This window comes from Gossypium hirsutum, chromosome D10, assembly GCF_007990345.1.
Source record: "Gossypium hirsutum isolate 1008001.06 chromosome D10, Gossypium_hirsutum_v2.1, whole genome shotgun sequence".
Classification (NCBI taxonomy): domain Eukaryota; kingdom Viridiplantae; phylum Streptophyta; class Magnoliopsida; order Malvales; family Malvaceae; genus Gossypium; species Gossypium hirsutum.
Window position 1 is genome coordinate 16,220,506 of NC_053446.1, and position 60,948 is coordinate 16,281,453.

Below are 60,948 nucleotides of genomic sequence, written 5' to 3' on the forward strand. Positions count from 1 at the left end.
TATTTAATTTTAAATCACTTTGAAAACAATTATTATATATTTATATTATCCTAAATGATATTATTCGATCAGAGTTATTATAAGTATTTGTTATCCAATACCTAAATATTTAAAACAATATTTTTAAATTTTGAATTTTAATATTTAAAACAAAAATGTATTATCTACCTTCATTATCCAACATTAATTATTAGAATTTATTTTTAAAAAATAAATTTATCCAAATCAATTATAAATAGTTTAATTATGTATCTATTTTAAATTGTTGTTAAACAATTATTTTGAAGACCATTTAAATTCAAGTGAACTATTGCGAAAATTATTATTTTATATAAATTTTTCATAGATTGAAATTAGGAAATTACTGTATCATTTTGTACGAGATTAATAAACTAAATTTTCTTTTCTAAGATTTTATAAATTGTTGACAAATATATATATATAACAATTTTTAAAAAGAATATTTATTTTTTCCAAAAACAAATATGTTTATCTGATATTTGTTTTAACAAATCTTTAATTTCCAATATTTTAAAAACATTTTTGAAATTTTATATGTGATTTATCCAATATATTCGATTATTTTGAATATAAACTTTTAAACAACCACAATTTTGTTCAGTATATATGAAACATTGCATTTAAACCAAAATAATATTTTGTTTTAAAAATAATAATAATAAAATCAAATTGTCTATTATTATTAAATGTAAAAAATCTTTAAAAATTAATATATATGATTGGATTTTATCCTAGTTATTATTTATTTAAAACATTTTGGGTTTTAAATCCAAATGGCATGCCCGTTTGGGTTTTGATTTCTTTAAAAACTTTATTGGGTAACCAAAATGGAATGAAATTTCAAGTAGCTAAAGCCCAAGATGATTGCATTAGCTAGTTGGAGGACTAACTTTTATCTCCAACCAACCACTATGTCATGTCATGACAAAGAGATTTACTCGACTTTTTTTTATAAAAATACTCAATTTTTTTTATTATTTATGAAAATGACTCATTTTGAACAGTAAACATCGGTGATGTCATTGCCATTGGCGTCACCACATTAATTTTTTCTTTTTTAAAAAGAAATATTTTTGGGTGTCGTTATTACCATTGGCAATACCAGATTGAAGTATAATTATATAAAACATTTAGGGATCTAATGAAGCAATTACCCTTTTAGATTGGATGAAAAAAGTGTGGTGTCGTTCCTTCTAGCAACACCAATTAAATGCTCTTAAATATTTAGTTTGTCCCCTTTTGAAATTAAATTTAAATAGCCCTTAAAAATATAAGAATAACAAAAATAAACTCTTTTCAATTAAATACAAATCATAACATTGAATTCAATTTAAATCATCAAGTTGTTCTAAATACATGCATAATAGAAGTTATGAACCAAATAGAGACTTATTCAAGCATACAAACATAGTTTAATAGATTCAAGCATGATTAAGGATCAATCTAAAATGTTCAAAACGTGAAACTAGGTATCGATGCAAAAGGAACAAGTATCGATATTTTTATCAAAAGTATCGATACCAAAAATCAACATCGACATCGTTTTGGCATTCTGCCTTTTTCAAAACATCGTTTATTTGGTCAAGTATTGATACTTTGGTCTCTAGTATCGATACTTTTACTCAGATTGTCAAAATTACAAGTTTAAAAGTTCATTTCATGCCCAAATCAACTACCATATTAAGAATGCATACAAACACACACAACAACTACATGAACTTATTCAATACATCCCAAACAAATATAATTCAACCATTCAAACACATCCCTTCAATGATACTTAGACATACACACTCATCTATACATGTTATACCAAAGTGTTAAGCATAAGTTTAATATATATGTTCATCCTTACTAACCAATGAAAACTAAACCAATTCTCCGAAGCATTTCATCATGGACATCTATAATCACATACAATTTTCATCAATTGCAAAACATACACTTTCCAAAATTCAAATGAATGCATGCATCTATCAAGGGCTAAGTGCATACTACCCCCCATTCAACATATATATACATGCCATTCCATCACATCAATCCAACATCCACTTCCACCTAACAAATAACACACACATATATGAACATGTCTTTAAACATATTAAAAGTAAATGGTTAATTTCATATGGACCAAGACCATTTACATTCAAAAGAAGCCTTTGTTTAACATTCAACCTATATGCATTTATAACTCTTTATACATGCCAAAATATCATATATATCCTTCTCAAAACAACTAATTCAACATTTCCACAATTTGGTATTTTCCAATCAGCTAACCAATATGCCTCAATAGGCACCAGAACATACCAAGATTACTTATTCAAATTTAGTCTATACTTTTATACTTTAAAACCATCCCACATCAACATATACCATAATTCAAATATTATCCAAGTGCAAACCAAACTATGCAACCAAGGTAAACATATATAAGTACACCTATGCACATGCCACAAAATCAAGCTTTAAACGATAGAAAGACTATTGAATCAATATCGGGATAGTGTGGGTTTCTCAACGATCTACCTAACACGCTCCGCAAGTAGACCATCTATAGGGAAAAGGGAAACAAGGGAGTAAGCATTAAAAATGCTTAGTAAGTTCACATGTATTAAAACCAAGTAACTTAACTTGGTAAAGTTTGCCTATTATGGCAAATCACATATAAAAAAGGTGAGTTCAACATTTATCATACTAAATATATTAACTCAATCATAAAACATTTCAATTCACTTAATTCAACATTTCATTATCATTCATAAAACAAACAATCATTTAATAAATTCACTATCTTAATCATATCGTACAATCTATTTATTGGTAATTCATCCCATTTCAAATTTATGTCAAACATTATTTTTCATTTCATAGTTTGAATTCTTAATCAAATTCACATTAAATCTTATAAACTTCATTCTCATTTCATATCATATCATCTGTATACCAAATATAAATATCAATTTCCAATTTAATGTTAATTATTACTTTATCTCATAATATGAATTACGAATCACATTCCATCTCAATTTCCCATATCATGGATTCAGTAAACATAACCAATCAATGTTCCTAACTCATTCCACAAATTTCATATTCCATTTCACTTTTCACTTTTATTTCACATCATTTACCATTTCAAACATCATATATTTAATTTTTACCATTCATTTTCCCTTTTAACGCGACTTGAACTCTGATGGATACACAAATCTAACTAACACACCAGTTTGGCACCAAATATCTCATCGGATAAATCTGAAGCAAATAGTTGCGCCCAGCGGTTATCAAATAGTTTGACACACAGTGTCTCATCGGTATAACCGATGTAATATGGCACCCAGTGCCTTATCGGCTCGTAGTCGAAGTAACCCTGAACTCTTCCTATCCTATGGCATGCCAACTATATATGACTCTACTCGAACAACTAATAGGGTATTCATTATTCAATTTATTATCAATCGACATCTCAATTCATATATATTTTCATCATTAAATCATTCATCCATACTCATGACAGCATCAATCATCTCTATATGCATTCAATTACATATATATACATACATATTTTCCATATATATATTCAATTTAGTCCTTATCACTATCAACTAGTCTAAATCAAATCAAGTCAATTCATTTCATCAGATCATCACTTCATCACATAACATATCCAATTTTAGTCTAATTTAAGGTCAATTCCATAATTATTTCAATTTGCAATTTATCATATTCAATTTAATTTTTTATCTCACCTTTTTGTACCAAGTCATAAACAATTAAAAGTTCAATTAAACATAATTAAAATTATAACATAAATACATAACAATCTAACACATACCGTATGAACTTACCTGGTCAAGACAACAAACAAACAACTCTCTGAGGACTAATCAACAATTTTTGTCATTTCCTCGATTTTCTTTGATCCAGTTCAATTTCTAATCTATTGAATAATTCAATTAAATTTATTAATTCCAAACATCTTATATCATCCTATTATAAGTATATATCAATTTAATTTTATTATTCAAATTCCCCTAAACTTTTGTATTTTGTTCAATTTAATCCCTAAAACCTAATTTATCATATCTTCCGAATTTGAACTCCAAATTTTAAACTCATTTCAATTATGCCCATATACAACCTCCTATTATCACAATTTACAAAAAGTTCATACCAATATCAATATATTCACAATTTAGCCCCTAACTCAAAACTAACAAAATTTACTTAACAAATTAATCTTATTTCATTTTTAAGCTTCAAAATCATAGACATTAAAAAACTTCAAATAACATTAATGACAACTTTTTAAATCTTTAACAAATTTGAAAACGAAGGTATGAGTTAACTGGACCTAGTTGCAACAATCTCAAAAACATAAAAAGTGCCAAAAACAAACATCAATTAAACCTCCATGCAAGCAAAACACTTTGGCCAAACCTTGAGCTCCTTCAATGGCGTTTTTGGTTCTCAATATTCGGTGTTGGTGAGCAAAAATGATGATAATTTCTTTTTTTTTATAATTTTAACCTTTATTATATTATTTTAACTTAATTTATTTAAATTTTCAATTATAAATTTTCATATACTAACCGACCACTAGCTATAATTAGGTTAATTTGCAATTTAAAACCCTTAACATTAATTAATTTAGCCTTTTAACAAATAAAAACCAATATCGATTAACTTTTACTAATTTTATGATTTAGTCATTTTTCCTTAATTAACTATTAAATCATCAAAAATTTTGGGTCAAACTTCAATTCACCTATATAACAGCTCCGTAAAATTTTAATAAAAATATTCACGGGCTCGATTTACAAAAACGAGGTCTCAAAACCACTTGACTTTTGATACACACCACTTGTACCTTGGCTAACTCACTAAATAATAAAATCTATTAAATCACGATTAAATATTATATTATATTTAACTCATAAATATTAATTAAATATATCTATGGACTTTCTCGTCAGAATTGTGGTCCCAAAACCACTGCTTTCGACACCACTGAAAAACAGGTTGTTACAGACAGAGAGAGTAGTTAGGAATCAGTTGAGGCATCAATACCTTTCTGAGACGAGTCAAATCAGTGTCATTCTGAGGACGCAATGAGGGCGTCACAAGAATGAGTAGGGGAGAATGTCAGAGGTTGCATATTAAAGCTCGTAACTATTGCGCACAAAATGTCCCATAGAGGTCAAATTATTAAATGGAGGCTCATTTAACCTACATGAACTGACTTGACTCATGGAACCCATAGAGAAGCCCATCTACGTGAAGCCTTATTAGCCCAATAAACACTCTAGTAAAACTAGAGTTACTATGGTAAATAGTGTCAATCCTAAAGGGATAAGATTGTATAGAGTTTAAACCCTTAGGACTCTTAATTGTAGAGAAGCTCTAATCTCGACCGTTGATGTAACTTAATATGTACCGTTGGATTTGGGAGAGCTCAACTATAAATAAAGGCATTCCCCTTCATTTGTAGTCACTCAATTGTAATCCTTTATAGTAATTGAATACTATTGAGAGCATTTACTCAAACACTTGGTGTGTGTTATTTTTCTGTGGCTTTTTTTTTCGTTTAGAGCTTCTTTCGTCTTTCGAGTTTGTTTCTGCTTTGCTTCGGTGCCTTAAAGAATTTCTACAAGAATTTTTATTTTTTGAGAGTAGACTGACTTAGGTAGGGTTTGAACGCAAAAAATGGCCTAAGGTCGTGTGATTTGTTAGATTAAAGATCTATCCCTGTGACACTACAGGTTGGATTCATTTTAGGTCTGATTAATTCAAAATTTAAAATTTTTAGAGTTATTTTAGTTCAGATCAATTTTGAGTTTTGTTCATTCTAGATTTGGGTCTATTTCAGATTTGGTTTAATTGTGTTTGAGACTTGAGTTTTTTTGAGTCAAGTCATTATTCAATTAATTTTGGACTGAAATAATTTCAATGATTTTATTAATTATGATAATAAAATGACTAACTTTTAATTTCCATGACATAAAATAGAAGTATGAAATTCAAAATTATACCACAACTATCCAAAATTAAAAAAAGAAGAAGCTAAAAGTCAAGAAAAAAAGGGTGTCGCTTGGCATTTTGGCTTCACCTATTTTTACATTAAAATATTATTTTTTATAGCTGGTGTCACCCAACACATTAGTGACACTCAATTTTATTGTAAAAAATATTTCATTCTCGTAAATAATCTACAACATACCCCATTTTAATAATATTTTTTTGTATTAAATTTATTTTCATAATTTTTTTTGTAAAAACCCTTAATTCTCTAATAAATTTATTTTGGTTAGCCTGGGTTCTTCTTTAGGTAAAAACAATGCCCAATGAAAGTGCCCTTTTACATGGTGTAACTTCTTTTATAATTAAAAATAAATATATATATAATCAAATTTCTTTTTTGGGCTTTTTAATCAAATAATATAAAATAATAAAATAAATACTGAAATAAGATGAGGACCATAATATTTACCAATATAGGCAAACTCAACAGTGTAAAATCGATGTCGTCTGACCAATTGGCGACACCCCTCTCCCTTACCACCAATGATTGAAGCAATAATCACATTTGAAAAAAAAATTTGGGTGCTGCCTAAACAATCAACGGCACAAGTATTTCAGACCCAAAAATACACTCGAAAATACACAAAAAATAAAACAAAAAAGATTATTTTTTATTGGTGTTGCCATTGTGTCAAGTGGCACAGAGATATTTTATAATAATTTTTTTTATAAAAGTATAAAAAATAATTAAACACCCATTGGAACCCGGACCCTTGACCAACGGGTCACATCGGTGGCAGGCCGCCAAGCCAGTGCCGTCTGGGTTCCAATACCCGATATAAAAAGTTAATATTATTTTTATTATTATAAAAGGGGGTTGGTTTGATCCCCCAACCCCCCACACATCTAAAGAAAAAAAATGGAAGTTGCTGCTCAAGGTCCCCCCCCGAAGGTATGTTTTAATTTTTTTTCCAACCTTTAACCTACGAACAACTCTTCCGGTTCAGGACCTGCTAACATTAGGTGAGCAGGTATTATGTTTGGGTACTCGGAAGCATGCATCGCATTGGGATCGACAATCGACTTATGGGCCCCGGGATCATAGCGTATGACGATGCCACAACTCGAGTTTCCTATCGAATGAGAGTGATCATTTCCATCATCCGGTCCTTTGTCGTCGATATCATCTGGGATTTTGTCTAAATCGAGGTCACTAAAATCTTCATCTCCGTGATCAGAGCAACTATTATTATCGGATCTGTAACACCCCTTACCCGAGACTGTTTTCGGAGTCGAGCATGAGGCGTTACTTGACTTAACTTGAAAGTTCGGGGCATAAAATTTTACTTTTGAAATTAATTTCACTATTCACAACAAATCTGTCCACCTGCGCAATAGTTACTAAATTAATTATAAATCGATCTACGAAACTCAAAATTTAGATCTGTAAATTTTCCATGAAACTAGACTCATATATATTTTTACCATAAATTTTTTAGAATTTTTGGTTCAGCCAATTAGTATAGTTTATTAGTTAAATTCTCCCCTATTTCACTGATCGACTGTCCTGACCTCTTGTCACTAAAATTTAATTATCTCATTGTACAGACTTCATATGGTGTTATCACTTATTTCTACAGAAAATGGACTCAATAAGGAATCTAGACATATAAATTACAACTCATAAATATTTTTTTACAATTTTTAATGATTTTCTAAACTTAGAACAGGGGACTCCAAAAACAGCTCTAACCCTGTCTCATCAAAATTCACATATCTCAAAATATAAAATTCCTTTTGCTAAACCGTTATTTTTACATGAAAATAGACTCAACAAGATTTCATTCTATATATCATACACCCTATAATTTATTTTATACTATCCTAAGTGATTTTTCAAAATCACGTCACTGCTACTATTTGAAATCTGTTTATTTGCAAATTATTACTCTTTCATGATTTCTATGCATAATTTATCACATAAACATGTATAACAACAAACACCTTTATACTTAGCCATTTTGGCAACCATTCATCATTAGATATTTACACATCATTCATTAGCAAAATCATAATACAACATTCAAAATAAGTAAGTCCCTATACATGTCATAGTTCAAACATAGTTCATCATAAATACCAAGTCGTTGTGGTTGATAGTGTGGACGATCTCCGACGTCTTTAGGATCCTCGACTTTGATTAATAATGCTATATAAAAAGAAAATAAACATAGTAAGCAAAATGCTTAGTAAGTTTACAAGTAAATAAATAGCAACATTAAACACAAATAATAATAACCAAGTAACATAATCTTTAATTTCCTCTTTACTTGATCTCTTACTCATTCACTTACTTGTTTACTTAGATAACTCATAATTATGATTTACTTTTCTCTTGCTAAAATGTTGATTCTCAATGGGTAACGTAATATACTCTTAACTCTTATAACTCACTTGAACTTGCAATTTATGCTTTTAATTGAACTTTCATGGACATAAGTTATTTACTAGCCCGTTGAACCACAATAGAATAATAAGGATACTTGGGTCTCTTTCTGATAATAACATACCAAAGCCATGTCCCAGACATAGTCTTACATGGGATGTTTCATGTACTACCAATGCCATATCCCAGATATGGTCTTACATGAGAGTTCTCATATCGGTGCCCATGCCATATCCCAAACATGGTCTTACGGGGGATCAATCATCTCGGTGCCAACGCCATGTCCCAGACATGGTCTTACATGGGACCTCTCGTCTCGGTGCCAACGTCATGTCCCAAACATGGTCTTACATGGGACCTCTTATCTCGGTGCCAACGCCATGTCCCATACATGGTCTTACATGGGACCTCTTTACCCAAATGTCATGACATTTGTATCCAATACACTCCTAATGTTTCAACGGGGATTTTTAACACTGATTCTTTGTCATCTCATACTTGAGTCAACATTAAATAAATTCATGAAATAAACATATAATTTCTGGAAAATAACAACATTAATAATAATTATTAAAATATTACATTTATTTACCGTAAACTTACCTCGGTAGCAAATATAGTCAAACTTATCAATTTAGTTTTCAACTTTATTCTTTCGTCGATCTAACCTCGAATTCCATTCTTCTTGATCTATAATAGCAAATTTAACTTATTTAATACTCACATTCATTAAAACATCCCTCGACTCTAACTTTGGAAAAATTACAATTTTGCCCCTAAACTTTTACACAATTACACTTTTGCCCCAAAGCTCGGAAATTAAGATTCATCTCTTATTCTTATGTTTTATGACATGCTGAACATTTTTCCCTTCTATGACAACATCAAATTCCCGATTATGTCTTATGAACATTAGGTATTTTTACCGATTGTGTCATTATACTCGTTTTCACTTAAAATCGACTAGCAAAAGTTGTTTAACATAATTTCAAGCTTCATATTCTACCATTAAACATCAAAATAAACACATTTCACCTATGGTTTATTTTCCAAATATAAACCCTAGGTTAAATTATTGTTAGAATAAGCTAAATCAAGTTACAGGGACTCTAAAAACGTAAAGAACATTAAAAACGGGGCTTTGAATCACTTACTATGGAGCTTGAAAGCTTGAAAACCCTAACTCTTGCTTCCCCCTTGCTATTTTCGTTCACCATGAAGAAGATGAGCACATTTTGCCATATTTTTCCCTTTTTAATTCTTTTTATTACTAAATTACCAAATTGTCCCTAACTTAAAAATTTCCTATTTCACTTATCTCATGTCCATTTTTGTCTACCAACTTAACCAATGGTCTAATTACCATATAAGGAACTCCAATTTAAAGTTTCATAACAATTGGACAACTCTAACATGTAGAACTCGATTTTTGCACTTTTTACAATTTAGTCCTTTTGACTAAATTGAGTGCCCAAATGTCAAAATTTTTGAACGAAATTTTCACAAAATAATTCCGTGAAATCGTAGACCATAAAAATATAAGAAAAATAAATTTTTCCTCATCGAATTTGTGGTCCCGAAACTACTATTCCGACTAGTCCCAAAATCGAGATGTTACAGGATCCATCTTCACCAAGCGCATCGGTTTCAATAACAACTGGATGTATCTATAATCCACCACCATACTAATCTGAACATCCAACATTTAGATTGATGTCAAAACTGCGCACAGACGACCTCCTATCGACGAATGCTCTAGAACCTCTATACGTGAGTTTTCAAAATCCATATTGTTAACTTAACTAAGTTACATTTTCAACGATCTCCGCATCTTCTAACTCAACAAATAACTGAATTGGTTCGATGTTCACCCACCCTAGCAGGCAATACAATGTGACCATTGCCTCGAAGCCGTCATTGTCTAAAAGTTTCATCTCGGTAAATTTGATAAGATTTGACAAAACTTGAAATTTGTAGAATAGTTTCGCCATCCTCCTTCCACGACGCCGGGAAATTTTTTCACTGACCTTCTCTTTCATATCGCCAATGGAACATTCCTATTAAATATTATTCTTATTTTTTGGCGAGTTTCAAAAATACAACCAACGCTTATTTCTAAAATAATACCATCGAAATGAATAACTGCAAAAAATTGATTCTCCACTTTTTTCTGAAACTACAAAAATGCAACCAAGCATCTTAGTACTAACCTTAACACTAAATACACTTTTAACACAAATAAATTACTACTAAAATAATAACCAATTATACTAATAAAAAATAACCAACTAACTAAATACACTAACCTTTTCGTTCTTCTTATTTTTGGTGAAGGGGGACCTCCAACTCTGTTTGTTTGAAAAAAAAATTCCTCTCGGTATCTGTAGGGGGTTGGGGGACCAAACCAACCCCCTTTTATAATATTCATAATATTATTTTTTATTATATATATATTTTTAAACAGAAAGTAAAAAAATTGATATATAAAATAATTGGTACTGGAACCCAGACCTGTAGATCACGGGTTCGGGTTCCAATGGGTGTTAATTTTTTTACTTTTACAAAAAAATAAAATTTATTATAAAATATTTGGGTGCCACTTGACACATCGCTGCACCAATAAAAAATAATATTTTTGTTTTATTTTTTGGTATTTCTAGTGTATTTTCAAGTATATTTCTGGGTCTAAAATATTGGTGTCACTCATTGCTCAGGTGGCACTCAAAAAAATTATTTTTTTAAATGTGATGATTGCTTCAATCATCAGTGGCAGGAGAGAGGGGTATAGCCGATTGGACATGCGGGTTGAGTTTGCCTAGATTAATAAATTTTAGGGTCATTATCTTATTTCAGTATTTATTTTATTATTTTATATTATTTGGTAAAAAAACTCTTCTTTTTTTCGTTATATGAAATATATATTATTTTGATTTTTATAGTAATTTAATAAATATATAAAATTTATTATTATGAAATTGGTATCAATCAAAAATAATTTTTATTATTAAATAATTTTATACAAATAATACTAATATTAATAATATTTTTACAAAAACTTTAATACAATAAAATACAAATATATGAATTTTTTATACAATTTCAATTATTTATTATTAAAATTATTAATAATATAAATGAACTATTTTATCTTATAAATCATATCAATAAATAATTTAAAATTTTAAAAAAATAAAAAAAATTCAGAAATTTTAAAAATTCAAATTGTTCCCTGTACTATACACAAACTCTTAGTTTGATACCTCAAAAATAAAAATAAAAAATGGTTATTTTGATCCCTATACTTTCCTTGCGTTTACCTTGTTACCCCCGTCTATAGTTTCCCTTAAAAAAACCCTTTGCGAATTAAACTCTGCCGCGTGCATAAAAACTAAAATTCCTTACAATATCTAAAAACTAAAAAAAAATCATAAAAATTGCAAAAGAAAAAAAAAACATAAACTTCTAAAAATTTCTCTTAAAAAAATCTAAAAATTCATTATTTTTTTGGAATTAAAAAATAACCCAAAGAGGAAGACATTCAGGATCATCCCATCAAAACTAAAAATGAAAAAAATAATGATTGAATTATTGAAACTTGCGTTGAAGTTGAGATATTGCTAATATCTGCCCATACATACATCGATACACTTGCTGCTCTGTTGTAATAAATTGGGATACAGGCAAGGGGATGTTGAATGCTGCTGCTGCTTTCAGAAATCGAGGTTGAATGTCCTCTATATTTCTGTATTGCACAGGTTTAACTGAAAAAGTTATAACAATGTTGTAAAGTTAATTATGTAATCAACTCCCAAACTAAATATCAGAATCTGCGAACCTAAAACTTGCCCATTTGTTACTTTGAACAAACATAGCACACGGCTTTAAATGAGATAGCTCACGCACAGCGCATGGCACCCGAATTCAAGGATAAATTCCACATTGTAGTTTCAATGGTGAGCAGGGTAGTTGGGCGACTCATAACTGCGTTCTTTCTTTTCCGTTGACGCAACTTTTTCCTCCTTTAAGTAAACCTTTGTCCAAACCCCAAAAACATGGCGCCTCAACGTACCAAGCCCTCCCTCCCTTTGAAGACTAGGGTCTTCATCTCCCTTATCTCCGCCGTCACTGACGCCTCCTGCCGCTCCGATGGCTCTGTCAACCGCCGTCTCCTCCGCTTACTCGACTACCAAGCCCCTCCTAATCCCAAGCCTTCTAACTCCGTCTCTTCTTCTGACCCCACCGTCGATGCTTCCCGCAATCTCTGGTTTCGCCTCTTCTCTCCTTCCCTCCCTTCCGATCTCCTCCTTCCCGTTGTCGTTTTCTTCCATGGCGGCGGATTCACCTTCCTCAGCCCCGCATCCCAGGCGTACGACGCCGTTTGTCGTAGGTTCGCCCGTAAGTTTCCTGCTTTCGTTGTCTCCGTCAATTACCGTCTAGCTCCCGAACATATCTACCCATCTCAATACGACGACGGATTCGACGTTCTTAAGTTTTTAAACGACAACTTCGCCACAGTCTTACCGGAAAACGCTGACTTATCACGGTGTTTCCTAGCCGGAGATAGCGCAGGCGGCAACATCGCTCACCACGTAGCAGTCCGGGCTTGCGGAGCTGGGTTTGAAACATTGAAGGTGATGGGACTCGTTTGCATTCAACCATTCTTCGGCGGAGAGGAAAGAACGGCGGCGGAAGAAGAGCTAGCGAATGCATTCCTGGTGTCAGTTCCGAGAGCCGATTATTGCTGGAAGTCATTCTTGCCCCAAGGTTCGAACCGTGATCACAAAGCCGTGAATGTAAGCGGACCGAACGCTGATGATATATCCGGGGTGGATTTTCCGGCGACGATGGTGGTGGTGGGTGGATTTGACCCGTTGAAAGATTGGCAAAAGAGGTACTATGAATGGTTAAAAGCATGCGGGAAAGAAGCAACATTGATGGAATTTCCAACCATGATTCACGCCTTCTACATATTCCCAGAATTGCAAGAATCTGGCCAGTTAATATTGCAGATCAAAGATTTCATGAACAACTGTTGCAGTAAACCCCAACTCCCACAACAAAATTGACCATTTCAGAAGGTATTAGTATCCACATATATATATTTAAAAAAATGTGTGAGTTGAGAGGTGAAAGTAATAGTTCTTATTAGGCTGTCTGGTTATCTCAATTTGCAGGCACTAAGATATTCTTAGCAACCTTCATTTCCCAAATCCACTTGGTAATTTGTTTTGCCTTTTATTTTTATTTGGTTGAATGGAAGATTTTTATAGAATTTGGTGAAATTTTTAATAACATAAATTAATTTCACTTGAACAACTCTCAATTGACAGAAGAAATAAATTTTATTATACCATTCAAACAAAACTAAATATGCCTGCCTTTGTTAATGATGCACTTCTCAAATCAAAGAAATAAATCACTATGAAAAATGGGTGAAAATATTATATAAAACCTATCAATTATTAATATTTCTACACATGAAAATTAATTAATACCAAATACCACATGAATTTAAATTTTAATATAAATTGAGACATTATTAATAAGTTTACACTTTGGCCACTCAATTTTAAAAAAATTACAAGTTGATCATTAGTTGTTACAATACCATTAACTCACTAATCATTTAAAGTAAATTACATTTAAGCTCACTCAACTATTAATAAGTTTAAACTCTAGCCACTTACTTTTCTTTTTTAAAAATACAAGATAGCCAATGAATTATTAAAAAGTTTTAGGGTTCTATAGACCTACTTCACATTTGTATTTAGTAATCTCGCCGACAAAAAACACATACCAAGCTAGAGCTTTTTCTCTTCTCTTTCAACTTTACAGTTTAATTTTCTTTGAAATAGCTTGAAACTTTATTAAATTTAAACCCACGGCTCTAACAAAGAAGCTCTCCGATCTCCATCCCATGGCAATTTGGCTTTAATATGGTTGCTGAAAGTCCTGTTCGGGACTTGTTGAAATAAGAGGCTCTTATTATTATTATTATTTGCTTTGCTTGTAGTGATATTTAATGATTGGTCCAATGTAAGAGTGTGCGAAAGACTTGATTATAAATGGTCTTAAATTATAGTTTTGGTTAAAGAAAAATAGTGAATGAATTAAGAGTGAAGGGTTTTACTGATATATAAACAATATGATGTCACTGTTCCTTTCTATCTGTTAACATTAATGGGAGACAACATTAATGGCAAACAATATAAAGTGGTGCAAGTTTAGCACCCTAAAGTTGACTTTGAAAAAGTGGCATGGGATAATTTTTTTTGGTCCTTGAGATAATGGGCTATTTATTGTTTGGTCCTTGAACCTCAACTATAAATAGGCCTTCTCATTTCTCATTTCAATTCATCCCAACCAATCTTTCTCTCTTAGTTTTCTCTCTTCTCCCATTTGAGAATTCTTAAGGAATTCTATTTGTTTGTAATATTTTGGAGATAGTAAAGTTATCATCTGGTGTTAGTGCCCGAGGACGTAGGTATAATTTACCGAACCTCGTTAAAACTCTTATGTTCTTTTTGTCCTATTTTTCTTTCAATATTTGAGGGTATAATAGTAGTATTTAATTGTGCTATTAAATTACTATAGAAGGGATATTCTGACTAAGGAAAGACTTGGTATTTAAGAGATCCATGTGATCCACCTCTCTTCCCTGGGAATTAAACTTTGTGTGATTTTTTAGTACAATAATTTACACGCTTACGACCCTATTGGAACAACAAGTGGTATCAAGAGCCGAAGGTTAATCGTAGTATGCTCTGTGGTTGCAGTTTAAACTGATCTTCCACATCAGAAAAGATTTCCTTAGGTATATTGAAAGATTATGGAGAAAACGGTCGGTGTAGGAGCTTCAACATCGTCCATGTGGACAAGACCGACAATTGCAAATGCAAGATTGGCCGTGGAGATCTTTGATGGCACGGGCCATTTTGGTATGTGGCAAAGTGAGGTTCTAGATGCCCTTTTTCAGCAGGTCTAGACATTGCCATTGATGAAGAGAAACCAGATGATGTACATGAGAAAGATTAGAAGACGATCAATCGGTTGGCATGTGGCACAATTCGATCATGCCTTTCTCGAGAGCAGATGTATGCTTTTTCAAAGGAGACTTCTGCAAATAAGTTGTGGGTGGCACTTGAAGAAAAATTTTTGAAGAAAAACAGTCAAAATAAGCTCCACTTGAAGAAAAGACTGTTTCACTTCACATACGTCCCAAGTACCACAATGAATGATCACATCACCAAATTTAATCAGTTAGTCACTGATTTGCTGAATATGGATGAGACATTCAAAGATGAAGATTTGGCTTTGATGCTGTTGGGGTCACTTCCTGAGGAGTTTGAGTTCCTAGAAACTACTCTACTTCATGGCAGGAGTGATATATCTCTGAGCGAAATCTGTACGGCCTTATACAGTTATGAACAGAGAAAGAAGGACAAACAGAAAAACTCAATCAGAGATACAAAAGCTTTAGTAGTCCGAGGTCATTACATACACTCGGAAGAAAACTCAAAAGGGGAGATCAAAGTCAAAGTCCAGACTCGGGAAAGATGAATGTGCTTTTTTGTCATGAGAAAGGCCACTGGAAGAAAAATTGTCCAAAGCTGAAGAATAAGGGAAAAGCTGTTGTAGATGCTTGTGTTGCTAAGCATGATACTAGTGACTCTGAACTATCACTGGTTGCATCATCATCGTCGTTCCATTCAGATGAGTAGATATTGGATTCGGGTTGAACCTATCATATGTCCCCTAACCGGGAGTGGTTCTCTGATTTAGTAGAACTAAATGGAGGAGTTGTTTATATGGGCAATGACAATGCCTGTAAAACTGTTGGGATAGGTTAAATCCAATTAAAGAATAAAGATGGATCAACCAGAGTTCTGACTGATGTTCGGTACGTGCCCAGTTTGAAGAAAAATCTCATCTCATTGGGAGCCTTAGAATCCAATGGTTCAGTTGTTACTATGAGAGATGGGGTTTTGAAAGTGACATCTGGCGCACTTGTGATATTGAAGGGCATCAGGAAAAATAACTTGTATTACTACCAAGGTAGTACAGTTATTGGAGCAGTCGCTACAGCTTCCAGCAACAAAGAATTGGACTCAATACAGTTGTGGCATATGAAGTTGGGACATGCCAGCGAAAAATCCTTGCAAATTCTGGCTAAGTAAGGATTGTTGAAAGGTGCAAAGGCTTGCAAATTAAAATTTTGCGAGCATTGTGTTCTGGGAAAGCAAAAGAGAGTGAAATTCGGTACTGCTATCCATAATACAAAAGGTATTTTGGAATATGTTCACTCAGATGTGTGGGGGCCTTCCAAGACACCTTCATTGGGAGGAAAACACTACTTTGTTACTTTTGTTGATGACTTTTCCAGAAGAGTTTGGGTGTATACCATGAGAACTAAGGATGAAGTGCTTAGAGTTTTTCTTAAATGGAAAACTATGATCGAAAACCAGACTGGCAAGAAAATCAAGCGGCTTAGGATGGACAATGGAGGGGAATATAAAAGTGATCCGTTCTTCGATGTGTGCCAAGAGTATGGTATTGTTCGACACTTCACAGTTAGGGATACACCACAGCAGAATGGATTGGCAGAGCGTATGAATCGAACATTGCTGGAGAAAGTTCGATGTATGTTGTCCAATGCTGGGTTGGGCAAGCAATTTTGGGCTGAGGCTGTGACATACGCTGGCCATCTTATTAATCGTTTGCCATCATCTGCATTAGAAAGAAAAACTCCTATGGAGGTATGGTTTGGAAAACCGGCTACAGATTATGATTCCTTACATGTGTTTGGAACCACTACATATTACCATGTAAAGGAGTCAAAGTTAGATCCGAGGGCAAAGAAAGCTCTCTTTATGGGAATCACTTCTGGAGTGAAGGGATTTCGTCTTTGGTGTTTAAGCACAAAGAAAATGATCTGTAGCAGAGATGTTACCTTTGATGAATCTGCCACATTGAAAAAGGTAGCAGATAAAGATATTCAGACGAGCAATACTCCACAGCAGGTGGAGTGTACTCCAAAACATGTGGAGTTTGAGCAGATGGGGATTTGCCCAGTTAATAAGTCTAATTCTCCAGCCACAATGGAGGAATTAGAGGTTGAAGAGGTTCTGACCCAAGAACCACTAAGTACATCAGAACCAGTTGCAGTTGCAAGGCCACGGAGAGAAATTCGTAAACCTGCTCGATTTACTGATATGGTGGCCTACGCCCTTCCCGTTGTTGATGATATTCCTATCACTTATCAAGAAGCAATGCAAAGCTTAGAAAGTGATAAATGGAAAAACGCCATGGATGAAGAAATGCAGTCTCTCCGGAAGAACAATACTTGGGAGTTGGCGCAATTACCGAAAGGTAAAAGGGCAATCGGATGCAAGTGGGTATTCGCAAAGAAAGATGGATCTCCTAGCAAGAAGGATATTCGCTACAAGGCAAGATTGGTAGCTAAAGGCTACGCTCAGAAGGAGGGAATTGACTACAATGATGTATTTTCCCCTATTGTGAAGCATTCCTCCATTAGAATTTTGTTGGCCTTGGTAGCACAGTTGAATTTGGAGCTAGCTCAACTTGATGTTAAGACGGCTTTCTTGCATGGTGAGTTAGAAGAGGAGATCTATATGACTCAGCCCGAAGGATACACAGATGCTGGTGGTAGAAATTAGGTTTGTAAGCTGAACAAATCGCTATATGGATTGAAGCAATCCCCGAGGCAGTGGTACAAGCGATTTGATAGCTTTATGAGAAGGCAGAAGTACACAAGAAGCAAATATGACAATTGTGTATATTTGCAGAAGCTGCATGACGGATCTTTCATTTATCTACTCTTGTATGTTGATGATATGTTAATCGCTTCGAAGAGCCAAAATAAGATAGATAAGCTGAAGGATCAGTTGAATCAAGAGTTCGAGATGAAAGATCTAGGTGAGGCCAAGAAGATTCTCGGCATGGAGATAAGTAGAGATAGACTGAGAGGCAAGCTCTGTTTAAATCAGAAGCAATATCTGAAAAAGGTATTACAATGTTTTGGTGTAAATGAAAACACAAAACATGTAAGTACCCCACTTGCTTCTCATTTGAAACTTAGTGCTCAATTATCTCCGAAGACTGAAGATGAAAGAGAATATATGGCGAAAGTCCCATATGCTAATGCAGTTGGGAGTTTGATGTATGCGATGGTGTGTACGAGGCCTGACATTTCACAAGCTGTTGGAGTTGTGAGCAGGTATATGCATGATCCTGGAAAAAGACATTGGCAAGCTGTGAAATGGATTCTACGGTATCTTCGAAAAACCGTAGATGTTGGTTTAATTTTTAAACAGGATGAAGCACTTGGTCAGTTTGTAGTTGGATATGTTGATTCCGACTTTGCTGGTGATTTAGATAAACGTCGTTCAACTACGGGGTATCTGTTTACTCTTGCGAAAGCCCCAGTGAGTTGGAAGTCTACCTTACAGTCTACAGTAGCTGTGTCTACTACAGAGGCAGAATATATGGCAGTTACAGAAGCTGTTAAGGAGGCTATTTGGCTTAATGGATTGTTGAAAGACTTAGGAGTTGTTCAAAGTCACATAAGTTTATATTGTGACAGTCAGAGCGCTATTCATTTAGCGAAAAATCAAGTCTATCATTCAAGAACCAAGCATATCGACGTAAGATATCACTTTGTGCGGGAAGTCTTTGAAAAAGGAAAAATTCTACTTCAGAAGATTCCGACAGCAGATAATCCTGCAGATATGATGACCAAGGTGGTAACAACAATCAAGTTTAATCATTGTTTGAACTTGATTAACATCCTGAGAATTTGAGCACCTTCAGGTGTATGGCGCTCGAGAGTGCATTTGTAGGCACTACAAAAGATAGCTTTATCGAATTTGGGGAGTTGAAGGAAGTGTGTGAAGATGTGATTATCCTAATCAAATCTTCAAGGTGGAGATTGTTAACATTAATGGGAGACAACATTAATGGCAAACAATACAAAGTGGTGCAAGTTTAGCACCCTAAAGTTGACTTTGAAAAAGTGGCATGGGATAATTTTTTTTTGGTCCTTGAGATAATGGGCTATTTATTGTTTGGTCCTTGAACCTCAACTATAAATAGGCCTTCTCATTTCTCATTTCAATTCATCCCAACCAATCTTTCTCTCTTAGTTTTCTCTCTTCTCCCATTTGAGAATTCTTAAGGAATTCTATTTGTTTGTAATATTTTGGAGATAGCAAAGTTATCATCTGGTGTTAGTGCCCGAGGACGTAGGTATAATTTACCGAACCTCGTTAAAACTCTTATGTTCTTTTTGTCCTATTTTTCTTTCAATATTTGAGGGTATAATAGTAGTATTTAATTGTGCTATTAAATTACTATAGAAGGGATATTCTGACTAAGGAAAGACTTGGTATTTAAGAGATCCATGTGATCCACCTCTCTTCCCTGGGAATTGAACTTTGTGTGATTTTTTAGTACAATAATTTACACGCTTACGACCCTATTGGAACAACACTATCATTTCATAAATTTCATAAATCAAACGTTCCAACTGGCATGATGGGTGAGTGAGAAGGTAACCAACTTGCGATTGACAACCAACGCTCCCATAAATGAAAAGAAAAAGGATAAAGGGCTGGGTGAATTGAAGGGTATCAAAATTGTAAATATAGAATTTAAATCTATTATTATTATGTTTTTTTTGGAAATATTTATTTATTGTTATATATTTCTTTTAATTTTTTAGAATTAGGGTCAAATTGAGACCATTTGTAAGTTTTAAGGATTGATTTTTTTAAAAAAATTATGACTAAGTTAATATAATGTGTAAAAGTTGTTATTATACCGATCGTCTTAATTGCCACATCAACTTGCTATTTGTGATTTTAATGGGAATAATCAAAATGACTAAACTTGTAACGTAGATGCAAACTTTTTTATTTTAAGTACCTAAAATAAATAAATAAAAATTATAATTGAGTGAAACATCTATAAAAATTCCAATTAAAAAAATATCCTACTCAGATATTATTATTTTTATTTCATGGGGACAGCTTAATAAAGGATGGATGAAAATGGCGATGCCTGATAAATAACCGCGAAGGTGGTTTAGATTTTTTTAGGCATAATGATAGCTCTTGAAATTATGAAATATTTAATATTTGTTAAGTTGATATAATTATTCACACTTTATGCTATGTTAAGAATCACTTATTTTTATTTTTTCAAAAAAAATTATAGGATATCATTATATTTTTTGTTATTAAATAGATTTCATTTTATATTGTTTTTGAAAATTTTATATATTTTTATTTTAAATAAATTAATAATTATTGATGTGACATGTACGTAGCTATCATGTGCTCATGTTAACAAAATTAATCGAGATTAACTTTTATTTTTATTTTGAAGTGATTTTACAAAAAAAATGTAAATTTAAAACTTAAAATAAACAAAAAAAAAGAGTAAATATATGATTAAAATATTTTTTCTTGAATAACAAATAAATTGTAAAATATGACATGTGTCGTTTAATGTCATTTACTTCTGTATCTTATTTATCCTTTTGCATATTTATGCTTATAATTTTTATTTTACATATTTTATCTATTAATTAAGATAATTTTTTAAAACATATTTGAAATGGTTGGCAATTAATATGTTTTAAAAATAAAAATAAAAATCATATAAATATAAATGTTTGATTTTATAGTATAATATTATAATCATAAATTCTAAAATAATATTGTCACATCAAACAAGAAAAGAAGAATTTATAATTCATTCAACAAAACTTTTAAGTCATTGACTCATTGTTGCATAAGTTGATTTTTTTCCTACATATATATTAGTTTATAGTGTAAAAAAATAATAGTCATAGTTTGTTATTTTGTGTATTAATTTATTTTTCGAATGTTATTTTCATGTTCATTTTATAATGTTTGAGGTCTGGGGTTGTTCCTTTCAATAATGTCGTCTTTAAAATTAAACATGCGTATTCTTTTAGAATGTGATGTATCTTATTATTACACCTGAATATAAAGACATTTTAAAATGTTATGGAAATCACCTTTGTCATTATCATTTAGTTCATAAATTCTATTTGCTATGGAAGAATTTTATTCCAGTAATAAATTCTATTGGATTTTAAAGTCAAACAACGGGAAAATTAAGGAAAATTTGATTTTTTTTATAAAGTAGGTCATTTTTTTTTCATATTTAATAAAATAGGTCAAATTTAGTGAGAGGAACAAAAAAACACAAAGCGTTTTCAGTTGACATGTTAGAAAATATTTTTATAAAACGCGTTTTCTTTTATCACATTAGCTCCTTAGTCAAATGATTAAATATTAGTGGTTTTGTCTTAAGTCTCAAATTTAATTTCTCTCGCATTTATATTTTTTATTTTATGTTGTTTTAATTTTTTTAATTTTTTAATTATTTTTTAATTAATAAATATATTGTCTTCAAATGTTTAATCAAAATATCTTTTATTTATATAAATAAAATAATAAATATGTAACTATATAATAAAAATATATATTTTATATATATCATTATGTTAAAAATATTTTTAATTAATAATTCTTTTATTTATATAAATAAAATAATAAATATGTAATTATATAATGAAATTATATATATTTATATTTACCATTATGTTAAATATATTTTATTTTTAACTAATTTGTTTGATATTTTTTCCTTTATATCTAATTTTTATATATTAATTATATATTTTCTTCACCTATATTGTGATTATGATAATTTCTAATGTTATAAAATTAAAATTAATTTTTATTATATATAAATAAAAGAATTATTAATTAAAATTATTTTTAACATAATGATATATAAAAAAATATGTTTTTTATTATATAATTACATATTTATTATTTTATTTATATAAATAAAAGAGTTATTAACTAAAAAGATGGATTAAAAAATTTGAAAACAAATATTTATTAATTAAAAAATAAAAAAAATTAAAACAGTGTGAAATAAAAAATACAAATGTAAGTAAGAAAGAAATTGAACCCAAGAGACAATGATAAAACCATTAACATTTAATCATCTAACTAAAGAAGCTAATATGTTAAAAGAAAACACGTTTTGTAAACAGTGTTTTTTGTTTCTCTCCAAAATCGATCTATTTCTTTAATTTTGAAAAAAAACCCGACTTACCGCACTAAAACGGGGTTTCATGACTTATTAGAACAATAATTGTTAGTTATACTTGTATGACAGATAAATTATTTTAAAATTGTAGACAATATATTTTTAATGAATTTGTTTATTTAAAATAAAATTAAAAAAACACCTTAAATAATTTTGATGGTAGTATTTATTATAAATAGATTAATAGGCAAAACGACCCTAGAATAAGAAAAATGGAACTTGATTAACACAAACCTTGTAACTATCCTCTATCAATCTCTAAGGCTTTCTTCTTGTGAATAGGATGCAGTAAATGTACCATTCATAAAATAATGTCTACTTGTGGCCCAATATCAATATTTCTTTACCTAATATCATAAAAGATAATAAATGTTGCATCACTACCTTTTCTTTTAAAGTACAAATGTAATTAAATAAAATTTAAAAAGTTATGTTATTTCTAAATTTTGAAAATTATTTATTTCCTGATTTTAATTTTAATTCTATAAAATTTTATAGGCGGTAAAAAAATTTCTTTTAATAAAAAATAAAAAAAATCAATTGAACCCTTAAAAAAATTGTACTCTACTTAATGACTAAAAAAACAATTTAAGCCTCTCCATTAATAGAAATCGTTAGTTGACCGATTTAACCATTAAAAGTGCTAACATGTTTGATAGCAACCACCAAGAGAGAATACGTGGCATGCCACATGGAAAGATATTGACATGACATGCAGTAATTTTAAAAAAATGATAATAACTTTTTCTTTAAAATATATATTTTAATTTATAAAAAATAATTTAGAAAATAAATAATAAAAATTACATCTGGAATGAATTTGGACATATATGTTTATCCAAGTTCATTTGAACCTAAACAACGATTTGTCCAAATTTATTTTGGATGAGTTCAAAATTATAAAAAATTTAGAAATTATAAAAAATACTAAAAAATTGTAAAAAAAAATTCAAATTTTAATATTTTTAATTTCTATTAGTAATTTGTATATATATTTGATTTCTAGAGATGGAAACAATTGACTGTGATTATTATTTTTTAGGGTAAATTACACCATTAGTCACTAAATTATGAATTTTTTTTTATTTTGGTCACTTAACTAAAAAAAGTTTTAAAAAGTTGTATTTAAGTTATTAGGCACGAACTAAGATCATGAATTAGAATGTTGAAGACTTAATTGTTTAGCTTGCCTGTTATTATTATATTGTATTCACCTAGTCTACTTATAATGAGATGGGTACCATTTTACTAAAAGAACGAATTTGATGGTTGTCTCTTAGACTTCAAAAGTGGGTGGGAGTCTAATGCGTCTACAAACAGCTTCAACTTTTACTTGATATTATTATATACTTACTTAAATCATATAAAGGTTTGGATATATCAATTATGTATATTTAAAAGTTAGGGGTTAGTAAATCTTTAATTTTTGTAAAAATTTTAAATTAATAAAAATAAATCTTTTAAAATTATAAAAATTTAATTTAATTTTTTTAAAATTATAAAATATAAACTATAAAAAATTAAAATTTTATTCCCTTCAACCTCAATTTGATTACAAACCACCGACCGTATTTTAGAAAAAGCATTTTAATTTCAAGTCATTCTTTGAATGTGACCACCTTTACTTCATTAGTGTCTGCCCCACCAACCCTCTTATCCTTTTTCTTATTTACTCTGACAGTAGCGTGTCCCCTACACTTAGACTTTGAAACTTTTGATGTTACCATTAATCAAGTCTTTCTATTTTGGTCATTAAATTATAACATCTGTTACGACGTTGGTTTAGAGTCTGTTTCCATTCATAGCGCCATCTTGTCTTTTGCTGGATAGGTATGGGAGCATTTGAGATTAGACAAACACTACTCAAAATATTAATATGTACGCAAGTATTTTATATTTCTTAAATTTTAATTACTATCTAACCTTAACTACTTAACAAACACTTTTAAATTTTTAATCATAACCAATCGGTATCAAAAAAATTATAAAATGATCATTGAACTATTTGAAAGTTTTCATTTAAGTTACTAAACTGTTCAAAAGTTTTTATTTAAGTCACTAGGCTGTTAAGTTTCTTTTTTTAAACAAAGTCCGATTAGTGAGCTCTAAGCGGCGATTTGATAATCAATATCGTAGATCAATACCCATTGACGAGTAGAAGAGCATACCTTAGATCCAATTTGATTTGACCATCAATGTCAAAGATAGGAGAATGAAGTTGTTTGGATTTTTGTATGTAAATTCAAGACCTTCAAAGCTATTTCATGAAAAAGAATTGAACTGTAGAAGAGAAATGTAAGGAGAGCTTCCGATTGGTGCCAACAGAAAATGCCATATAATAAAGATGTTAACAACCTAATGACTTAAATAAAAACTTTCGAATAGTTCAATGACCATTTTGTAACTTTTTGAAGTTGAGCGACCAAAATGTAAACTAAATATTTAGTAAAATTGGGTGTAGTTTACTCTTTGATATACTGTACTAATACCATATATAAAACAATAATAATAGTGTGATCGGTTATTGTAACAGTGAAATTAATATTTAATGGTCCAAACCTTAGAGATGACATTGTCAGGAGAGATAGCCACAAACCCCTAATATGGACCGTGAAACGGACATGAACCATACAAAAATATTAATATTTTTATTTAAATCTAGTTATAATTTTAAAAAAAATTCATTCTTTTTTAAATAGTAAAATGAGTTATTAAAGTTAACTAATGTCCACTGACCCCCAATGTATTTGAAGAAGAGATTTCAATATTTTTCAAATTGTGATTCTTTATAAACACATAACTTTAAAGGCTTAAAGTATGATTTGATACTTAAATTATACAATTTATTTATTTATTTTTTACATCTAAGATTTTTACCCCAAATTGGGTAACGTTTAAGGTGGGGTCGGTGGGATCCGATGAGATTCATTAAATCAACGACTGTGGTTGCAAGACAGAAATGAGAATATTATAATCATTAGATTAAAACATGTCATTAAATGAAAAAAAGTGTATTAGGGACTTGAAACTGGTTAATCCAATCAACAAAAGAAGAAAATATATGTCTTCTTTTTCAAACTTTTGTTCCCCAAAAAATTTCTCGACTATTAGCAAAAGGTCTAGCATCAAGTTTGTTAAAATTTCCACAAGGTGCTAGGAAAGATGTGAATTAAATGGAAAAAGTAATTAGATATGATATTCAAAATGAAAAAAGAGAATGTGAATTAAATGGAAAAATTAATTAGATATGATAATTCATTTTCGATGTAATGAAAAACTAGAAGGATGAATGTTGCATATTATGCGAAAAACGTTGGATCCCACGAGGGTAAGTAAAAGGTCTTGGATGGCTAGTCATGTAACACCCTAAACCCAGCCTGGACGTCCAGCCCAAGTTTAGAGAGTTACCTCGTCGATTACCAAATGTCACACAACAATACAATAAAGTTAAACCATTCTTCATAACACGTTCACCATAAAACTAATTAAGTATATAATCCTCCAAATTTATACTACTATTGCTTACCGAAGTCCTAATATTCTACTTAAGGAAAGATAAATGTTTGACTGAGCATCCACTGCACTAACCCGTTCAAGGTTGGGAATCACCTAAAATCTAATAAAAAACAAAATGAGTTGTGAACTCAGTGTGTAACACCCCCTAACCCCAAATTGTCGCCAGAACAGGGTTACGAGGCATTACCGGACATTTCAGACAATTTACAAGTAATTCTTAAATAAATAATAAAACATATTAAAATAAATCATAAGTTCATATAAATTGTACTAATTGGCTTCATTCATTTTTTTATTATAAATTTCGGCAACATTTCTGCTTATTTTTACATAAAACTCCCTGCAAATTTCAAATCGCAACCAAACCAATCCCAGTAATTCAACCAATACATTTATATACTTAAATTATACTTGACATATTGACATAACAACTTAATTAATGAAAATCCTATTATCATTTCTAATTAATTCATAAAACTAATCAAGCCATTTCAATTCGATACCAATGCTATAAATAACTTCTACCATTTTACTAATATAATCATCAAAACATCAAATACCTTTCTTTACAACAAAATTATATAACATACCAATATAAACATTATAATTCTTATGTACATGCCACTTTCATTTAAGGAAGAAAACATCACCGAAATTTTCTTGTTGGAGTCGAGATCTTTCTGGATGCTGAACTGGACCTTGAAATCTAATGACCTGCGCACGGGAACAACCGTACGCTGAGTATTTCATACTCAGTGGTATTACTATAAATTGAACTATTTAACATTAATAAATTACAAACATCAACCATAAGCTTTGTAAATCATTTAAACTAATTATACATAATTATATATCACTTCATAAATCTTAAATCCATATATATATTCATATACTAATTCAATTCATAATTTAATTCATATATTCTTTCTCGTACTTTTCAATAGTGCCAAATCATTCAATCTCATTATCAAATTTTCATTTCAATTATTTACCCTATTAACAAGACTTGGACTCTGACAGATACGCGGATTCCACCCAAACACACCAGAATATCCAACCAAAACACACCCAAAATAAATATAAATCCTCCATAACACACCAATATATCATATCCTCCCAACACACCAATAAGGCATTAAATGACTCTTCGGATAAACCGAAACATATAATAACATAATCATCTTCTCGGCCGAACTACAAATCTCCTCATCACATCACAAATCCTATGGCATGCCATTTGTATCAAATCTAATTCAATACGTTAATAGGGTATTATTTTACTTTTCCAATTTCGAATTCATTTCCACAACAATTTCAAATATTCGATCAAATCAAAACATCTATTATTTCAATTCACATATAATTCAATATTTACACATATTCTTACTTAATTTCAAATGTTATTACTTACCTTACTTTAAGTGTCTCATGATTACAATTTCAATATAGCATTTATTAAATAGATTAAGTTATAGTAATACAAATCGTGATTTTCTCGAGTTTACTCCTCGATAATATTCTCTTTTCCATTCGGTGCCGATGCTTATGGTTCTTTGCTAGCTACGAAAATAATAATAATTTATACTATTAATTTTCAGCACTAATTATAATAAATAATTGAATTTCTATTCGATTTCTTCATTATTCTCAATTTAATCCTAACTAAATTCACTTACTTTCCTAATTCAGTTCACACTCTTTTTCTATTCAAATTTCATCCAAACTCAAATGTAACTATTAAAATTTCGGCATATTTTTCTAATTTCGAATTTCCCTCAATTTAGTCCCTAAAACATAAAACTTATAGTTTCTTTTACAATTTAATCCCTTTATCAATTCTAACTTAAAATTCATTCAATTAAATTCCTAATTCAACAATTTATTCGACATGAACCATGCTTAAAAACCTATGAACTTACAAAATATCAACTTAATTCCATCAAAACTTTGTTTTAAAGTTTCTAAATCATCAAAACTAAATAAAAAGGGCTTAATTAACTTACCAATCAAAGCTTTAAACCTTAAACCTTTAGTTTTTCCTTTTTCTTTTCTTTCTTTCTTTTTCCTGCTCTGTTTCGATTGCCTCTGTTCTTTCTTTCTTTTTGTTTCTTTCTTTTGTTTTCTTTTATTTGTTTACTAATTTAATTACTTTAATATAATAATAATTAAAACAAATATCTATTTAATAATTAAATATAAGTATTACAAATGTATGTATTTTATTAATACACTTGTATTAAATTATCACCATACATTTGTCTTTATTTAATTTATTTCTTGATATGATATTTATAATATAATTAATTTAATAATATACTTTATAATTAATTTATATATATTTATCTAAATAAATAATATAAAAATCTAAGATTTTTACAATCTTATGCCGCCTCAACCTCCAAATGTGGCTTAATTACCCATTTGGTCCCAATTATTTTCCTTTAATCTATAATTAAACTTTTACCTTTTATTCAATTTAATTTTTTTGCTAATTACTATTAATTAGGCTAAATTCACCTATCTAAAACCTAATTAAACACACAACTAGTCTAGTAATTATTTCTAATAATTATTTTCGAACTCAATTTACTAAGACGGAGGCCCGATATTATAATTTTCCGATGCTTGTGAATTTTGGGTCATCACACAGTGCGTAAAAGAAATTTATTCAATTAGTATTCATTTGTAAAGTAGTTTCAAATTCAGAGATTCGATTCAGTACAGAACTATTTATAGTTCATGTTCAGAATAGATTAGTTATATTCAAACTCATATATATATTGCAGATCAGATTCAGATGCAGATATTCCTAAATCCCATCCGCTACACACCATTTTCGACTATCCCAACACACCGTTAAGGACATTCAATGCCCATCCAACCCTACACACCACAAAGTGTCGGTTTGACAAGTTTACAGCAACACAACTTAGTTGCTAGATCATAATGCGACAAGTGCTAGAATCGAAACAATTCTCATGGTGGCTTAACCACTGAATCCGAGTAGATTACTTCCTTCCTCATAACATCCCAACTCATGAAAATGCAAAGTACAATTATCCACAATACACTTACAGTTATAATATCCATACGTCCATTACAGAGTGTCAGAGAGTTCTCATTCAATCAATTCAGATAATTCATACAATAGGGAAATCATTATCAGTCATAAACAATATTTACAGCCTTAAAAACGGGTTCTAGGCCTCTTTTACAATGCCACACGACCTAGACACACGACCATATCCTTGCTCGTGTGGCTTACACGGCTTGGGCACACGCCCATGCCCTCTGCCCTTGTGGTTCTAACATGTAAACAGAGAGTTACACGGCTTGGACACACGGCCGTGTCCTTACCTGTGTGACTCACATGGCCTGGGCACACGCCCTTATGCTTACCCGTGTGGTCTTAATCACAAATAGTTAGTTACACGGCCTAGACACATGCCCGTGTCCCATGCCCATGTGAACCCTACACTAACATGGCCACACACGGCCTGGAACATGCCCGTGTGCCTCCAAATTGATGAACAGTGAGTTACACGACCACCCACACTGCCTTACTCACGACCATATGGATCACAAGGCCTGGGTACACGCCCGTGTGCCTGGCCATGTGGCGTTAACAACCATCATTTTCGACGACTAAAACTTGCAAAATTAAGGGTTTCGATACGCACCTGATTTCGCTTTGACAAAGAAACATTATGGAGACTATCCGTAACCTAAATAGTCATTCACTAATCAATTATACCATCAATTTCAATAATTTAACAAAATCAACCCACCGCAAAAAACATGTCGAAAAATTCGACGCAACCCCAACTTAATTTACACACTCACATCGTACGAAATAGGGGAAATCAGACTAACACGGTAGGTTAATGTCTCTTGCAATATCTTCACCTAAAAAGGAAACCAATCGAACAATTAAACACAGCGTTCAAACAACCAAGCAAAACTCGTTTCGACATAATATCATTAACTCAACGAAACTCGCAAAACGAGAGAAAAGTAACAGCAAAACTTACTTAATAATCGTACAGTCGACCTTACAGGCAATGGAGAAATCTCAATTAACATAGAATTGAATACCAAAGAAGGAAAAAAAGAGAAGGATTGAAAAAAATAACTTAGAGAAAAAAAGTAAGGAATGAGATACGACAGAAATTCTTCAGACTATTTAAAATTAACCACCTCATTCCAGAAATTGCAAAAAAATATTTCCTAACGCATACTACGAGACTCAAACCAGACAGAATACAGACAGATGCTTAACCAGTAAACTAACAGGCTCATTATTGACACTAATTTACCTAGAATTGAACTTAAATACGAAACGTATGGATGAAGGTTGTTTTAAAAACAATCACAAAACTTTTTAACAATGCAACTTGAACTCCAAACCTTAAACACAAAAGTAGAACATAGAACCACATATACAGAAATTTAATTACTTCAGATTCTCAATATTAAATTTTTGAAATTTTAGGGTGTTACAACTCTCTTCCTCTAAAAGAAATTTTAACCTCGAAATTGTACATGTGTTAAACAAATACAGATACAAATGCCAGATTGCTTCTTTGGATTCCTATGCGGCTTTCTCAGTATCGTGGTTCAGCCACAGAACCTTTACTAGAAGAACAGTTTTCTTCCTCAGCACTTTAACATCATCTTCTAAAATTCGGACAGGTTCCTCTTCGAATGTTAAATCTGATCGCAACTAGATCTCGTTGACAGTAACAATATATGACGAATCCGAATGATACCGTCTCAGCATCAAGACATGAAACAAATCATGAAATTGATCCAGCTCCGGTGGTAAATCCAACTGATAAGTAACGGGTCTGACCCGCTTCAAGATACAGTAAGGTCCAATGAATCTCGGGCTTAGCTTGCCCTTGCGTCCAAATCAGGGGACCTTTTTCCACAGTGATACTTTCAAGAAGACTTTATCTCCAACAGAAAACTTAATATCTTTTTTTTAAATCAACATAAGACTTTTGTCGATCTGATGCGACTTTCAGTATCCCGAATTACTTTTACAGTGTTCTCAGTTTCAAAAACCAGCTCAGGACCCACTATCCAGTGTTCACTTAGTTCTGTCCAACATAACAGAGTACGACAGTTACGACCATATAATGCCTTATAGGGTGCCATCTAAATACTAGACTGAAAACTGTTGTTGTTTGTGAACTCTGTCAACGGTAAGTACTCCTCCCAACTACCATTGAAATCTATCACACAACCCCGAAGCATAACTTTTAAAATCTAAATGTCTCATTCTGACTGTCCATCAGTCTGAGGGTGATACGCTGTGCTAAAATTAAGTCGGGTGCCTAAGGCCTCATGGAGTTTCTTCCAAAATCGAGACGTAAATCGTTGATCTCTGTCAGAAATTATCGAGACAAAAATTCCGTGTAGCCTCACAATTTCGGCGATATACAATTTAGCTAACTTCTGTAAAGAGTAATCCATTCGGATAGGAATGAAGTGAGCCAATTTGGTAAACCGACCAACGATGACCCAAACTGAATCCTTTTTAGTAGGAGTTAAAGGTAACCCCATAACAAAATCCATTGTTACCTGCTCCCATTTCCACTGTGGAAACTTAACTGGCTGAAGTAATTCAGAGGACAATTGATGTTCGACCTTAACCTTTTGACACGTCAGACAATGGGATACAAAAGTGACTACCTCCCGTTTTAGTCTAGGCCACCAATAAAGCTATTGGGAATCTTGGTACATCTTTTTTCCACTAGGATGCATAGTATAAGGACTATTATGTACCTCACGCAGTATCGAATGCCTTAAATTCCTTGTCATTGGGTATACAAAATTGGCCTTAGAAGCATAACACATTATCGCTGTTAAAGCTAAAATCAAGATTCTCGTTCAAGTAAATATGTTGCATACACTGAACTAAAGACTCGTCATTCAATTACTTAGCTCGAATCTACTCCACCCAAATCGGTTTTACTTATAATTTAGCCAACAGCCCTCCATCCTCAACCAACTCAAACGAGCTAATATTGCTCTCAAGTCTGCCACCACTCTACGGCTAAGGGCATAAACTACCACATTAGCCTTACTTGGATGATATTCTATCGTGCAATCATAGTCTTTAAGTAATTTAACCCATCGATGCTGTCGAAGATTTAACTCTTTCTGGGTTAACAAAGGCCTGAGCCTCTTGTGATTGGTGTAAAGAATACCCCTTTCACCATACAGATAGTGTCTCCAGATTTTCAAAGCAAACACAACTGCAACTAGTTCAAGATTGTGCGTAGGGTAATTACCCTTGTGTGTCTTCAGTTGTCGCGATGTGTAAGTGACCACCTTACCGTCTTGCACAAGCACACATCCTAACCCAACATGTGAAGCATCACTGTATACCACAAACTCCCGAACCGATTCTGGTTGAACTAAAACAAAAGCTTGGGTCAGAATAGACTTGAGCTTATCGAAACTAAACTGTTGTGCCTCAGACCACATGAACATAACATTCTTATGCAGTAGTTTCGTCAGAGGTGGCGTAATCATAGAAAATCCTTCGACAAACCTTCTGTAGTAACCGGCTAAACCTAGGAAGCTACAAAGCTCAGATACATTGTGCGACTGTTTCCACTTAACAATAGCTTCTATTTTCTTGGGATCAACTCGGATCCCTTTCACTGTCACTACATGACCCAGAAAAGCGACCTCCTGCAACCAAAACTCACACTTACTGAACTTGACATATAACTATTTTTCTTAGTCTTAGTTTTAGAATAGATCAGAATATCATTGATAAAAACCACTACAAACTGATCCAGGCATGATTAGAACATAAAGTTTATTAAATCTATAAACGCCATCGGGGTATTCATTAAACTAATAGGCATCACCAGGAACTCGTAATGTTCGTAACGAGTCCTGGAGGTAGTTTTGTACACATCAGCCTCTTTAACATTGAGCTGATGGTAACCTGAGCGCAGTCGATTTTGGAGAAAGTGGATGCTCCTCGAAATTGATCGAACAAATCATCAATTCTCGATAACGGGTACTTATTCTTAGTTGTTAACTTGTTTAATTACCAGTAATCTATACACATCCTCATCGACCCATCTTTCTTATTAATAAACAACACTGGTGACCCTCACGGGGATACACTCAGTCAAATGAATCCTCTGTTAATGAGTTCCTGAATTTACGCTTGTAGTTCGGCCAACTCCTTCAGTGTCATACGGTATGACACAATAGACACCGGAGCAGTACTGGTAACAGGTCAATTCCAAACTCCACCTCTCTATCTGGAGGTACTCCGGGCAATTTACCGGGAAAGACATTCAAAAATTCCCTCACGGTACAGGTATCTCCCACTGAAAGTTTCTCGGGGACAAAATTGGATACATAAGCAAGATATGTCTCGCAACTTTTCCGTACTTACTTATCTGCTACAAGGACGAATATTACATTAGAGAGGTAATCTCGACGCTCACCAACCATAACTACCTCGTCATTGTCATTCGGTTTTAGAGTAACTCTTTTAGTTGCATAGTCCAGACTGAAATGATACTCAACAAACCAATCCATTCCTAGAATTAAATCAAACTCATTAAAGGGTAATTCCGTTAAATCAGCTGGAAACAACATACTTTGGAGTCTAGAGGTACCCGCATTTATACTATATCAACTCGAATTGACTGCCCCAATGGATTAATCACAGAAAACTCTCAGCAGTTTAATTAGCATTATCGCTCTCCTAGCGGCGTCTCGTCGCATAAACCAGTACCGACTGACGAGCCTCAACCTAACTTGCACATTCACCCAGTGTTCGCTGTCCTTTTCCAAATCTATTAGCACTTCCCCTACCAATAGAGGTGCTCATGGGCCGGGCCCAGAAAAAAATTTTAACCTGTGTCTTAGGCCCGGGCCCAGCTAGGCCTGGGAAAAAATTCTTAAGCCCGAGCCCGGCCTCGCCCGGCCTCGCCCGGCCTCGCCCGGCCTCGCCCGGCCTATTTTTTAATAAACACCAAAAATTTATTTTAAAAATAAAAAATAAAATAAAAAAGTATTTTAAAAATATTTTAAAATTAAAAAAATAAAAAAGAAATATATTTATTATATTCGGATCGGGTCGAGCCGAGCTCGGGCCAAAAAAGTGGTACCCGAGTCCCGACCTATTTTCTAAACGGGCCTCATTTTTTTGCCCAAAATAATATTTCGAGACTATATTTTTACCCGAACCCTCCCATATTTCTGGCGGGCCGTCGGGCTAGGCCGCCTGGCCCATGAACACCTCTACCTACCAATACCATGACCTCTGAATGGTTGTTGAACCTCTCTCGAAGGCCAAACTGAATTTGGAGCTAGAATCTGTGTCGTAGTTGGCACTAAATCTGGGCGACAAGGGCAATCTCTAACTCAATGCTCCATTAACTTGCAACGGAACACGCTCCTAACTTCTTTCAGCACTCGCCTGGACAACGCTTCCCACATTCACCACACAGCTGAATCTCAGTTACTACAGGTGGTGCCTCGGCCCTCGGAGGCTTATCAAAACCTCACCCGCTTTTTAGGGCGTTGACCAGAACCAGAAGGACACGAATCCCTCTTAACCTCATTTTGATCCTTCTGACGATCACGACGCCTACACTCAGTGTGCTTCACTTTGTCAACTAGAACCGCGAAAACCTTCTCCATCTGAGAAGCTATCAGAACTCGCAAGTCATATATCAATCCCTCATCAAATCGCACATACTTATCGTATTCAAACGCTACTAAAGTCCTTACATATCTACTCAGTCGTAAAAACTCAGCTTCATATTCAGCCACAAATCAGTCACCCTGAACTAGGCTCATAAACTCATGTCGGTGAGCTTTAACATAACTACCCCCCACATACTTACCCTGGAATGCATTCTTGAAATAGTCTTAATTCACCTGTTCAGGCTGAGCACCCTGCTCAACTGTCAACCACCAGTGATAAGTTTCATCTCGGAGTAGGGACACAGTACCCTTCAATTTCTGAGTAGAAGTACAGTCAAGACCTGACATGATACGCTCGGTAGCCTCGAGCTAATATTCAGCAACAGTGGGAGTGACTCCTACGACGCCCATGAATAATTCAGCCCTATTTGACTGGGGTCGTTCCATAACTGACCCTCGGCCTCCTGATCCTAAATGGGTCCCGGCGACCCTCTCTAGTACCCATATCATGGCCTGGGACAATGCATCGTCCCCAGCCGTCGGAGTCTGGGACTCCGTCTCAGCAGTAGGAGTACCAATAGTCTCGTTGGTCTCCAGATTGAGCATACTATCCATAGAGGATGACTCTGCTCTAGCTTCTCCTCGGCGTCCTCGACGCCCCTACATACCACGTCCACGACTACCACACGAACTCATTATGGCAAACTAGCTACAATCTCAGAGTACACAATTTAGTTCAGGCATCTAACATGAGGATTTCACCAATTTACATCCAAAGCATTTTTCTAATAACAATTTAGGTATCACAATCTTTATAACAGAACAGAAATACTTACAGGGCCAGCGTCGAAGTTCGATAGTCCCTAAATTTTCAGTGTTCCTTTATTAATTCAGATACTAAATTGTCACTAACTACTTTTTTCACATTTTAGGAGCCAAAAGTTTTAGGAGGATTTCACTAACTACTTTTCCCATATACGTCCAACCCAAGTTTAGAGAATTACCCCGTCGATTACCAAATGTCACACAATAGTACAATAAAGTTAAACCATTCTTCATGACACGTTCACCATAAAACTAATTAATTATATAATCTTATAAGTTCATACTACTATCGTTTACCGAAGTCCTAATATACTATTTAAGAAAAGATAAATGCTTGACCGAGCATCTGCTGCGCTAACCTGTTTAAGGTTGGGAATCACTTGAAATTGAATCAAAAACAAAATGAGTTGTGAACTCAGTGCGTAAAAAGAAGTTTATTTAATTAGTATTCATTTGTAAAGTAGTTTCAAATTCAGAGATTCGATTCGGTACAGAACTATTTACAGTTCAGGTTTAGAACGGGTCAGTTATATACAAACTCATATATATATTGTAGATCAGATTTAGATGCAGATATTTCTAAGTCCCATCCGCTACACACCATTTTCGACTATCCTAACACACCGTTAAGGACATTCAATACCCATCCAACCCTACACACCACAAAGTATCGATTTGACACATTTACAGCAACATAGCTTAGTTGCTGGATCATAATGCGACAAAGTGCCAAAATCGGAACAATTCACATGGTGGCTTAACCACTGAATCTGAGTAGATTACTTCCTTCCTCAAAACATCTCAACCCATGCAAATGCAAAGTACAATTATTCACAATACACTTACATTAATAATATCCATACGTCTGTTACAGAGTGTCAGAGAGTTCTTATTTAATCAATTTTAGACTATTCATACAATTGGGAAATTATTATCAATCATAAACAATATTTACAAACTCAAAAATGGGTTTCGAGCCTTTTTTTACAATACCACATGGCATGGACATACAACCATGTCCTTGCTTGTGTGGCTCACACGGCCTGGGCACACGACCATATCCTTACTCGTGTGACTCACACAGCTTGGGCACACGTTCGTATGCTTACCCATGTGGTCCTAATCACAAACAGTGAGTTACACGGCCTAGACACATACCTGTGTCTTATGCTCGTGTGCACGCTGCACTAACATGGCCACACACGACTTGGACACACGCCCGTGTGGCTCCAAATCAATGAACAGTGAGTTTCATGGCCATCCACATAGCCTTACACACAGTCGTGTGGATCACGCAACCTGGATATACGCCCGTGTGACGTCGATAGCCATTTTCCAGCAACTGAAACTTGTAAAATTAAGGGTTTCGATACGCACCTAATTTCGCTTTGACGGAAAAATGTTAAGGAGTATGTCTGTAGCCTAAATAATCATTCACTAATCAATTATACCATCAATTTCAATAATTTAGCAAAATCAACCAACCGCCAAAAACATGTCGAAAGATTTGGCGCAACCCCAACTTAATTCACACACCACATCGTATGAAACAGGGGAAATCAGACTAACACGGTGGGTTAACGTCTCTTGCAATATCTTCACCTAAAAAGGTAACCAATTGGATGATTAAACAAAATGTTCAAACAACTGAGCAAAACCCGTTTCGACATAATATCGTTAACTCAGTGAAACTCACAAAATGAGAGGAAAGTAATAGTAAAACTTACAAAATGAGAGGAAAGTAACAGTAAAACTTACTCAATAATCACACAGTCGATCTTATAGGCAAAGAAGAACTCTCAATTAACGCAGATTTGAATACCGAAGAAGGAAAAATAAAAGAAAATGAGAAGGATTGAAAAAAAACTTAGAGAAAAAAAGTAAGGAAAGAGATACGACAGGAATTCTTTAGACTATTTAAAATTAACCACCTCCTTCCGACAATTGCAAAAAAATATTTCCTAACGCATACTACGGGATTCGAACTCTGGACCAGACAGAATATAGACAGATGCTTAACCAGTAAACCAGCAGACTCATTCTTGACACTGATTTACCTAGAATTGAACTTAACTATGAAACACATGGATGAAGGTTGTTTTAAAAATAATCACAAAACTTTTTAACAATGCAAATTGAACTCCAAACCTTAAACACAAAAGCAGAACACAGAACCATAGATACAGAAATTTAATTACTTCAGATTCTCACAATTAAATTCGTAAAATTTGGGGCATTACAAGTCAACAATGGTGTCCAACAATGAAATGAAGGCGAATCAATGTGGTTGCCAACGATGAAGAAAGAGATGAAGCAACAGTTACAACAGATGAAAGAAAGAAGTGAGAAATGCTCAAAAGATTGTTTATTAAACACACAATTTCATTTCAAGTTCCAACCAAATAGAATGTTGTGGTGGTCATCCAAACACTGGGCCCTTGTTAAAAAGATATTGGTTAGGTTGGTTAGTTTAGTTTAGGCAAACAATGGGAGTTAGGTTATTAATAAATTTTTGGCTTACTAATTTTTATGAGTAATAGAATTTGAAGCTTAGTTCCATTAAACGGGAATGAATCATGAAAACTTTAACTGCCCCAAAAGGTAGAATATAAGGAATCAAAACGAAAGGCACGTTTAACATGAGTTTCATTCCAACAAAACATGAGTGTAAACTAAAATTTTCTATTAGATTGTTGCATTTCATACTTAGTTTAAAACAAAGGACAGTAGATGAATAGACAAATATTTCGTCCAAGAGAGAAGAGTTGTCAAGGTATAGAAAGCGTCAATCGTTGTTGTACATTCAAGTCAAGAAAAGGTTGGTTTTTTGTGGTTACTTAACTGGTCACCAAGTATTGTAATCAATTAGTTTATTGGGAAAAAAATAAAGAAATGCAAAGGGTTAGAATCGATGAAGAGCAACCATCAAGACTGCTTTCTTCGCCAGACATTATCCTGTTTGGTACTAGTTTTTGATGCGTTCAACAAGGTGCAGATGCAATCGAAAGTCTATTACTGAGGTGGGCTTATGAATCATTGTAGGGATTAAATGGATTTTATCATTTGTAGAAGTTTCGTAGCTGAAATGCAAGTATGATTAAGATTTAAGTGTTTAGGGCATTGTATGTAAAGAGTCAAGTTGTAATTAATAAATAAGATTTTTATTTTTGAAGTGAAATAGTGAAGATTTATGGTTTTTTTTATTATATAGTTGGTTGGTTTATAGAAGCTTCTTAAAATCATAGTAAAGTCTAATTACCCTTTCGGTTGTGGTGTTAGGGATAGATGAGTGTTTTTTTTATTGGTTTGGCTTTGAAGTCAACAATATTTTTATTATGTTTACTTGTGATGTATGTCGATGGTTAGCTAATTGGTTTCTATTTATGTTTTCATTTGAAATAGTTGTATGTAGATGAGGCAAACCGTGAACCAGGATAAAGTGTTGAGGGCAGTAAACTTGAACAACATATTTCATAATGTATGGGAAATTTAAAGGAGACCTTGGGTACGAGAATGCATTATGTGATTTGCTAACGCTGACAACATTCAAGTCCTAATTATGCTATGAACTTCACTCTTCTTAAATCATGGCAAAGTATTTGAAGGTGAAGGTATTTTGAGGCGCGTAGCGACGACCAAGGAAACTATTCCATTGTTTGTCTATACACTAACAGTATGTTTAATGGTGCTGGGTGAGATGACTTGCCTTACCTAGCAACAATGGAAGGTGTAGCAAGTATGTTACACTTTTTTGAAAATATATTTAAATAGGAGGATAAGGATCAGTTGTGGGAATTTGTCGTGGGAAATGTTGAATGTTGAAGGTGGGAACATGATTGTGTATTTACAGTTATAGTTATGCAATAGGGAGGAATTCTTTAATGTCCACTGTTCATAGTATGCATATGAAGTGGATAGGGAGGCTGAATTTGGTGTCAAATGTCTCTATTGTTGTATTGAAGTAGAGTTGATAAAGCTTATCGTTAGGAGGAAATAAATATAGGTTTAAGGTTTGTTTGTAATGAAGTTTTATTTTTTGTTTTATTTATATTATGAAGTTTAAATGTTGGAAGTATGACGATTATAAGAATGTTAGAATGATTTGATATACTATTAATGAATTTGAATATTTAATTAATGTAGTTACATTCATACAATAATACATAGAGAAAATATTTTTTTGTATAACTATAAATTTTGTAAGGAAAATGGATGTGAAGAAATGAAATAAGGAGAAGAAAATTTTAATCTAAAATTTGATGCCTATATAGTGGAAATTGGTCATTAAAAAAAACTTTAACGACATTAATAGTAGATTTAGAAATAAATCCTAAAATTTTAGAGATAAATCGTAAATAAATTTAAGAAAAGGCAAAAATTGAACTTTTAAAGTATACTTTTTAAGCAGATAGTGTCGTATTTGTGTAAAAGTATTATTATTTAATGTATAATTGGAAATTTTCTATTTAATACGTAGTTTACAAATTAAAAGTGTCTGATTAAAATATTTGTTATTGTTGAATGATAAAAAATTGAGTTGGTGCATTAAGGCTTTGTTTGGTATTACTTAAAAAAACATTTTTGGAAGAAAAATTGTGTTAAACAAGTTTTTGGTTTAAATTTTTTTGTTTTTGAAAAGCATTTTTAAAAAAGAGAAGCCAAAAGTTTTAACTTCTTCTCTACCAAAAGTACTTTTGGTGTTTAATTACTTTTTCATCTCCAACAACATAGTACTTTCCCTCTTTTTTTTCTTAGTGCTTAATTAAAAATGTGTTAAAATTATTAATTAAAAATAAAAAAGTATTTTTTAAAATAATACGAATGTGTTAATATCTATTTAAAAATATTTAATGGTTCTATTTAATTATTTAAAATATAGTTTATATATTCTAATTAAAATTTATAAATAATTAATATTTATTGTTTAAAAACATTTAAAATTTATATTTCATATATTAAAATATCAACAACAAGTTATAATAAATTATTGTTATATTCTTACTAAAATTTAATAATATTAACTAATTTGAACATCATTTAAATACATATTTGTTACTTGATAATACCATGTCTAAAATGGACATTTTATTTTTCAAAAACACTTTTTAACAGTAATGCTAAACACTCACATCTTAAACCAAATTTTTCAAAAGTGCTTCTCAAAATTACTTTTCCAATGCACTTTTCAAAAGCAATGTTAAACTAGCCTTAAGTCTAACCTAAAATATTTATTTGTTATATTTGAAACACAAATTCAATATTACCATTATGGATAATGCATCGTTATAAGGAAAATAATATGGATTAAATAAGAATCTAACCTTAGATAAACAATTATGTTTGCTACATGCATTATTGATTACGCCTCGGCGTGTGCATACCAAGGCAGAGAATCAACACAAAATTATTATTAAAAATAAACTAGACTATCTGCAAGTGTGACAGGTCAATTGTAATATTTGTGTTACAACCAAACACATAGTATTCTGACGATCAAACCTAACAGAGCTTGGGTGATAAAGTGACTAACAATGAAAATGCAAGCAATTATGAAGTTTAGCTAGATGCTCACTAAATATTATAGTACGATAATTCATCATCAAAGATTAATTACTCTAACATCGCTGGACCTAAGTTACAAGCTGCTACAACAACTATCGGAACTTATACACATGCATACACAGTTTCAAATAAGAGCAATGACTATCACTATCAACCTTTAGAGATGAAATCATGACTAATTAAACATTTAAATAAATATTAGAAATAGAATTATTCGAGAAATAAAGACCATGTTGAAAATTTTTGAAATCATGCGTGAGTATCAATACTAAACAAGAAGGTATCAATATTTATGAATTAAGTATCAATACTAAAGTAAGTATCGATACCGTTTTAGCTCTTTGCCAATTTTGATTCAAAACGTTTTATTAATACCTTTGCAGTGGTATCGATATTTTTTTCATGAGTATTGATACCGTGCATGGGTATCAATACCAAATTTAGCTCCTTTTGATTTTTGAAAACTTTCCATTCGCAAGATATCGATATTTTGGTATCGAGAATCGATATTTTTTCACAAATTGTTCAAAATTCACAAGTTCAAACGTTCTTCTTGCTCAAAATTTTGTTTGAAAAAGTTAAGTTATTTTGTAAAGATCATGAGATAGATGTCCCCAATTTAAGTGCTCCGTATAAAGCTGGTCGGGGTCGATCTCGCATCTAGAGAGATAACCTCACAATTGAGCATCACTATCGGTTTGATATATTTATTGCTGGTATCAATTCATTGCTAACAGAAATGAATTTAATGATGAGGTGGTGGAGTTACTTGTTTTTAGCTCCGCTTTGGATCCACACGATAATTACAAAGCTTTTTGAGTGGAAGATATCTGCAAGCTTATGAATGATTTTTATTTGGATGATTTTACGGAGCAAGAAAAGCTACATGTGAAGATTCAATTGGAGCATTTTCAACTTGATGCTCATAAAAGCATGGAGTTGCAAAAGGCTTCTACAGTTGTCGAATTGTGTCAAGTGCTAGCTAAGACAAATAAGTTAAGTATTTATCCTCTTCTTGATAAAATTATTCGTCTTGTGTTAACTCTTCCCGTGTCTACTACAACAGCCGAACGAGCATTTTCAGCCACAAAAAGTGTGAAGACAATGCTTCACAACAGAATGGAGGATGATTTTATTTCAACTTACTTGGTGGCATACATCGAAAAAAAGATAGCTCGAAAAATTTCAACAGGTTTTATCATTGATGAGTTCGATCTTATGAAAAAACGGAGGGTGCAATTTAGGATGTCTAGTATTGAGAAATAGGACTAAAGCCAAATTTTTTTAATTTAATTTTTAGAATTATAATGATATTTATGAAAATTTTAGTATGGTATTAGTTATTCTTTTTTTCATATTGGAAAGAAATATTTAATTTTATATAGTGTGATTTTTTTTCCTTTTAAATTTTTACAGTTAAATCGTACATACTTTTAAAAAAAATTAAATTGATTTGTTTGATAAGAAAAATAGTATCTGAGAAAAATTGACACTTTTTTACGTTAAAAAAATATCGTTCGATTTAGATATTTTGCCCCCTTTTGAGTAAAATCCTAGATCCATCCATGTATATATATATATGGATTTTATTTGGTACACTACCAGTAGAGTTTTAAAACTCCACAAGTAGAATAAGAGGATTGGCAAGTGTCCTATAATGAATAGTAAAATATTTAAAAATAAATATTTTTAAAAAAGACACATGTCAATTTTTTATAACCACTTGTGGAATAAAAAAAAGTACACTCCTAACTACCTAAATATATATAAATTCACCCTAAATTCTCAAAAATTCAAAAAAAATGTTATGAAATAAAAAATAAGTAAACAATTTAGAAAATGACCACTTTTGAGTACATTTAAAATTGAATCTTTTTTTATTATTTTAAAAAATTAAGAATATTTTTAGAATTATATATTTTTATTTTTTTTGCAAAACTTTTTAGAATTTATATATTATTTTTAATATTCTAAATTTAACTAATTTTTCAATAAAAATATTTTTTTATATATTTTTCCAGGGGTTTTCAAAAATATATTTAAAATTATTGCAATTTATCTAGAGTTTATATATACACAAATTGAATTTTGGCTTAATACCTCTTTAGATTCTTGTATTATAGATAAATTACAACTTTGGTACCCGTGCTATTTTTTTTTATCAGTTTGGCTTCTATACTATTATTCTGTTTACCCCATTACTCAGCTATATTTTCCGTTAAAAAAGTTAAATCACCCAACGACATGCTGTCATGTGTCCACTAAAGTAAAAAAAAAAACTTTTTTAAGTCATTAAAAAGCGAAAAAACCATTAAAAAAATTGAAACCCCAATCTTAAAACTTGGAAAATTATTAAAAAAATCATAACCTATTTTTTGAAAATTATAAAAAATATATAATTAAAATTATATGTGAAATTTTAAATAATAATATTTAAAATTTTCATAATTTTTTTAAAAAAAATCATTTCTTTGGAATTCTAGTTTTTTTTAGGAAATCTTAAAATTTTATGAAATTTTTAAATAACTGTATGTTTTTTAAAAAATTAGGGTTTTTTTGTATTTTTAATGAATTTTTTTATATTTTTAAAGAATATTGAGTTTTTTTAGTAAAAAATACCATAAAAATTCTTTAAAATTTGGCTCATTTGGATAGATATGGTTAAACATACCCCTAGAAACATATAAAAAGTTTTCTACTCGTACGGCTAGAGAAAAAAATAATTACTTAAAAATTATGTCTATATATGAAATTATAAAATATGGAAATAAAATGTGAAAAAAAAACCCATAATTTAATAAATCAATTAGACATTTAAACCTGTCATTTTTTTTTCAAAAAAAAAATTCGTACTCTCAAAATGCTAAAAAAATTCTTAGGCTTCTTTTATTCGTCTCTAACCCTTTTTCAAAAATTTTATGGAGCTTTTATACTAAAAAACTCATGATTGCTTTAAAATATATAAAAAAAATTCATTAAAATGAAAAAAAAAGAGCCCAAAATTTAAAAAAAATCATAAAATTTTAAGATTTTCTAAAAAAAAACCTAGAATTCCAAACAAACGATATTTTTAAAGTTTTATGAAATATTTTAAATTATTTCTTTTTGTTAAGTTTCACATATTTATAATCTTAAAATTTTTTATATTTTATAAAATAGATAATGATTTTTTAAAAAAATTAAAAATTTTCCAAGTTATAAGATTTTTTTGGTTTTTTTTTCCATATTTGTATGATTTTGGGGGATTTTTAATGATTTTTTTTTTCTTTCATTTGGTATTGTCATTGGCTAATTGAACTTAGTTAACGGGAAATATGTAAATGGGTAACGGGATATACATAATGAAATTACAGGAGCCAATCTGATAAAAATAATAATACCGGTGCCAAGAGGCATTAAGCCTTTGACTTTTTTTTTTGTTAGTTTCTGAAGTATAACTTAATTTTCAATTATTTCATATATATCTTTTCAACTTTTATTTTTTTGAAATTTTCTAATACTTTAATTAAAAATTCATTTTTTATAATTTTTTTTAAAATTTATATTTATATATTTTACAATTTTCTAAAAATAACATAAGATATACAAAACTTTAGAGTAAATGCCCTTAATTTGATCAATAAGTAAAGAATAATACAAGATATACAAAACGAGAAGAGGATGTCTCTATTTATAGTTGATATCCCCTCAAGTTCAAAGCTTATTGATAAGATAGTCTTAAAGAGTTTAAACTCTCTATTATCTTACCCTTAGAATTTAGATCAATAAGCTTTAACTGGATGAACTTTTCATAATTTTTCAAGAATAAAGTCAAATTTCACATGTTAAATAAACCCTATTTATTCAAATGATTGCTTTGAGATGCTATACACACTTTACAAAACCCAAAAGAAAAGAAAGCTCTCCTAATATCTATTTTCTCATTTTACAAAACTCAAAACTTCAAACTAAACATACATAAAAAAAAAATTAAGGTGAATGATCACTCAACTTTTGAAATGCTTCTATTTTAGTCATCCAAGCGTTCAATCTTTAATGATGGTTGATTGTACGCACCACATCATATTTTTACTTTCATTTGGTCACCCAACTTCAAGGTCCCTTTCATTTTTGTCAATAAAAAAATATATTTTAAGTATTGGTTGAGGTAAAAAAAAATTAAAGTGAAAAAGAAGTAGAAATTAAAATAATGCATTGAATTTTTTTTCATATTGTACTTGTTTACCCCATTGTCGAAAGTTCTAAATTTTTTTTTTATTTCAATATTGAAAATTTAAATTTCAACACATCAAAATCAATTAAATAAGTTGTAAAAAAAATTATCCCTTGATAATGTCCCGTTTGTTAGTTAATAATATTGAAATTAATTTAATCTCCTTGTAAAATTTAAAATTTTATTTTATATTTCTAAATTAAAAACAAATCAAATAACTCTCTTTAATAATTGCAAACTAAACCCAAATTATTTTAATTATATGATCTTAAATCTCACATGCTAAGCTAAAAGCAAACAAAAACCCTTGCAGTTGATTTCATTATGAATAATTCGAAAACATAAAATAAAATTTTAAAAATTTAAAATCAGGTAACATTATCAATGGATAAACAAATTTCAACAATTTATTTAATTAATTTTGATGTTAAAAAACCAAACATAATTTGACTAATTAATTTACAAATTTTTGAAATACCAGATTTGATATATTTCAGGGTTTATAATATATTAGAATAAAAGCACTTAAATAACAAACTAATTATGCTTAATACTTTAAAATAACTGATTTAATAACTTCACGCATTTAAGGAATTGAAGGTAAATTAGGATGAAATAGTAAAAAGATAACGACTTAAAAGCTCACACCAACCACAGATTAAAATTCTCAAAAATACAAGCAAAAAGATGCTCAACAAATCCCTTAAAACATCTTCAACAAAACAGACCCATCATCTCATCAAACAGTTTGAAAGCGAAGGGTGTGTTTAAGTGATTCAGTATCTTCAATCAGGAAGAATTTGCTCACCATCCGCATCTGCTTCAGTCTCGACCTTGGGTTTCGTTGGACCTTGGCCAGCTCCAGGAGCCTGCTTCTTCTTAATCCCACTTACAATGTCATCAATTCGTAGAAGCATGCATGCTGCTTCTATCGCTGTCTTAAATGTTTGCGCCTTCACATTGTATGCGTCCCAAATCTGACACAAATGTTTTTAACATTCATTCACAAATGATTTATTAAGTTCAACAACAATCTACAGAGTTCAACAACAATCTACAGAGTAGCCTATGTAAAGTCAACTGAAAGGAACATTGTGGTGCATCAAATATCCGAATTTAATAGGTGCTTCCATCACCTTTCTCCACATGTTCAAGGGTCATCATTTGATGCATTGGAGGGTATCCAGCCTCCCTTTATTTATGGACCCTAGCTTATGTTACTCAAATTCGAGTGTAAATGCCAGGTACAGGTATGTATCTGGACATGTGTATGTTTAATTCTTGCTAAGTTTTCCATGTATTTGGAGGATCCTTGGAGGGTCATATTCTTGTAGCCATGCCCGAGTGCATTGGACATGGTTACTACAAGAAAAAAAATGATGAGTCAAGCAGCATAGGTCATAGCAGTTGAGATATAATACTTTTCACTTGACACCTAAAAACCAGAATGCATCACCATACCATGCATTTGCTTTCTCAAACTTGGCAATAGAATCACTCTTTTATTTTCCATCTTTCTCTCTGTACATTACCATGCAAGTATACTAACCCATAAATATCTCACAGAATACACCTCTTTTTTTTTTCCAAACTTGCTTAACAATTCATTTTAAATAAAAGAAAATGGTGATTTTTCTATTCAATATGGTCGTAGATATCTTGCATAGCTCTAATGTGGACAATGTTGTCCACCAGCCCACCTTATTAACATCTTGAATGGTGTGACATAATGGTCACACATAATCAAGGTTTAGGGTGAAAATTGCAGCAAAGAAAAGTTAAGGTGGAAAGTGAAATTAAGGTGAACATTTGAGGACCAACACCATACTAAAAAAAAAGTGCAAATTTCATCATACCTTTCTTTCCTTCATGTCAGCAATGGCACCAGTGTTGCCATCTATGCCAATCCATGCATTTTCACCATTTGCATGCTACAATCACAGTTTCAGTAAATGGAAATCGTAAAGGGTATGGTGAAAAGTGTATAGCAGCACTCTAGAAGCATCCATACCTTTCCTTGCAGAGCAGTCATGGTCCGAATCACATTAACTCCACAATTTTGTGCCAAAGTACGTGGTATGGCTTCAAAAGCAAGAGCAGCAGCTTCATACGGCCACTGTTACACAACCAATGAATATAATAAGCATGCTAGAGACAAAAAGATCGGGAAATTACCAAAACTAAATCTCTAAAGGCATTGACGTTTCCAAGTATATATTCGAATGTCAAGAAAGGTTAGCATTCAGAATCCTATAGCTAAATTGATCAATGTTATGCATGAAAGTATCAAGCACCTTTTCTATGCCTTCAACAGATGAACTCTTCTGCTTCAAGGTGGCAGAAACGGTTAATTCTGTAGCACCACCTCCGGGAACAAGTTTCGGATTCTTAATTATGTTTCTAGCAACAGACATGGCATCCTGTAATTGAAACAAGCTTCAGAACTCTATTTGATAATAGACGAAAGCAGCACATTGGATCACTTACCTGCAAATTTCTTTCAACCTCGTTCAGGAGATCCTTGCTAGCACCCCTTAAGAGAACCGTACAAGCTTTTGGATCTTTGCAATCAACAATGAATGCAAAGAACTCATCCCCGATTTTTTTAACCTCAAATAGCCCAGCTCCAGTACCAACATCGGATTCCTGCAATTCGTCAGGACGATTCACAATAACAGCTCCAGATGCCTTTGCAATTCTGTTGTTGTCAGTCTTTCTCACCCTCCTAATTGCACTGACACCAGCCTTGCTAAGATAATGGCATGCCAAGTCACTAAGTCCTTTTTCTGTAACCACCAAGTCTGGTTTGAATTTCAGAATCTGCAAGCAAAGGCTCTCAATGTATTCTTCTTCCATTTTCAAAAGAACTTCCCAATCTTCTTCCTTAACCAACTCGGCATTTGTTTGGTTCTCCCCTTTCTTATACTCAAGGGGACAGTCAAGAAGAATAATACGTGGGTTGACAATCTTTCGCTTCATTTTGCCAGGCGCAACTACATCTTTATTGATCATCACTCCCTTGAGTACCTTAGAATCTTCCAACTGACCACCTGGTACTTTCTCTACTTTAATGTACTTCTTAATATCAACTTCTCGCAGCCCTTGCCCAAGGTCAACTCCGACTGTTTGAGTTGCATCAATTGCCAAATCCTGGATGTTCAAATAAATGTAGCTATAGAAATTAACCATAAAAATATGACATAAAAGAACTTCACTTCTAACTCTTCAGTTAAAATAGAATAAAATCATCATGAAAGGAATGAAAGTGCTTTGCATCAGAATCTAAATGACTACTAAAGAGATAATTCCTGAGCTACAGTGCAATAAACTGAAGCAAAGATGAAGAACCATATTGAATTGAGGAGCATTATTTTATAAGCTCGTGCAACTTCTCTTGTATCAGTAGAATATCTTTTTCACAAATGTGGCACTCCAATAGATTACAGTTCCACTCACTAGATGCATCGTGTCAAAATTAAGTGCAATCTAATAACAGGCATACAAATTAAAAAAGCATGGCAAATGAAAGAAATTAAGGCAAAAAAACAGAGACATCCTAAGTAAAGGTTTAAAGCTATTTTCTGTTGGAGAAGCAATGGAAGTGTCAAATTTTCCATACTAATGGTGAGGCACACCAAGAATAACTTAATTAAATGCCAAAAGAACCACTTTTTGATGGTCCAATCAAAAAATAGGCACATAGGACATATTTTCAGCTAGGAAAAAAAAGGCATGATTATTATTGCTAATTGTATCTAAAAATAGCTTAATTTAAACAGTTTTATCAATGTTACATGGACTCAAATTCTAGGACAACATTCCCATGTCAACACAACACGAAATTGGGTGTGTAAAACATGTCTGATATTGGCAAATGTTGTACAATCACGGTCTTTCATGAGAGCCAAACCAAACACCAAAATGAAGAAAATGAACAGAGAAAACAATTGGAAATCGCCGGGTCATGTGAAAAAAATATCAATCCACAAACTGAACCAAAAATAGTCTACATCTCCTATTTCTGGACACTCTACAGCCAAATCTACGAGTCTGAATATTTTAGTAAAAGATAGCCATACACAGAGGCAACCGTATCAGATACTCAAATACCCAGAGCATGTAACTACAGTTGCTTTATTTACAGTTTTAAATGTTCCCTGATTCCTTCTGTAACAGACATACATATATAAATGTTTTTCCCCTAATGTTGATTGACGTAATATTAATTATTTGGAACTAAAGATGAGGAATCAGTTCTATTCATATTTGAATATGAGCAAACAGCTAAATAATCAAACAATAGAATGGTCAAGTGATTAGTCTAACATAGGTCAGTTGCAACAAGGAAAACGATTAATTGCCATGCCAATTCAAAGGCAAATGCATATAAATCTATAATCAAAACGCGCATAGAAACAATCTTCAGAAAAAAGAAGACACTCACGGCAATCAGATCACCAAACTGGCTAGTGAACTTTGTCCCTATACAGCTCTTCACAAGTCCCAACATTGTGGCACCTATCATTCAAACATAAAAGCTATAATGTGACAACCCAAATATATTAAAGATGCACATACAGGGGGATAAAAGATTAAAAAATTGTTATCAAAATGTTCCCAAGAGAAACATACGGTCTTTGACATCAATAGACATTGCAATCTTGTCAAGCACGGCAATAGCATCCTCCAAAGCCTTATTGTATGCTGCAAATGAAAGGATTCTTCATTCAATGCTAATTTATGGTTCAAAAGCAGAGGTTAAGAACCTAGCAGCGCTTCTAAGTTACATTACCTCGACAAATAACCGTAGGATGATAATTTTTCTCAATAAAGGCTTCTGCAACATGAAGCATCTCACCAGCTGCACCAAAAAGTACACCAAATATAAGTACTAAAGGAAATTGGATCCTAACATGTTGATTAAATCATGGATAAACACATGAACCCATAGCAATTAAAATTCCATTGAGCTTCTGAAAATTTTACCAGTTCTTCAAAAAAAACATCTTATAGATAAAAGAATAAAACTGGATAAGTAACTACTACGTTAAAAAATATCAAACATGGCACATAAACAGCATTCTGCTGTATAAAGATATACCAAGAACAATGACAGATGTTGTTCCATCTCCAACTTCTTCATCTTGGGTACGGCTCAATTCAATCATTGACTGCCAAGAGCAACCACAAAAAGATAAGAAAGAATGAAAAGGGCATTCACATGCTAAAGCAAATAGATAAGCATAGTGGAATAACATGCCTTTGCTGCTGGATGTGCAAGATCTAACTCGCGTAGGATAGCATTTCCATCATTAGTGACAACAATACCTGGTAGAAACCAAAACCATATAAAAACTTCATTGCTGTTGAACAAGAGTGCATTTAAAGGGTAATAAAATGTTTTTGGGAAATCGAAAAACAGCTGCACGGAAAATGGCTAAAAAGCATTACCTCCAGAAGCATCAAGGAGCATTTTCAACATGGATCGAGGACCCAATGTTGTTCGAATAATGTCAGCAACAGCCTGTAAAGGTTTTTGGTTAAGTGAACATTGGACAGACAACAAATGAAAATCAAATTCAAGATCCAAAGCATGTAGATGCCTGATTTCTTAGATAGATGAAGCCCATACTCAGAACTAAGGAACAGAAACTGGGTTTACATTGTTTTTAAAATTTGAGCAGCTTATTCGGCAATTTCATTTCAGATTAATATAAAAAATAAGTAGAAACATAATAAATTTTAAAAAAAAAAAGAACGAAAGAAATGAAAGACCTTGGAGGCTTGGATGTTAGCATGGTGAACCTTCGTCCCAGACTCCCGTTTCAACGAATCCTCTGCGTATTTCAATGATGGTTTTAGAATCTAAAAGCTCCATTTGAGATTGAAATGCATTAAAAGAAAAGGAAAGGAAAGAAACTTACTTAGAACGAGAACCGGGGCGTGCATGATTTACGATTTCGTTAGTATTAGAGCTTAAAACTGTTGAAAACAAACAAATCTGCAAAGGGTTTCTAAGTTTCTAGTTTCTTCTCAGTGAAAAACCCTACTACAACAATGAACCCTCTCTTCCCCCACTTTTTTCTCTTCGTTTATTTTAAGGGGAAATTGGGAAGGGGAGATTTGAAAAATGAGCTCCCATTATGGGCTTCTTTTGTGTTCTCGGCCGAGAGGCCCAATTCCTGTTCTCTTTGCTTTTGTGTTTTCGCTCTTGTAAATTGGGTTGCTTAAGGATTATAATGATAATTGTAAAAAAAAGCATTTGGTATTTTGGTTTAAAATTATATTTCCTAATAGGATTGTCGAGTTGTAAAATTACAAATGGATATTATATTATTATGTTTGGTTTATTTAGCTGTAATTTATAAGGTTTAAATATTTGGTTCACCGAATGTATAATTATTTAGAAGTACACTTCACTAATTTGTCTTGATTATAGAATTTATTTTTTTAGTCTCATTCATAAAATTATGATAAATTATTATAATTTTTATATAAATAAGTAACTATAGAACGTTGAAATAAATTTCTAAATCATAATTATAATAATTCATGAAAAATTATTGCATCACTAACCATAATTAATTATTAGAGTTGTGTGACCTAAATCTCGTTTGATCCGACCTGAAAAGTTTAAGGTGCAACTCACTTATTAAAAAAATTAATAAATAGAAAGTTTGACCCTCGATCCTTTGCCCCCATAAATCCCCATAAACCACTAAACTCAACTGGGGGTATGACCAAAGGTGCTGGGCCGAGCCCTCGCGATACAAACCATGTCGCACAAGTTGAATGCGTATAGGACTGTACTTATTCTATTAGACATTAATTATAACAGGGTTGTTTAACCCTTAAAATATGTGTAGTCGAAAACTAATTGTATTATTGTTTTTCAATATTAGTGAATTTCTCCTCCTCTGCCCGTGGTTTTTTTCCGAAAAGCGTTTTCTATGTAAAATTTGTGTGTTCTTATTTTTCTTTCTTATTGCTTTGCGATTATTATTATGGTCATTATCAACGTATAGTATAAAAATATATTAATAAATAAATTATTAGAGTAAATATAATAATTATAATTTTGAAGTTTGATAGGTAACGACCCCAAATTCTCGAGTTAACGTTTGAGTGTTAACTTGGGTTGGTGATGGATAAATTTATTTTGGGATTGGGTTTTGTTGGAATTAATTTGGGTAAATTTTGGACCTTTTTATAAGAAATTAAGGATGTTGGGAAGCTTGTGTGAAGTAGGGGGAAGATGGATGGCTAATATGGTGATTTTACCATTTTTGGATAAAAGTTTTCTCCCAAATTAATGGGAAAAGATGGTTTGGTAGAAAAGATGGTTTGGTAGATTGAGGTATGGGATAAAGTGGATTTGTTCCTATTTTCCCCTATATTATAGTCACCCTATTGTTTTTTTTTCTTTTTACAGTTCTTCATTTTTTTTCTTTTCTCCATCCATTTTTCCTTAACAAGTCATGTAAAGGAAGGGAGAGAGATTTGAGTGAGTTCTCACCATTTTTTTCATCCTCCAAATCTCAAAGAAGTTAAAGAGGGTGGTGAATCTTCTAAAGCTAAGGGTAAAGGCATAGTGTTGGAGAGCTAAGCAAGAAACTTTGTTGGTGTTCTTCCATCAAGGTGGTACCCTCTAACTCTCCTATACTTCTTGATAAGTCATAAATATGATGCTTGTGTGATAATGCATGCATGTTATATATCTTTGGGTGGAAATCTTGTTTGGATGATTTAAAATGAAGCTAAAAACTTAATTGTGAAATCTACTAGAAACAAATTATTACATGAACATTAAGTTTGAAAATTCACCATAAATTCTGTAAAAATAATTAAGAAGTGATCTATGCATTTTTGTACCCGTGCATCAGTCTAATTCCGTTTAGAACAAACAGAGATTGATTTCGATTTGTATTTTAAAAGATATGAATTTTTGAGTGTTGAAAGGTCATAAAAATCCGATAGCAGAATTCTTATAAAATAGATTTAGTAGTGACTTTGAAAAATCACCAAAAATTTTACAAGATAAAATAGGAAGTGAGCCTTATATCTCTATAATTGTACAAAAGTCTAGTTTCGTTTAAAACAAACGGTGCTCGATTTAGAGTTATATATTAAGAGTTATTAATTTCTGAATGAGAAAATGCTAGAATGTCAAGGTAGCAGACTGTCACATCTCATTAGTTAATATTTTAGCTGGAATGATAAGCAAGTTGAAACGAGTATGAGACTCGAATGTCATGGTTGTATTTTTGTGATTATATGTTTGATGCTTTGTTTGCGCTCAGCCTTCGGACTCTAACCTAACTAGTGGCCATAAGTGGCGCTTGGGATAACCTTACGGACACTCGAGATTATTTGACTAGTGGCCATGAGTGGCGCGGGACTATCCGGATACCCGATTATTTGAGCAGTATATGCAATCTAACAAGTTTGACAAGTTTAATATGCAAGCGATTTGGTTATGTAGATTTAGTGACTCGTGATTTAATTATTCGATACTCATGTCATGTTTCTATGTATACATTTGATTTGCATGCTTATATTTATGAATTGCTTGAAGTAAGATAGATTTGTTGTGTACCACTGAGCCTGTAAAACTCAGCCTTCGAATTGTCTTAATGTTCAGATTTGTAGACTTTTGTTCGTGTCCGAGGAACATCATCGACAAGTGACTCCTACCGTCATGTATTCAGAGTATAGTACCTTATCTATTAGTGGGCATTGTATTCCTAGGGCCTTACTTGTATTTTTTTTTTGTAGGTCTGTAACTCATTTATCATTTTTGTTATTTTGACTATTTTGATATACGATGATATTGGAGCTCCACATATTTTGTATAACTACTTTTATTACTATTTTCAGTATAACTATGTATGGTATTTTCTCTTATATAAAATGTATTTCAATGTTTTAAAATTATTTGAAAATTTTGCTAGGTTACTCCGGTGACCTGATGTAGCACCTTAGTATTCGAGTACTCCGTATTCGGGATTAGGGTGTTACATGATATCTACTATTTCATTGTTAAGAAAAAAATATTTTTTTAATTAGTTTTAAAGTTTATTTAAAAAAAAGCTTAAATGGATTAAAATAATAAAAACAAATGGTAAATTAATCAAATATTTAAGATTAGGCTGGTAATCTAAAATAATTTAACGAATGAGATTACATCCTATATTATGACATCTTGATATTATTTGGGCAGGATCTATCTTTTAATATACTGATATTACATTGCCATTAACAAAGATGTGCACATATATAAAAACTGTGAATTTTGAGATTTTATGTTGAAGGCTGAATCATAAAACTGATACTCTGAATTGAAAATTGATTATGTTTGTTATTCAATATGTTTTATCTACTATTTGCACTAAATTTCTTGCGATTGAACTTACACTGAGCTTCATAGTTGACTCCCCTTTTATTTTTATCTCTACAGATAACCCACCAGGTTAGGACGTAGACACGACATCTGGAGGGTCTCAGCGCGAATTTGTTTTTAATAAAGTATTTTAAGGTTATTATTTGATATTTCTATTATACAGTGACTGTATTATTTTATTTTGAATTGTGGCATGACACTTAGGGTTTGGGTTTATTTAGCATGCATGATTTTTAATTTGAATTTAGGAAATTGAACATGGAATTAGATTTTTTTATGCATAAAATGTTTCTGATTTAACTTAATTAAAACTAATTGAATATCACTTTTCCGCTACTAGGTTATTAAACTTTAAGTAATAAATAAATTAGAAATTAACTAAGTTTTCAAAGGTAATCACCATTACAAGATAGTTGTTAAATTTTAATCGATTTTGGTTAACTCATGGGTTTTTTCTGAAAACTAGACTAAATTTTCTTCTAAGATAAACAAATGTTTTAAAATGACTGTTTTATAAACTCTGATAATTTACTAGGCTATTTCGGTGGCTAATGTAATCTTTTGAATTTAGGCATAACGTCCAAGTCGGGTTGGAGAAGTTGCAAAAACAATTCGTAATAATGTTTTCATTATGATGATTTTAAGTAAAATATAAATTTCTAAAATTCATTAAAATTGAGTGTTATTTAATAAATTAAAAAATTAAGTATGGGGAAAACAAATGTTGAATTCAATAAGTGTTAATGGCATTTAATAAGTGTTGAATATAAATATATTTTCTATGAAAAAATATAAATTTATGGTTTGAAAAATGTAAATTTTAAGATTTGAAAACTATAAAATAATATTGAGTAATAAATAAAAATCATAAAAATACAATTTTAAAAGTGTCCAAATTAAAAATAAAATTTATTTATTTATTTTATTAAGACTGTTTTTTATTTAAACGATAATAGAATGTTAGAATAAAAAGAAATTAATGATTGACTAAAAAGAAATGCGTGAGAAATGTATCTACTTGTAAGACTAAAAAGAAATAACTTTTAAAGACTAAATCAGCTAGGATCATAATCATATGCATCATGTTTTCTATTAATGACTTCGTCACAGCACACATGCTATTAATACCCTTTTTATCCCACAATACATGGAGATTGAGCTGAGCAAGACGTGTCAACATTTGTCGCCTATTTATAGAAACCCTATTTCATGGGACTTTCCATGGATTTTCTCATTTTATGTTCGTTTTAACTAATTGTATTCAGTATCTTTTTTATTCGTCTTAGTTAACAATATTTAATAGCACTAGGGGGATTGAAAAGTTTTTTAAAATTTTTAGAGAAATTAAATTAATAAATGTAAAATTCTACTTTGGCCCCCTAAAAATGATAAAATTTTGATTTAATTCTTTAATAATTATAAAGATATAGGCTATTAAAATGATAAAATTATATTTTTACTATCATAAAAAGAATTTCTAATTTCACTATCAAATGTATTAGAGAAGTTGCAATCGTCTAGGGGTTAACATAGGTTGGATTTAAATCATTGAGTTTAGTAATAGATTTTTTTTTCTAGACAACGCCCCAAAAGGGTAAGTAAAATTAGCTCTTACTTGTGTCAGTATTTATGCCAAATCTTGTAGGCACATAGTTTACCATAATAGGTTACTACAACTTACAACCAAACATAGGTAACATAATTAGTGAGATCTTACAGCTGGCAATGAACAAAAAAGTTTATGAATGAAGTGGGTTTAAATATACATACCATGTTAGGCTTTTCGTTCTATTAGTGTAGTAACTGATAAATTATTAAAATTATAAAATTAATTATCCATGGAAATAAATAAATAAGATTCATTATCTCTATATTAAATCACCTTTAATGGTTTTTACACGTTTAATTATTTGAAACTGGAGTAGAGATTTAAACTAAAAAATTTATCAAATTCATCATACAAAATTAATAATTCTATGAAAAGAAATCATTCAAAGCTTTGAAGAGGTCAAACATATTTTTATTGTTTTTTTAATATGAACTTATCATATTGTTGGTTAATTTTCCAATGAGCTAAAATTAAATTTAAAAACTTTTAAGGGAGATAAAATAAAATTTGTAAAATTTTAGGGGATGATAAGATAAAATGGTGGTTTTTGAAAGTTTTATTGATGATTATAGTTGATTGGTTGCAATTTTTGAAAATATATAATGATTTATTTAGCTCTCAAACTTTACAAAAAGAGTTATTTTTAGTTTTTCATTTAATTTTCTGTATCTTTTTAGCCTTTCAACCTGTATTATTTGTCAAATCACCCCAAAATTAATGAAAAAGTTAATGTCTGTTAATTTTGCTGACGTGACACCCAAGTGGAAGTCCACATGCATGTCACTTTAACAATTAATTAATTTAAAAAATAAACTATTAATTTTTTTATATTTTTTATACTTTTTAAATTTGTAATAATTTTTATGCTTTTTTCAAATTTTTTATATTTAAAAAATTAATTAATTGCTAACATGAACATGACAATCCACATATATGCACATCAACAAAGTTAACAAATATTAGCTTTTTCGCCCATTTTGGGATGATTTGACAAACAATTCAAGTTTAAGGGTTAAAAGAGATGAAAATTTAAATGGAGGGATTAAATGATTTTTTTATAAGATTTAAGGGTCAAATAAGTCATCATACCTTTGAAAAATTATATCAAACATATTATTTTGTATTTTATTATACCTTATTTCTTTTTAGTTTTATGAAAATAAATATATATGCACACGCACTCCACCTCTCCCCCCCCCCCCAAAAAAAAACAGAAAAGAAAACACAAACACACTCTCTTCTCTCATAACCCAATCATCACCACTTAGGGCTTATTTAGTAGTACTTAAAAAAATTATTTTTGAAAAAAAAGCTATGCTAAATAAACTGCTTTTAGCTGAAAATTTTAGCTTTTTAAAAGCACGATAAGTTAAATTTTTAGTTTTTCCCTACTAAAAACACTTTTGGTGCTTAATTACTTTTTCACCCCTCTAATAACAAGTACTTTCTATTCTTTTTTTTCTCGGTGCTTAATTACAAATATGTTAAAATTATTAATTAAAAATAAAAAAAAATATTTTTTAAAATAATACAAAAGTGTTAATATCTAATTATAAATATTTAATGGTTATATTTAAATATTTAAAATATAGTTTATATATTCTAATTAAATTTTATAAATAATTAATATTTATTGCTTAAAAATATTTAAAATTTATATTTTATATATTAAAATATTAACAAGTTAAAATAAATTTTTTATATTTTTACTAAAAGATAATAATATTAACTAATTTAAACATTATTTAAATGCATATTTGTTAATTAATAATATCATATTTAAAATAAACTTTTTATTTCTCAAAAGTATTTTTTGACAATAATGTTAAACACTCAAATCTTAAACTAAACTTTTTAAAAGTACTTCTTAAAAGCAATTTTTCACAACACTTTTTAAAAGCATTGTCAAACAAGCCCTTAACCTCATTACTGCTGCAACTAAGGTGGCTAGGCAATCGACTCTTCAACGATCGTCTGCTACCTTTCTTTTTCTTTCCTCTTTCTTCTTTTTCTTTGTCATCTCCTATATCAACTTCCACCACAGTTTACTGGCAACAAATTATGAATTTTCAAAAACATAATTAAAAACATTTAAAAACATAGTTAATAAAATTTTAAAAATAATTACAATATCATTAAAAATATTTAAAAATACTAAAAATTGTTTTCATTCATGGTAATAAAAATTTCAATCAATAATAATAAAAAGTTTATGATTCAAATAGTAAATAAAATAAAGTGTTTTAATAACTGTGTTAAAAAACAATCATTTATCAAAAAGATTTTGCAATTTTTTTAAAAAATATCTTTTATTAAATTAATTTGTTTAATATATACATTTAAAAAATAAAATATTATTTTTAAATTTTTAAAAAAATAATATTTATTTAAAGCTTTATTTTTGTTTAAAACATAATTAAAGAAACTATATTAGTGAATAACTTCAAAAATGAAATATAAACAATATAAAAAATATGAAATTAATGTGCAATTTAATAAATATGATGATAATTTTATGTAATAATATTTTTAAAATATTATTAAAAATAAAAAATATATATGTAACTTGTAATGTAACCACTTCAACTCGGCCTAGACGTTAGGCTTGAATTTGGGAGGTTACATTGGCCACCAAAATGACTTAGCAAGCTATCGGAGTTTATTAAACAATTATTTTAAAACATTTGTTTATTTTAGAAGAAAACTTAGACTATTTTCATAAAAGCTCGCTAGTAACAAGAAACTGATTTAGATCAGTTATGTAACGATGTCTACTTTTCTTTTAAAACTTAGTTAATTTCCTATTTATCCATTACTCAAAATTTATTTATAACCTGACAGCAGAAAAGTAATTTTTGCTTAGATTTAATAAAATTCATATTTCATGCATACTTTATTATAATTCATAATCCATTATTTTAAAAACAATTTAAAAGACATCCATGCTAAATAAATCCAAAATCGAAGTCCCATGCCACAATTCAAATAAAGCAATAGAGTTCCCAAATTAACAGAAATTTCAAGTAGAAAATCTAAAATACTTCTTAATAAAAATTAGTCTGAGCCGAGCCCTCTGTATGCTGAGTCTGCGTCCTATTCTGGTGAGAGCTATGAAGCTCAGTATGAGTTCAATCACAATAAAACCAGTACAAACTGTGGTCAAATCATGCAGAATATCAACTCATAGAATAAATCACAATTAATTAGCAATACAGAATTTCGGTAGTTCAGATAAACTAATCAACATAATATCTTAGTGAAATCTTAAACTAAAGGACTTGAATGGTAATTATACCAATTAATGAGATAGTGGATGTTTATGGACATGGTTTTAATGAAATTTTGATATTTTTTAAAGGGTAAAAAGGTAAATTAATAAATAAAACTAAAATAAGCTATGAAAATGCTATCATCTTCCCCATTTCTCTTTTCTTGGCTGAAATCACCATTTTTGAAGGGGGAGCATTCAATTTCTTCTTCTACCTTGCATGGTATGATTTTGAGTCCCATTTTTAATGATTTTTGTGTTTTTGAGTTTGTTGTAGCTTAATCTAGCTAGCCCGGGGTTAATTTACAAAATTGTTAAAGGTTGAGGGACTTACCATAAATGCTTTTGTAATATTTTTTATGTTAATTGATAGAATATGAATCTTTGTTGAAAAATAAACAAGTTTTGTTAAGTGGTTTTTTAATGAATTTTGGAATTAGGGGTTAAATTGTTAAAAGTCTAAATCTATAGGTTTTATTGTGAAATGATGGTAAATATGGTTTGTATCAAGGTCCCTTGCATTTATGGTTAACATGGATTTAAGTTAAATGGTTAGATTTTAAGTTATAAGCTTAAGGACTAAATTGTGAAAAGTTAAAATGTTAGGGGAAAATTGGTAATTTTTCATAAATATGAAATATGATTTAAATTGAATACTAGAAGTATTTAGTTGATTGAAATTACCTATTTAGATCAAGATAAACCATGTTCGGACTTAGATCCAGAAAAAGCTAAAGCTTCGGATTAGTTCGATCTAACTACTATGCCCTAGCCATCGAGGTAAGTTTGTATGAATGGTAATCGTGTTAATGTTATTTAAATTGAATGTTTGATATGTTATTTTTAATGTAAATGAATCAAAATACAAATATATCAATGCTATAATGAGTTGACGAATATCGAGTCTCAGTTGAACCTTAAGAATTCGTAGGATACAAATGACATGTCATTAAGGATTTCATATGTCAGGTGTTGGTTTTGAATGTCCTACCGATGACTAAGGTCCTGCATTTTTTACGGATTCTCCGCGGCTCATGTAAGCAGCATCGTGTAGCTTACATTCCAACCCATAGCTTGTGTGACAGATCCATTTCATAGCTTATATGAGCATTGATGTAAAGGAAATGTTATAGTTATATGCAAAGGCACACTATGGGTGAGCTCTCCCGAGTATTCGATATAATTCTAGATGGTTCAACGG

General features: G+C 31.3%; 2 protein-coding genes and 1 long non-coding RNA gene across 3 annotated transcripts; 2 read left to right on the top strand and 1 right to left on the bottom strand.

Moving 5' to 3' along the window:
* The first annotated feature begins 11,952 nt into the window (after positions 1–11,952).
* On the top strand, positions 11,953–13,763 carry LOC107914459 (probable carboxylesterase 18). Its single transcript, XM_016843379.2, has one exon. The coding sequence runs from the start codon at positions 12,544–12,546 to the stop codon at positions 13,555–13,557; it is 1,014 nt and encodes a 337-aa protein (XP_016698868.1). The 5' UTR covers positions 11,953–12,543; the 3' UTR covers positions 13,558–13,763.
* Positions 13,764–46,104: 32,341 nt separating this feature from the next.
* LOC107914458 (T-complex protein 1 subunit gamma) lies at positions 46,105–51,590 on the bottom strand. Its single transcript, XM_016843378.2, has 13 exons — positions 51,395–51,590; positions 51,246–51,307; positions 50,922–50,994; positions 50,731–50,798; positions 50,572–50,641; positions 50,263–50,331; positions 50,103–50,174; positions 49,915–49,988; positions 47,958–48,620; positions 47,765–47,890; positions 47,482–47,586; positions 47,327–47,401; positions 46,105–46,447 (listed from the first exon to the last, which is right to left on the bottom strand). The coding sequence occupies exons 1-13, from the start codon at positions 51,417–51,419 to the stop codon at positions 46,256–46,258; spliced, it is 1,674 nt and encodes a 557-aa protein (XP_016698867.1). The 5' UTR covers positions 51,420–51,590; the 3' UTR covers positions 46,105–46,255.
* A 1,244-nt stretch (positions 51,591–52,834) lies between these two features.
* LOC121222156 (uncharacterized) lies at positions 52,835–54,404 on the top strand. Its single transcript, XR_005919179.1, has 2 exons — positions 52,835–53,108; positions 54,112–54,404. It is a non-coding gene; the product is annotated as an uncharacterized lncRNA (long non-coding RNA).
* The last annotated feature ends 6,544 nt before the right edge of the window (positions 54,405–60,948 follow it).

Coding starts and splice junctions, on each gene's coding strand:
- LOC107914458 (XM_016843378.2), bottom strand. CDS start 51,419: ATGCACGCCCCGGTTCTCGTTCTAA. Junction 50,799..50,921: donor GCTCCTTGATGCTTCTGGAG/GTAATGCTTTTT, acceptor GGTTTCTACCAG/GTATTGTTGTCACTAATGAT. Junction 49,989..50,102: donor GTCTATTGATGTCAAAGACC/GTATGTTTCTCT, acceptor TTTGAATGATAG/GTGCCACAATGTTGGGACTT.
- LOC107914459 (XM_016843379.2), top strand. CDS start 12,544: ATGGCGCCTCAACGTACCAAGCCCTCCCTCCCTTTGAAGACTAGGGTC.